A 72,089-nucleotide genomic window follows, 5' to 3' on the forward strand; every position below is an offset into this window, starting at 1 on the left:
TTCCTTTTTTAATACACTTGGTTCTTTATTTTCAACTAACATTATCAACCCCAGCTTCAATGAGGTCGTCCAGCGTGTGAATCAATCATAGTGACTAACCACAAACGAGTTCCACATCCACCGATAACTTCTCTTTAGAGTACCGAGTGTCTAATCGATCAACTGCTCAGACACTTAATAATGCTGGAGCACTTTGCAACTTAATACGACCCAATTTAAATTTTGCGAAACGATTCGGAATTTATTTTGTTTACATTCATTTGGTCTTTGCTACACAGTAACCATGGTTATAGTTACTATTATTCAAAATCAATCACTGAGAAAAATGTTATAGTAACCGGAACCTTATGTTTATGGTCATTTCAACTATCCGTTAAAATAGTTGCAATGACTTAGATATTCGATTATTCAACATTCATATTGTATAAAGTACTAGACAAAAAATACAACGATCAGACTAAGCAACTTGTGTTTATAACTTCCCGTACATGGTAGATAAAGTATAGCTACCTTGTTTATAACTACCTTGTTTATACGATCTTCTTGACAGTGCAATAATGTTACCATGAATAAACGCATGGTTGGTTTGAAACTATGATGGTAGCAAGCACTATACACATTGTTAGTATTACCATAGCTTGGGTAGAAAACGCATTTATGTGTAGTGTTTTTCAGCTTACAATATATTCTACCAGTGCTGATGATACAAATTGTCGACCGACGCGTCTTTTTCTTTAATGCCACAAAAAGCGGTATTTTAACGGATAATGTTGATCATAGAATTAGTATAGCTTGGTATAGTTTTCTGGGTAGGTAATATCCTGACGATTTTTGTTTATGAGTACAGGAAACGGTAATAGTTTTTGAACGGGCAGTAGTTTTTGAAAATTCAACTTTTAAGGAACAAAAATGGAAGCAGAGGTCATCATTGATGACTATTTTTCGGATCCTCAATATTTGAACGGTAAAAGCTCCTTTATTGGGTTGATATTCAATATTAAAATAATTTTGATATTTTAAAGAGGATGACGAGGATGTCGAATTGAAAAACATAATTTTGGGTGAATTCCAGTTATGTCCGGAAGTTTATTCCATATTAATCCGTAAGTTGAAATTGAATTGGGATAATAATTATTCAATTATTCAAATTACCACAATCTGTACGGCCAGTAAGCCGAAACTTGTTTCGTTCGAGACGTCAGGTTAGACGTTACACTTCATGTGTACAAAAAAAGTGTCTTGCAAATAGCATTAACTTTACGTCTGCTCAGCGGATTATGTTGATCCGGGGGTTTGCGTCAGCATAATCTGCTGACGCACTGATGAGTCGAAGACGAAACGTAAACTTAAGAAAATGGTTATGTGCACCTAGCATAAACTTGGGGGTAAAAGTAAGCTTTTTCCCCTTCAAATTACCACAATCTGTACGGCCAGTAAGCCGAAACTTGTTTCGTTCGAGACGTCAGGTTAGACGTTACACTTCATGTGTACAAAAAAAGTGTCTTGCAAATAGCATTAACTTTACGTCTGCTCAGCGGATTATGTTGATCCGGGGGTTTGCGTCAGCATAATCTGCTGACGCACTGATGAGTCGAAGACGAAACGTAAACTTAAGAAAATGGTTATGTGCACCTAGCATAAACTTGGGGGTAAAAGTAAGCTTTTTCCCCTTCAAATTACCACAATCTGTACGGCCAGTAAGCCGAAACTTGTTTCGTTCGAGACGTCAGGTTAGACGTTACACTTCATGTGTACAAAAAAAGTGTCTTGCAAATAGCATTAACTTTACGTCTGCTCAGCGGATTATGTTGATCCGGGGGTTTGCGTCAGCATAATCTGCTGACGCACTGATGAGTCGAAGACGAAACGTAAACTTAAGAAAATGGTTATGTGCACCTAGCATAAACTTGGGGGTAAAAGTAAGCTTTTTCCCCTTCAAATTACCACAATCTGTACGGCCAGTAAGCCGAAACTTGTTTCGTTCGAGACGTCAGGTTAGACGTTACACTTCATGTGTACAAAAAAAGTGTCTTGCAAATAGCATTAACTTTACGTCTGCTCAGCGGATTATGTTGATCCGGGGGTTTGCGTCAGCATAATCTGCTGACGCACTGATGAGTCGAAGACGAAACGTAAACTTAAGAATTATTCAATGTTTATATTAAAGATGAATTCATTTTGTATTATATCGAATCGTTTATAATAGAACACGGCGTAAACGCGGCATATTTAAAAATTCTTGATGACCGCGCGCTGACAGAAATCTTTTCAGTAGCCAAATGGACGGCGCATAAACATGCCCTTCGGCAAAAATTGATATCCTGGGAGCCGAGCAATCTATTTGTGCAAGATCATTTTCGTAAGTGTTGTGATCATAATTGTACGGAGCAGGATGAAAACTATCATACAACTACATCTACGTTACGGTTTATTCATATGCCCACCAACATTTGTGCCCAGGTTCTCGATACGCTATTGAAAAATAACGAGAAAGGAAAAATCATAATGAACTTCTATGCTAAACATGGTGAACTGGATTCGGAGCACCGAAAGCATTTAGCACATTTAATAGTTGATCGATACATAGCTCACAACGACTATTTTTCCCTAGCGGACATGAAAGCTTATTCAGAGATCATATCCGAAAAATTTTCCCATGAATTTCCAGTTGAGTTTCTTTGCAAAATCCTTATTTGTGATAAATTTGTAATACTTCTCTTTCTATACACTACAGGAATTATATTATTCTCCTAGAAACAAGGACGCTGGTAAAAAAAACGTATCTGGACTATTATACGATCGTTTCCACAACCGAAACAAAAAGGAGGCTATAAAACGCAAAAGAGATCAGCGTGTAGCTGATGGTGATTGTCTGCAATCAATTAAAAAGCAAGCTCTTTCCTTAACAAATACAGGTAAGTTTATCAATGTGCTATTGTACTGAAGTTAATAGGGAGAAAATTCTTTGAAGTTAGTGTAAATCCAGTGACTCAAAACAGATTTTGCGGGTTAAGATGAAAGGGATTGTTGTATCAGAATTTTATTCAGTCAGTATTATTTTGACAGATTAATTACGTTACTGTTCACAAAATTCAATATCTACAAATATCGTTTGCTGTCATAGCCTAGTGTATATTTGTTAAAATACAGCACCTAGAATTATTCTACGGATATATCCTAATTTACTGTTCTGCAATCGATGAAAATGTTGAATTGAGAATCACAAGTTCTCTGCACATATAAAGTTAATTATCTAATCCCAGTCATAACCGAATCGGCAGTGTGCAACCAAAAGTTGATCATCCAAACTCCATATGCAATTCGTACGATTTTAGGCTGGCATTGGCTGGTATCGAATTTTATCCAATGCGACTTTCCAAACGACATTCCAAACCACTGAAAAATATGGGTTCTCGAGCAGCAAATTTCCTAGTCTCATAATGAATCTCTAGCATCAAAAGACTAGACATTGTTGCTAAAAAATATACTTACGGGCTTCATCCAAAAAAATTCGTATGCAACATAGCAAGATTATCAATCACACAATGCGTTTTATTTTGGCTTCATTTTCCTTTGTCGTTAAAAGATTTCGTGATTTCTGCAGATTGTATATTTTAAATGTGCCATTTTCTTGCGAATGTAGTCCTACAAATTATGATGTAATTTGTAAAACAATGAGTGCTTACATATTTCAATATTTCGTCGATATCAATTTTGTCTTCAAGCCATTCACCACGCACGATATACTTTCCTCGATGCTTCGTTTTCATTTTTAAAAATCCAGGTATGCACTTTTCAAACCAAATCTATTTTACAAATCTATCCATCATATTTCACTAAATTTTTGTTCTTCCATTTTTTTTCCTTCTCTTCCTTTTGGCACAGACCGAGTCGATCCATATAGCCAAGTGTTGTCAAGTTTTATTATTGTCAAGCGACATAACGAACCGTACAACCAAAGGGCGCCTTGTTCTATGTCTGTGAATTGATTGTATCGATAGTTGACAACTCTGAATCATATTTTCATGATTTATATTATTGAAATTGAAGGCTCAAACACTTATTTTGATTTCTTCTAGATAATTAGTAATTTGTTTGTATTCACTAAAAGACCCATTTTTCATTATATCAATTATTCGAATAGGATGTTACATGTAGAACACAGTGATGATGTAATTAAACCCCAACTATATAGTCTCTCTCTTGTGGCTGTATGGAAAGACCTAATTCTAGAGAGTTTAACGATATCTGTGGTTTTCAATGGCATTTTATAAAACCATGATTTTTCATTTATTTTATTCATTATTTCGAAATGCTTCATACCTTTTTCTTCCGAAATCAATCTGTATCTTGTATTCCAGTCTTCCAAGATTGTGTTTTTGCACTGGATCATAACATCGCTCATAGTCAAGCCAAAAGGTAAAATTGTTTGTCTATTACTACTGAGCTTTGCTGCAATATCTGCTCTTTCATTGCCCTCTATACCTGTATGACTCGGTATCCACTGGATAATGACTTTAATTATATTTGTTTTTTCTAAGAAATTGTATATTTCATTAACAATGTAATTTTCTAAATTATTTCCGTTTAATATCATTTGACAACCACTTTTAGAGTCAGTGAGGATACATATTTTTTGTTGACCATTTTGATGTGCGAATTTGATAGCTTCGAGAATTGCTATTAGTTCCGCACTCGCTATTGAAAAGAGTGGGTTCAATTTATGACTTATAGAAGTCATTTTTTGCGGGTCGTAGAATCCCAAACCTGTTCCAGTGCAGGATTTGGTACCGTCAGTGTATATTTTATAATAATCATTGTATTTTTCGTGTATTATTTCTAGTGCTATTGTTTTCATTATCGTTTTATTAGTTTTATTTTTAACTATTGATCCTAGGTTTAAGTAGATTTCTAATTTTTCAGTATCAAGGTTAGGTTTTTTGTTATTCATAGCACAAAGTTGAACTAATATAAAGTTATGTATGGTTGCATTATTCTCAAAGAATGTTAGTTGATTTGGAGTAATGTCTGAGAAAATTATAGAAGACAGTGAATTGACTATAGGACTATTATTGAAATATAGAGTTCTCACCGTTTCCCTCAACGTTACTAGTTTTGCTCTCAGGTCTACCGGTAGTTCGCCTGTTTCTGCTAGGACCACATGGTTTGGAGTAGATTTCAATAGTCTTAATGAAAATCTCAGGGCAACATTCTGAGCGACTTGGATTCTATTTAGATCTGTATTACATGCTACTCCATATACGGAGATTCCGTAGTCGATATGGGGTCTTATTAACGATTTATTAATTTGTAGCATCACCTTTGGGTGTGCTCCCCAATTTTTCTTACTGAGCATTTTGAGAACATTTGTTTTTTTTTTTCTAATTTTAGTTACTGTTTCACTTATATGTTTTTTAAATGTTATTTTATGATCAATCCAGATACCAAGATATTTTTGATAAGGTTTTGATTTAACTGCTATATTATTAATATTTATGTTCAGATTGTCTTTAAATTTATTTGTGAAGCAAATAACTGCGGATTTTTCCGGGTTTAGATTGAGATGGAGGTTTGAGAAAACGGATTGTGTTTTGTTTAGTACCTCATTCATTTTAGTTTCTGCCTCAGTAATTGTCTTTCCAGCTACTAATATTGCGAAATCGTCCACAAACTGAAAGAAATAGACATCCTCCTCATTTATGTCGTGTATTCTGGAGGTGTATATGTTAAACAACAGGGGTGACAGTGGACATCCTTGGGGAAGCCCTTTATTCGTTATGGCCGATATTTTGGTACCATTATTTAAAGTTATTATGACTTTTCTTTCTTTTAGATATGAATGAATCCAGTCAATCAGATCTGGGGGGATTCCTGTGTTATCTAGAATTTCTAATAATGAATCGATATCTACACTATCGAAGGCTTTCGAAAGATCAAGGAACGTGACGAGGGGAACTAATTTTTTTCTTTTTGTTTCTTTAATTTTTGAAATTAAATAATTGACACAATTGATAGAGGATGACCTCTTTTTGAAACCAAAAGAACATTTGGGGATAATATTTTTTTCAGTTACAAATTTTTCTATTTCTTTTTTAACCATTATATTGATGGATTTCAGGAACACTTGAATTAGTGAAATTGGTCGATATCCTAATGGATCCATCTTAAGTTTTCCAGTTTTATAAATAGGTACAATTTTAACTGTTCTCCACTCGTGGGGAATATCTCTTGTTTTTAAAACAATGTTTAGGACTTCTACTATTTTTTCTATCATACTCAGATTTAAATTTTTTAAGATATAATATGAAATATAGTCATTTCCCGGCGCTGATGAGTCTTTTTTGTGTTTCAAGATGTTTATAAAATCTGCCAATTTGATTTGTGTTGAAGTAGTATATTCGGTTTTTGGGCAGTATGTCAAATTTTTGTCTATACTCGGAAAATTTATATTGATAAATTTTTGGGCCAGTTCTTCATTGTTCATTAATATCAAATTCTCTTTTTTGCTGAACCCACCGCTTAACATTCGAATTGTGTTCCAGAGCACTTTTGATGGTAGGCTTGGGGTCAATTCATTTATCAATCCTTTGAAGGATTTCCTTTTTTCTTTTCGAATTGCTGATTTTAGCACAGCTCTTGCTTTTTTAAAACTTAGAAAGTTTTCCATTGTTAAATTATTATAATAGTTTAGTAGTTTTTTATTTTTTTCGATTAGTAAAGTTTTAATTTCGACAGTCCACCATTTTTTAGGGATTTTTGTGTTTTCAGTTTTAGTGTAACAGGCTTTTTCCACACATTTGTTAAGGGAAAGGTTTAAGTCATTGATATTTAATATATTTTTGACTGGAATTTGATTAGCTAATTCTATAACCTTTTTTTTACTTATAAAGATTTGATTATATGATGATTGTAACATGGAATTGGTGATTTTGAAAAGTATCATTTTATGATTCCCTGATATTTCTTCCTGTATTACTTCCCAGTCTATTTTGTTTGCAATGTGTTGAGAAGCTAAGGTCAGATCGATTGCTGACGGTATTGTGTTTGGAGGTTTTATCAATGTCGGCGAGCCATCGTTCATAATAATTAGGTCGCTATCTTCTAACAGTTTTACAATCAATTCCCCACGCGAACATGTATTGTTTCCTATGTTCCACATTGGATGGTGAGCATTTAAATCACCAGCTATTATGGTTTGGGAATTATTGTTGTTTACCCAGGAAAAAAGTTTGTTTAGGGGATCTTTTAATTGACTATTGTTGATCGGTGTTGGTGGGATGTAGGTTGATATGAAAGTAATAGGTTCTATTGTATTCAGTGTTTTTATTGCTATTGCTTCTATTGGTTTCAGATCAGGTAGGTCTATTTGTTGAAAAGCTATTTCTTCTTTAACTAAGAAGCCAACCCCTCCATATCCTTTCGCTCTAGTAGCTTTGGGGAATTTGTATCCGTTGAAATTAATAACTTCGGACGGTTTTAGCCAAATCTCCGAAAGTATTGCTAGATCTACTTTATTTTCAGTTAGAAAATTTAAGAGAAGAGCTCGTGTTTCAGTTGGACGAATGCTATTGATATTATATTGTAATATCTGCAAGTCTCTCGTAATTCTAGTCATAGTATGAAATGAATTATAAAATAATAAAATAAAAAAAGGTTAGAAAATTTAGAAGAAAAATTAAAAAATATATAAAAAGAATTTAAAATAATATAAGTAAAAAATTTAATAAAAAAAAACTTAAAAAAAATAAAATTAAAAAAAATTAAATTAAATTTATATTTGAATGAAATTAAATGTAATTAAGGAATAGATTTTAATATTGAGCTTAGTTCTTCGTTTATATTTATTAATAATAAATCTGAATTCCAGTCACCTGTATTTTTACTTGTTTGCTTATTTATTTGGTCTTGAAGTTGTTTAATTTTATAAAAAATTCCAGTATTATTTAATTCATTTATAATCTCATCTTTCAGTTCTTGTTTTATTTTTTCTAAATCTGTTGTTTTGTGGGGATTTTCTTTAAAAATATGGATTGGTTCTGGTATCATTTCATCCTGAGGGAATATTTTATTTGTTATTATTGGTTTTGGTTTTGGGCTTCTATTTTTTAAATCTGTTCTTGTGTTCCTTTCATTAGTTTCATTTTGTTTTGGTATTGGGTTTAATGGGGGAAATTGTTTGGGGGATTGAAGTCTTAATTGTTGAGAATTATTTGGTTTAGGGTATTGTCTGGATGCTTCTGAAAAGGTCAATTTCAGGTTAGCCATTGATATTCTTATTTGATCTTGTCTAAACCTTTCCGGGCAAATTTTGTTGTTCGCTTCGTGATTTCCATTACAATGCACACATTTTTTTCTATCCGAATTACACTCATTGCTTTTATGCTCAGATCCACAATCTCTACATCTAATTTTAGCCTTGCATGCATGAACCTTATGTCCATATCGCCAGCAGTTAAAACAAACTCTCAGGGGGAAGACATAAACTTCCACTTTCGCCAGAATTCCGTATAAACTTATTGTTTCTGGAAGGTTTTGTCCTTCTACAAAAATTTTAACTGAGTAAGTTGGAATTAGATCCTTATTTATCATTTTTTTAATTCTTTCTACTTTTTGTATTTTTTTGTTTGAAATTATATTTTCTTGTAGCTCAGTATCCGATATTGAAGGTGGAATGTTCCTGATTATACCGATAGATTGTTTAAAAATATTCGGCACAAAAATTTTATATTTGTAGGAATCCGTAATTATTTTTGAATTTATTAGCGTTTCTGCTTGTCTTGGTTTTTCATATGTGATTTTAAATCTGTTTTTACCAGCTTCAGTGAGAGTCGTATAGTTTTTAATTTGAGCGTTATGTAATATTTTTGCGATTTCCATAATATGGATCTTTTTTGTTTTATCATTTTTTTCTTCCTCCGTTAGCGTGGGTTCCATAAAAAAGGTTGTATAGGTTGTATTTTTAATCCAACCATCGTCAAACAAATTTTCTTTAAGTTTCCCTTTGCCTTTTTGCCTTTCTCTATAGAAAGGTATTAGAATTGCTGGAAAAACCGACTTTCGAACGGAGCCTCGGAGACCCATAGTGTTATATACCATTCGACTCAGCTCGACGAGATCGGAAAATGTCTGTGTGTGTGTGTGTGTATGTGTGTGTGTGTGTATGTGTGTGCACTTTTCGAAGATATTTGAACGCGCTCAATTTTCTCAGAGATGGCTCAACCGATTTTAACAAACTTAGGCTCGTTTGAAAGCTACTATCGGGGCATTGATCAAGTTCGAAGATAAAATGGCTGTGACTTTTGGTTTCGGAGATATGATTGTATAAGTGACGTAACCGACAAAAAGCGTTGTATTTGAACGCGCTCAATTTTCTCAGAGATGGCTGAACCGATTTGAACAAACTTGGACTCGTTTGAAAGCTACTGGCGGGCCATTGATCAAGTTCGAAGATCAAATGGCTGTGACTTTTGGTTCCGGAGATATGATTGTATAAGTGACGTAATCGACAAAAAGCGTTGTATTTGAACGCGCTCAATTTTCTCAGAGATGGCTGATCCGATTTTAACAAACTTGGGCTCGTTTGAAAGCTACTGTCGGGCCGTTGATCAAGTTCGAAGATCAAATGGTTGTGACTTTTGGTTCCAGATATATGATGGTATAAGTGACGTAACCGACAAAACACGTTGATTTTTACCGCTCTTGTATATATAAGGGTGCCAAAATTTTGGGATCAACTCTATTTTCGTAAAGTTCTAGTGCTCAAAAGTTTAAGCACCTCGAAAAAAGCCTTCATGCAAAATTTGACCTAAATCGGACATGCTTAAGGGGTGCTGCCCGGTGGTAAAGGTTTGACAATTATCGATCTTGAAAAAGCACCATAGGGGGGAGTACATGAAATTTCCAAAATCGAAAATTTTTTTTGATGCCAAAACTCTTAAAACTGCATAAAACATCGAAATTTAGTGTCATCTCAAAAAAAAATTTTTTTGAAAAAATCAACTTTCTGGGACTTAGAAAAATTTTCATATTTTTTCTAAGTCCCAAAAAGTCGATTTTTTCCAAAAAATTTTTTTTCGAGATGACACTAAATCTCGACGTTTCATGCAATTCTAAGCCTTTTGGCATCAAAATTTTTTTTTCGATTTTGAAAATTTCATGTACTCCCCCCTATGGTGATTTTTCAAGATATATGAAAATTTCACTAAGTGGACTAAGAAGGCTTTTTGCCTTTCTCTATAGAAAGGTATTAGAATTGCTGGAAAAACCGACTTTCGAACGGAGCCTCGGAGACCCATAGTGTTATATACCATTCGACTCAGCTCGACGAGATCGGAAAATGTCTGTGTGTGTGTGTGTGTGTGTGTATGTGTGTGTGTGTATGTGTGTGTGTGTGTATGTGTGTGCACTTTTCGAAGATATTTGAACGCGCTCAATTTTCTCAGAGATGGCTCAACCGATTTTAACAAACTTAGGCTCGTTTGAAAGCTACTATCGGGGCATTGATCAAGTTCGAAGATAAAATGGCTGTGACTTTTGGTTCCGGAGATATGATTGTATAAGTGACGTAACCGACAAAAAGCGTTGCATTTGAACGCGCTCAATTTTCTCAGAGATGGCTGAACCGATTTGAACAAACTTGGACTCGTTTGAAAGCTACTGGCGGGCCATTGATCAAGTTCGAAGATCAAATGGCTGTGACTTTTGGTTCCGGAGATATGATTGTATAAGTGACGTAATCGACAAAAAGCGTTGTATTTGAACGCGCTCAATTTTCTCAGAGATGGCTGATCCGATTTTAACAAACTTGGGCTCGTTTGAAAGCTACTGTCGGGCCGTTGATCAAGTTCGAAGATCAAATGGTTGTGACTTTTGGTTCCAGATATATGATGGTATAAGTGACGTAACCGACAAAACACGTTGATTTTTACCGCTCTTGTATATATAAGGGTGCCAAAATTTTGGGATCAACTCTATTTTCGTAAAGTTCTAGTGCTCAAAAGTTTAAGCACCTCGAAAAAAGCCTTCATGCAAAATTTGACCTAAATCGGACATGCTTAAGGGGTGCTGCCCGGTGGTAAAGGTTTGACAATTATCGATCTTGAAAAAGCACCATAGGGGGGAGTACATGAAATTTCCAAAATCGAAAATTTTTTTTGATGCCAAAACTCTTAAAACTGCATAAAACATCGAAATTTAGTGTCATCTCAAAAAAAAAATTTTTTGAAAAAATCAACTTTCTGGGACTTAGAAAAATTTTCATATTTTTTCTAAGTCCCAAAAAGTCGATTTTTTCCAAAAAATTTTTTTTCGAGATGACACTAAATCTCGACGTTTCATGCAATTCTAAGCCTTTTGGCATCAAAATTTTTTTTTCGATTTTGAAAATTTCATGTACTCCCCCCTATGGTGATTTTTCAAGATATATGAAAATTTCACTAAGTGGACTAAGAAGGCTTTTTGCCTTTCTCTATAGAAAGGTATTAGAATTGCTGGAAAAACCGACTTTCGAACGGAGCCTCGGAGACCCATAGTGTTATATACCATTCGACTCAGCTCGACGAGATCGGAAAATGTCTGTGTGTGTGTGTGTGTGTGTATGTGTGTGTGTGTGTGTATGTGTGTGTGTGTGTGTATGTGTGTGCACTTTTCGAAGATATTTGAACGCGCTCAATTTTCTCAGAGATGGCTCAACCGATTTTAACAAACTTAGGCTCGTTTGAAAGCTACTATCGGGGCATTGATCAAGTTCGAAGATAAAATGGCTGTGACTTTTGGTTCCGGAGATATGATTGTATAAGTGACGTAACCGACAAAAAGCGTTGTATTTGAACGCGCTCAATTTTCTCAGAGATGGCTGAACCGATTTGAACAAACTTGGACTCGTTTGAAAGCTACTGGCGGGCCATTGATCAAGTTCGAAGATCAAATGGCTGTGACTTTTGGTTCCGGAGATATGATTGTATAAGTGACGTAATCGACAAAAAGCGTTGTATTTGAACGCGCTCAATTTTCTCAGAGATGGCTGATCCGATTTTAACAAACTTGGGCTCGTTTGAAAGCTACTGTCGGGCCGTTGATCAAGTTCGAAGATCAAATGGTTGTGACTTTTGGTTCCAGATATATGATGGTATAAGTGACGTAACCGACAAAACACGTTGATTTTTACCGCTCTTGTATATATAAGGGTGCCAAAATTTTGGGATCAACTCTATTTTCGTAAAGTTCTAGTGCTCAAAAGTTTAAGCACCTCGAAAAAAGCCTTCATGCAAAATTTGACCTAAATCGGACATGCTTAAGGGGTGCTGCCCGGTGGTAAAGGTTTGACAATTATCGATCTTGAAAAAGCACCATAGGGGGGAGTACATGAAATTTCCAAAATCGAAAATTTTTTTTGATGCCAAAACTCTTAAAACTGCATAAAACATCGAAATTTAGTGTCATCTCAAAAAAAAATTTTTTTGAAAAAATCAACTTTCTGGGACTTAGAAAAATTTTCATATTTTTTCTAAGTCCCAAAAAGTCGATTTTTTCCAAAAAATTTTTTTTCGAGATGACACTAAATCTCGACGTTTCATGCAATTCTAAGCCTTTTGGCATCAAAATTTTTTTTTCGATTTTGAAAATTTCATGTACTCCCCCCTATGGTGATTTTTCAAGATATATGAAAATTTCACTAAGTGGACTAAGAAGGCTTTTTGCCTTTCTCTATAGAAAGGTATTAGAATTGCTGGAAAAACCGACTTTCGAACGGAGCCTCGGAGACCCATAGTGTTATATACCATTCGACTCAGCTCGACGAGATCGGAAAATGTCTGTGTGTGTGTGTGTGTGTGTGTGTGTATGTGTGTGTGTGTATGTGTGTGTGTGTGTATGTGTGTGCACTTTTCGAAGATATTTGAACGCGCTCAATTTTCTCAGAGATGGCTCAACCGATTTTAACAAACTTAGGCTCGTTTGAAAGCTACTATCGGGGCATTGATCAAGTTCGAAGATAAAATGGCTGTGACTTTTGGTTCCGGAGATATGATTGTATAAGTGACGTAACCGACAAAAAGCGTTGTATTTGAACGCGCTCAATTTTCTCAGAGATGGCTGAACCGATTTGAACAAACTTGGACTCGTTTGAAAGCTACTGGCGGGCCATTGATCAAGTTCGAAGATCAAATGGCTGTGACTTTTGGTTCCGGAGATATGATTGTATAAGTGACGTAATCGACAAAAAGCGTTGTATTTGAACGCGCTCAATTTTCTCAGAGATGGCTGATCCGATTTTAACAAACTTGGGCTCGTTTGAAAGCTACTGTCGGGCCGTTGATCAAGTTCGAAGATCAAATGGTTGTGACTTTTGGTTCCAGATATATGATGGTATAAGTGACGTAACCGACAAAACACGTTGATTTTTACCGCTCTTGTATATATAAGGGTGCCAAAATTTTGGGATCAACTCTATTTTCGTAAAGTTCTAGTGCTCAAAAGTTTAAGCACCTCGAAAAAAGCCTTCATGCAAAATTTGACCTAAATCGGACATGCTTAAGGGGTGCTGCCCGGTGGTAAAGGTTTGACAATTATCGATCTTGAAAAAGCACCATAGGGGGGAGTACATGAAATTTCCAAAATCGAAAATTTTTTTTGATGCCAAAACTCTTAAAACTGCATAAAACATCGAAATTTAGTGTCATCTCAAAAAAAAATTTTTTTGAAAAAATCAACTTTCTGGGACTTAGAAAAATTTTCATATTTTTTCTAAGTCCCAAAAAGTCGATTTTTTCCAAAAAATTTTTTTTCGAGATGACACTAAATCTCGACGTTTCATGCAATTCTAAGCCTTTTGGCATCAAAATTTTTTTTTCGATTTTGAAAATTTCATGTACTCCCCCCTATGGTGATTTTTCAAGATATATGAAAATTTCACTAAGTGGACTAAGAAGGCTTTTTGCCTTTCTCTATAGAAAGGTATTAGAATTGCTGGAAAAACCGACTTTCGAACGGAGCCTCGGAGACCCATAGTGTTATATACCATTCGACTCAGCTCGACGAGATCGGAAAATGTCTGTGTGTGTGTGTGTATGTGTGTGTGTGTGTATGTGTGTGTGTGTGTGTATGTGTGTGCACTTTTCGAAGATATTTGAACGCGCTCAATTTTCTCAGAGATGGCTCAACCGATTTTAACAAACTTAGGCTCGTTTGAAAGCTACTATCGGGGCATTGATCAAGTTCGAAGATAAAATGGCTGTGACTTTTGGTTCCGGAGATATGATTGTATAAGTGACGTAACCGACAAAAAGCGTTGTATTTGAACGCGCTCAATTTTCTCAGAGATGGCTGAACCGATTTGAACAAACTTGGACTCGTTTGAAAGCTACTGGCGGGCCATTGATCAAGTTCGAAGATCAAATGGCTGTGACTTTTGGTTCCGGAGATATGATTGTATAAGTGACGTAATCGACAAAAAGCGTTGTATTTGAACGCGCTCAATTTTCTCAGAGATGGCTGATCCGATTTTAACAAACTTGGACTCGTTTGAAAGCTACTGGCGGGCCATTGATCAAGTTCGAAGATCAAATGGCTGTGACTTTTGGTTCCGGAGATATGATTGTATAAGTGACGTAATCGACAAAAAGCGTTGTATTTGAACGCGCTCAATTTTCTCAGAGATGGCTGATCCGATTTTAACAAACTTGGGCTCGTTTGAAAGCTACTGTCGGGCCGTTGATCAAGTTCGAAGATCAAATGGTTGTGACTTTTGGTTCCAGATATATGATGGTATAAGTGACGTAACCGACAAAACACGTTGATTTTTACCGCTCTTGTATATATAAGGGTGCCAAAATTTTGGGATCAACTCTATTTTCGTAAAGTTCTAGTGCTCAAAAGTTTAAGCACCTCGAAAAAAGCCTTCATGCAAAATTTGACCTAAATCGGACATGCTTAAGGGGTGCTGCCCGGTGGTAAAGGTTTGACAATTATCGATCTTGAAAAAGCACCATAGGGGGGAGTACATGAAATTTCCAAAATCGAAAATTTTTTTTGATGCCAAAACTCTTAAAACTGCATAAAACATCGAAATTTAGTGTCATCTCAAAAAAAAATTTTTTTGAAAAAATCAACTTTCTGGGACTTAGAAAAATTTTCATATTTTTTCTAAGTCCCAAAAAGTCGATTTTTTCCAAAAAATTTTTTTTCGAGATGACACTAAATCTCGACGTTTCATGCAATTCTAAGCCTTTTGGCATCAAAATTTTTTTTTCGATTTTGAAAATTTCATGTACTCCCCCCTATGGTGATTTTTCAAGATATATGAAAATTTCACTAAGTGGACTAAGAAGGCTTTTTGCCTTTCTCTATAGAAAGGTATTAGAATTGCTGGAAAAACCGACTTTCGAACGGAGCCTCGGAGACCCATAGTGTTATATACCATTCGACTCAGCTCGACGAGATCGGAAAATGTCTGTGTGTGTGTGTGTGTATGTGTGTGTGTGTATGTGTGTGTGTGTGTGTATGTGTGTGCACTTTTCGAAGATATTTGAACGCGCTCAATTTTCTCAGAGATGGCTCAACCGATTTTAACAAACTTAGGCTCGTTTGAAAGCTACTATCGGGGCATTGATCAAGTTCGAAGATAAAATGGCTGTGACTTTTGGTTCCGGAGATATGATTGTATAAGTGACGTAACCGACAAAAAGCGTTGTATTTGAACGCGCTCAATTTTCTCAGAGATGGCTGAACCGATTTGAACAAACTTGGACTCGTTTGAAAGCTACTGGCGGGCCATTGATCAAGTTCGAAGATCAAATGGCTGTGACTTTTGGTTCCGGAGATATGATTGTATAAGTGACGTAATCGACAAAAAGCGTTGTATTTGAACGCGCTCAATTTTCTCAGAGATGGCTGATCCGATTTTAACAAACTTGGACTCGTTTGAAAGCTACTGGCGGGCCATTGATCAAGTTCGAAGATCAAATGGCTGTGACTTTTGGTTCCGGAGATATGATTGTATAAGTGACGTAATCGACAAAAAGCGTTGTATTTGAACGCGCTCAATTTTCTCAGAGATGGCTGATCCGATTTTAACAAACTTGGGCTCGTTTGAAAGCTACTGTCGGGCCGTTGATCAAGTTCGAAGATCAAATGGTTGTGACTTTTGGTTCCAGATATATGATGGTATAAGTGACGTAACCGACAAAACACGTTGATTTTTACCGCTCTTGTATATATAAGGGTGCCAAAATTTTGGGATCAACTCTATTTTCGTAAAGTTCTAGTGCTCAAAAGTTTAAGCACCTCGAAAAAAGCCTTCATGCAAAATTTGACCTAAATCGGACATGCTTAAGGGGTGCTGCCCGGTGGTAAAGGTTTGACAATTATCGATCTTGAAAAAGCACCATAGGGGGGAGTACATGAAATTTCCAAAATCGAAAATTTTTTTTGATGCCAAAACTCTTAAAACTGCATAAAACATCGAAATTTAGTGTCATCTCAAAAAAAAAATTTTTTGAAAAAATCAACTTTCTGGGACTTAGAAAAATTTTCATATTTTTTCTAAGTCCCAAAAAGTCGATTTTTTCCAAAAAATTTTTTTTCGAGATGACACTAAATCTCGACGTTTCATGCAATTCTAAGCCTTTTGGCATCAAAATTTTTTTTTCGATTTTGAAAATTTCATGTACTCCCCCCTATGGTGATTTTTCAAGATATATGAAAATTTCACTAAGTGGACTAAGAAGGCTTTTTGCCTTTCTCTATAGAAAGGTATTAGAATTGCTGGAAAAACCGACTTTCGAACGGAGCCTCGGAGACCCATAGTGTTATATACCATTCGACTCAGCTCGACGAGATCGGAAAATGTCTGTGTGTGTGTGTGTGTGTGTGTATGTGTGTGTGTGTGTGTATGTGTGTGTGTGTGTGTATGTGTGTGCACTTTTCGAAGATATTTGAACGCGCTCAATTTTCTCAGAGATGGCTCAACCGATTTTAACAAACTTAGGCTCGTTTGAAAGCTACTATCGGGGCATTGATCAAGTTCGAAGATAAAATGGCTGTGACTTTTGGTTCCGGAGATATGATTGTATAAGTGACGTAACCGACAAAAAGCGTTGTATTTGAACGCGCTCAATTTTCTCAGAGATGGCTGAACCGATTTGAACAAACTTGGACTCGTTTGAAAGCTACTGGCGGGCCATTGATCAAGTTCGAAGATCAAATGGCTGTGACTTTTGGTTCCGGAGATATGATTGTATAAGTGACGTAATCGACAAAAAGCGTTGTATTTGAACGCGCTCAATTTTCTCAGAGATGGCTGATCCGATTTTAACAAACTTGGGCTCGTTTGAAAGCTACTGTCGGGCCGTTGATCAAGTTCGAAGATCAAATGGTTGTGACTTTTGGTTCCAGATATATGATGGTATAAGTGACGTAACCGACAAAACACGTTGATTTTTACCGCTCTTGTATATATAAGGGTGCCAAAATTTTGGGATCAACTCTATTTTCGTAAAGTTCTAGTGCTCAAAAGTTTAAGCACCTCGAAAAAAGCCTTCATGCAAAATTTGACCTAAATCGGACATGCTTAAGGGGTGCTGCCCGGTGGTAAAGGTTTGACAATTATCGATCTTGAAAAAGCACCATAGGGGGGAGTACATGAAATTTCCAAAATCGAAAATTTTTTTTGATGCCAAAACTCTTAAAACTGCATAAAACATCGAAATTTAGTGTCATCTCAAAAAAAAATTTTTTTGAAAAAATCAACTTTCTGGGACTTAGAAAAATTTTCATATTTTTTCTAAGTCCCAAAAAGTCGATTTTTTCCAAAAAATTTTTTTTCGAGATGACACTAAATCTCGACGTTTCATGCAATTCTAAGCCTTTTGGCATCAAATTTTTTTTTTCGATTTTGAAAATTTCATGTACTCCCCCCTATGGTGATTTTTCAAGATATATGAAAATTTCACTAAGTGGACTAAGAAGGCTTTTTGCCTTTCTCTATAGAAAGGTATTAGAATTGCTGGAAAAACCGACTTTCGAACGGAGCCTCGGAGACCCATAGTGTTATATACCATTCGACTCAGCTCGACGAGATCGGAAAATGTCTGTGTGTGTGTGTGTGTGTGTGTGTATGTGTGTGTGTGTATGTGTGTGTGTGTGTATGTGTGTGCACTTTTCGAAGATATTTGAACGCGCTCAATTTTCTCAGAGATGGCTCAACCGATTTTAACAAACTTAGGCTCGTTTGAAAGCTACTATCGGGGCATTGATCAAGTTCGAAGATAAAATGGCTGTGACTTTTGGTTCCGGAGATATGATTGTATAAGTGACGTAACCGACAAAAAGCGTTGTATTTGAACGCGCTCAATTTTCTCAGAGATGGCTGAACCGATTTGAACAAACTTGGACTCGTTTGAAAGCTACTGGCGGGCCATTGATCAAGTTCGAAGATCAAATGGCTGTGACTTTTGGTTCCGGAGATATGATTGTATAAGTGACGTAATCGACAAAAAGCGTTGTATTTGAACGCGCTCAATTTTCTCAGAGATGGCTGATCCGATTTTAACAAACTTGGGCTCGTTTGAAAGCTACTGTCGGGCCGTTGATCAAGTTCGAAGATCAAATGGTTGTGACTTTTGGTTCCAGATATATGATGGTATAAGTGACGTAACCGACAAAACACGTTGATTTTTACCGCTCTTGTATATATAAGGGTGCCAAAATTTTGGGATCAACTCTATTTTCGTAAAGTTCTAGTGCTCAAAAGTTTAAGCACCTCGAAAAAAGCCTTCATGCAAAATTTGACCTAAATCGGACATGCTTAAGGGGTGCTGCCCGGTGGTAAAGGTTTGACAATTATCGATCTTGAAAAAGCACCATAGGGGGGAGTACATGAAATTTCCAAAATCGAAAATTTTTTTTGATGCCAAAACTCTTAAAACTGCATAAAACATCGAAATTTAGTGTCATCTCAAAAAAAAATTTTTTTGAAAAAATCAACTTTCTGGGACTTAGAAAAATTTTCATATTTTTTCTAAGTCCCAAAAAGTCGATTTTTTCCAAAAAATTTTTTTTCGAGATGACACTAAATCTCGACGTTTCATGCAATTCTAAGCCTTTTGGCATCAAAATTTTTTTTTCGATTTTGAAAATTTCATGTACTCCCCCCTATGGTGATTTTTCAAGATATATGAAAATTTCACTAAGTGGACTAAGAAGGCTTTTTGCCTTTCTCTATAGAAAGGTATTAGAATTGCTGGAAAAACCGACTTTCGAACGGAGCCTCGGAGACCCATAGTGTTATATACCATTCGACTCAGCTCGACGAGATCGGAAAATGTCTGTGTGTGTGTGTGTATGTGTGTGTGTGTGTATGTGTGTGTGTGTGTGTGTGTATGTGTGTGCACTTTTCGAAGATATTTGAACGCGCTCAATTTTCTCAGAGATGGCTCAACCGATTTTAACAAACTTAGGCTCGTTTGAAAGCTACTATCGGGGCATTGATCAAGTTCGAAGATAAAATGGCTGTGACTTTTGGTTCCGGAGATATGATTGTATAAGTGACGTAACCGACAAAAAGCGTTGTATTTGAACGCGCTCAATTTTCTCAGAGATGGCTGAACCGATTTGAACAAACTTGGACTCGTTTGAAAGCTACTGGCGGGCCATTGATCAAGTTCGAAGATCAAATGGCTGTGACTTTTGGTTCCGGAGATATGATTGTATAAGTGACGTAATCGACAAAAAGCGTTGTATTTGAACGCGCTCAATTTTCTCAGAGATGGCTGATCCGATTTTAACAAACTTGGACTCGTTTGAAAGCTACTGGCGGGCCATTGATCAAGTTCGAAGATCAAATGGCTGTGACTTTTGGTTCCGGAGATATGATTGTATAAGTGACGTAATCGACAAAAAGCGTTGTATTTGAACGCGCTCAATTTTCTCAGAGATGGCTGATCCGATTTTAACAAACTTGGGCTCGTTTGAAAGCTACTGTCGGGCCGTTGATCAAGTTCGAAGATCAAATGGTTGTGACTTTTGGTTCCAGATATATGATGGTATAAGTGACGTAACCGACAAAACACGTTGATTTTTACCGCTCTTGTATATATAAGGGTGCCAAAATTTTGGGATCAACTCTATTTTCGTAAAGTTCTAGTGCTCAAAAGTTTAAGCACCTCGAAAAAAGCCTTCATGCAAAATTTGACCTAAATCGGACATGCTTAAGGGGTGCTGCCCGGTGGTAAAGGTTTGACAATTATCGATCTTGAAAAAGCACCATAGGGGGGAGTACATGAAATTTCCAAAATCGAAAATTTTTTTTGATGCCAAAACTCTTAAAACTGCATAAAACATCGAAATTTAGTGTCATCTCAAAAAAAAATTTTTTTGAAAAAATCAACTTTCTGGGACTTAGAAAAATTTTCATATTTTTTCTAAGTCCCAAAAAGTCGATTTTTTCCAAAAAATTTTTTTTCGAGATGACACTAAATCTCGACGTTTCATGCAATTCTAAGCCTTTTGGCATCAAAATTTTTTTTTCGATTTTGAAAATTTCATGTACTCCCCCCTATGGTGATTTTTCAAGATATATGAAAATTTCACTAAGTGGACTAAGAAGGCTTTTTGCCTTTCTCTATAGAAAGGTATTAGAATTGCTGGAAAAACCGACTTTCGAACGGAGCCTCGGAGACCCATAGTGTTATATACCATTCGACTCAGCTCGACGAGATCGGAAAATGTCTGTGTGTGTGTGTGTGTATGTGTGTGTGTGTATGTGTGTGTGTGTGTGTATGTGTGTGCACTTTTCGAAGATATTTGAACGCGCTCAATTTTCTCAGAGATGGCTCAACCGATTTTAACAAACTTAGGCTCGTTTGAAAGCTACTATCGGGGCATTGATCAAGTTCGAAGATAAAATGGCTGTGACTTTTGGTTCCGGAGATATGATTGTATAAGTGACGTAACCGACAAAAAGCGTTGTATTTGAACGCGCTCAATTTTCTCAGAGATGGCTGAACCGATTTGAACAAACTTGGACTCGTTTGAAAGCTACTGGCGGGCCATTGATCAAGTTCGAAGATCAAATGGCTGTGACTTTTGGTTCCGGAGATATGATTGTATAAGTGACGTAATCGACAAAAAGCGTTGTATTTGAACGCGCTCAATTTTCTCAGAGATGGCTGATCCGATTTTAACAAACTTGGACTCGTTTGAAAGCTACTGGCGGGCCATTGATCAAGTTCGAAGATCAAATGGCTGTGACTTTTGGTTCCGGAGATATGATTGTATAAGTGACGTAATCGACAAAAAGCGTTGTATTTGAACGCGCTCAATTTTCTCAGAGATGGCTGATCCGATTTTAACAAACTTGGGCTCGTTTGAAAGCTACTGTCGGGCCGTTGATCAAGTTCGAAGATCAAATGGTTGTGACTTTTGGTTCCAGATATATGATGGTATAAGTGACGTAACCGACAAAACACGTTGATTTTTACCGCTCTTGTATATATAAGGGTGCCAAAATTTTGGGATCAACTCTATTTTCGTAAAGTTCTAGTGCTCAAAAGTTTAAGCACCTCGAAAAAAGCCTTCATGCAAAATTTGACCTAAATCGGACATGCTTAAGGGGTGCTGCCCGGTGGTAAAGGTTTGACAATTATCGATCTTGAAAAAGCACCATAGGGGGGAGTACATGAAATTTCCAAAATCGAAAATTTTTTTTGATGCCAAAACTCTTAAAACTGCATAAAACATCGAAATTTAGTGTCATCTCAAAAAAAAATTTTTTTGAAAAAATCAACTTTCTGGGACTTAGAAAAATTTTCATATTTTTTCTAAGTCCCAAAAAGTCGATTTTTTCCAAAAAATTTTTTTTCGAGATGACACTAAATCTCGACGTTTCATGCAATTCTAAGCCTTTTGGCATCAAAATTTTTTTTTCGATTTTGAAAATTTCATGTACTCCCCCCTATGGTGATTTTTCAAGATATATGAAAATTTCACTAAGTGGACTAAGAAGGCTTTTTGCCTTTCTCTATAGAAAGGTATTAGAATTGCTGGAAAAACCGACTTTCGAACGGAGCCTCGGAGACCCATAGTGTTATATACCATTCGACTCAGCTCGACGAGATCGGAAAATGTCTGTGTGTGTGTGTGTATGTGTGTGTGTGTGTATGTGTGTGTGTGTGTATGTGTGTGTGTGTGTGTATGTGTGTGCACTTTTCGAAGATATTTGAACGCGCTCAATTTTCTCAGAGATGGCTCAACCGATTTTAACAAACTTAGGCTCGTTTGAAAGCTACTATCGGGGCATTGATCAAGTTCGAAGATAAAATGGCTGTGACTTTTGGTTCCGGAGATATGATTGTATAAGTGACGTAACCGACAAAAAGCGTTGTATTTGAACGCGCTCAATTTTCTCAGAGATGGCTGAACCGATTTGAACAAACTTGGACTCGTTTGAAAGCTACTGGCGGGCCATTGATCAAGTTCGAAGATCAAATGGCTGTGACTTTTGGTTCCGGAGATATGATTGTATAAGTGACGTAATCGACAAAAAGCGTTGTATTTGAACGCGCTCAATTTTCTCAGAGATGGCTGATCCGATTTTAACAAACTTGGACTCGTTTGAAAGCTACTGGCGGGCCATTGATCAAGTTCGAAGATCAAATGGCTGTGACTTTTGGTTCCGGAGATATGATTGTATAAGTGACGTAATCGACAAAAAGCGTTGTATTTGAACGCGCTCAATTTTCTCAGAGATGGCTGATCCGATTTTAACAAACTTGGGCTCGTTTGAAAGCTACTGTCGGGCCGTTGATCAAGTTCGAAGATCAAATGGTTGTGACTTTTGGTTCCAGATATATGATGGTATAAGTGACGTAACCGACAAAACACGTTGATTTTTACCGCTCTTGTATATATAAGGGTGCCAAAATTTTGGGATCAACTCTATTTTCGTAAAGTTCTAGTGCTCAAAAGTTTAAGCACCTCGAAAAAAGCCTTCATGCAAAATTTGACCTAAATCGGACATGCTTAAGGGGTGCTGCCCGGTGGTAAAGGTTTGACAATTATCGATCTTGAAAAAGCACCATAGGGGGGAGTACATGAAATTTCCAAAATCGAAAATTTTTTTTGATGCCAAAACTCTTAAAACTGCATAAAACATCGAAATTTAGTGTCATCTCAAAAAAAAATTTTTTTGAAAAAATCAACTTTCTGGGACTTAGAAAAATTTTCATATTTTTTCTAAGTCCCAAAAAGTCGATTTTTTCCAAAAAATTTTTTTTCGAGATGACACTAAATCTCGACGTTTCATGCAATTCTAAGCCTTTTGGCATCAAAATTTTTTTTTCGATTTTGAAAATTTCATGTACTCCCCCCTATGGTGATTTTTCAAGATATATGAAAATTTCACTAAGTGGACTAAGAAGGCTTTTTGCCTTTCTCTATAGAAAGGTATTAGAATTGCTGGAAAAACCGACTTTCGAACGGAGCCTCGGAGACCCATAGTGTTATATACCATTCGACTCAGCTCGACGAGATCGGAAAATGTCTGTGTGTGTGTGTGTGTGTGTATGTGTGTGTGTGTGTATGTGTGTGTGTGTGTATGTGTGTGCACTTTTCGAAGATATTTGAACGCGCTCAATTTTCTCAGAGATGGCTCAACCGATTTTAACAAACTTAGGCTCGTTTGAAAGCTACTATCGGGGCATTGATCAAGTTCGAAGATAAAATGGCTGTGACTTTTGGTTCCGGAGATATGATTGTATAAGTGACGTAACCGACAAAAAGCGTTGTATTTGAACGCGCTCAATTTTCTCAGAGATGGCTGAACCGATTTGAACAAACTTGGACTCGTTTGAAAGCTACTGGCGGGCCATTGATCAAGTTCGAAGATCAAATGGCTGTGACTTTTGGTTCCGGAGATATGATTGTATAAGTGACGTAATCGACAAAAAGCGTTGTATTTGAACGCGCTCAATTTTCTCAGAGATGGCTGATCCGATTTTAACAAACTTGGACTCGTTTGAAAGCTACTGGCGGGCCATTGATCAAGTTCGAAGATCAAATGGCTGTGACTTTTGGTTCCGGAGATATGATTGTATAAGTGACGTAATCGACAAAAAGCGTTGTATTTGAACGCGCTCAATTTTCTCAGAGATGGCTGATCCGATTTTAACAAACTTGGGCTCGTTTGAAAGCTACTGTCGGGCCGTTGATCAAGTTCGAAGATCAAATGGTTGTGACTTTTGGTTCCAGATATATGATGGTATAAGTGACGTAACCGACAAAACACGTTGATTTTTACCGCTCTTGTATATATAAGGGTGCCAAAATTTTGGGATCAACTCTATTTTCGTAAAGTTCTAGTGCTCAAAAGTTTAAGCACCTCGAAAAAAGCCTTCATGCAAAATTTGACCTAAATCGGACATGCTTAAGGGGTGCTGCCCGGTGGTAAAGGTTTGACAATTATCGATCTTGAAAAAGCACCATAGGGGGGAGTACATGAAATTTCCAAAATCGAAAATTTTTTTTGATGCCAAAACTCTTAAAACTGCATAAAACATCGAAATTTAGTGTCATCTCAAAAAAAAATTTTTTTGAAAAAATCAACTTTCTGGGACTTAGAAAAATTTTCATATTTTTTCTAAGTCCCAAAAAGTCGATTTTTTCCAAAAAATTTTTTTTCGAGATGACACTAAATCTCGACGTTTCATGCAATTCTAAGCCTTTTGGCATCAAAATTTTTTTTTCGATTTTGAAAATTTCATGTACTCCCCCCTATGGTGATTTTTCAAGATATATGAAAATTTCACTAAGTGGACTAAGAAGGCTTTTTGCCTTTCTCTATAGAAAGGTATTAGAATTGCTGGAAAAACCGACTTTCGAACGGAGCCTCGGAGACCCATAGTGTTATATACCATTCGACTCAGCTCGACGAGATCGGAAAATGTCTGTGTGTGTGTGTGTGTGTGTATGTGTGTGTGTGTGTATGTGTGTGTGTATGTGTGTGCACTTTTCGAAGATATTTGAACGCGCTCAATTTTCTCAGAGATGGCTCAACCGATTTTAACAAACTTAGGCTCGTTTGAAAGCTACTATCGGGGCATTGATCAAGTTCGAAGATAAAATGGCTGTGACTTTTGGTTCCGGAGATATGATTGTATAAGTGACGTAACCGACAAAAAGCGTTGTATTTGAACGCGCTCAATTTTCTCAGAGATGGCTGAACCGATTTGAACAAACTTGGACTCGTTTGAAAGCTACTGGCGGGCCATTGATCAAGTTCGAAGATCAAATGGCTGTGACTTTTGGTTCCGGAGATATGATTGTATAAGTGACGTAATCGACAAAAAGCGTTGTATTTGAACGCGCTCAATTTTCTCAGAGATGGCTGATCCGATTTTAACAAACTTGGGCTCGTTTGAAAGCTACTGTCGGGCCGTTGATCAAGTTCGAAGATCAAATGGTTGTGACTTTTGGTTCCAGATATATGATGGTATAAGTGACGTAACCGACAAAACACGTTGATTTTTACCGCTCTTGTATATATAAGGGTGCCAAAATTTTGGGATCAACTCTATTTTCGTAAAGTTCTAGTGCTCAAAAGTTTAAGCACCTCGAAAAAAGCCTTCATGCAAAATTTGACCTAAATCGGACATGCTTAAGGGGTGCTGCCCGGTGGTAAAGGTTTGACAATTATCGATCTTGAAAAAGCACCATAGGGGGGAGTACATGAAATTTCCAAAATCGAAAATTTTTTTTGATGCCAAAACTCTTAAAACTGCATAAAACATCGAAATTTAGTGTCATCTCAAAAAAAAATTTTTTTGAAAAAATCAACTTTCTGGGACTTAGAAAAATTTTCATATTTTTTCTAAGTCCCAAAAAGTCGATTTTTTCCAAAAAATTTTTTTTCGAGATGACACTAAATCTCGACGTTTCATGCAATTCTAAGCCTTTTGGCATCAAAATTTTTTTTTCGATTTTGAAAATTTCATGTACTCCCCCCTATGGTGATTTTTCAAGATATATGAAAATTTCACTAAGTGGACTAAGAAGGCTTTTTGCCTTTCTCTATAGAAAGGTATTAGAATTGCTGGAAAAACCGACTTTCGAACGGAGCCTCGGAGACCCATAGTGTTATATACCATTCGACTCAGTTCGTCGAGATCGGAAAATGTCTGTGTGTGTGTGTGTGTGTGTGTGTATGTGTGTGTGTGTGTGTGTATGTGTGTGTGTGTGTATGTGTGTGCACTTTTCGAAGATATTTGAACGCGCTCAATTTTCTCAGAGATGGCTGAACCGATTTGAACAAACTTGGGCTCGTTTGAAAGCTACTGTCGGGCCATTGATCAAGTTCGAAGATCAAATGGCTGTGATTTTTGGTTCAGGAGATATGATTCTATAAGTGACGTAACCGACAAAAAGCGTTGTATTTGAACGCGCTCAATTTTCTCAGAGATGGCTGAACCGATTTGAACAAACTTGGGCTCGTTTGAAAGCTACTGTCGGGCCATTGATCAAGTTCGAAGATCAAATGGCTGTGATTTTTGGTTCCGGAGATATGATTCTATAAGTGACGTAACCGACAAAAAGCGTTGTATTTGAACGCGCTCAATTTTCTCAGAGATGGCTGATCCGATTTCAACAAACTTGGGCTCGTTTGAAAGCTACTGTCGTGCCATTGATCAAGTTCGAAGATCGAATGGTTGTGACTTTTGGTTCCAGAAATATGATTGTATAAGTGACGTAACCGACAAAACACGTTGATTTTTACCGCTCTTGTATATATAAGGGTGCCAAAATTTTGGGATCAACTCTATTTTCGTAAAGTTCTAGTGCTCAAAAGTTTAAGCACCTCGAAAAAAGCCTTCATGCAAAATTTGACCTAAATCGGACATGCTTAAGGGGTGCTGCCCGGTGGTAAAGGTTTGACAATTATCGATCTTGAAAAAGCACCATAGGGGGGAGTACATGAAATTTCCAAAATAAAAATTTTTTTTTGATGCCAAAACTCTTAAAACTGCATAAAACATCGAAATTTAGTGTTATCCCGAAAAAATTTTTTTTTGAAAAAATCAACTTTCTGGGACTTAGAAAAATTTTCATATTTTTTCTAAGTCCCAAAAAGTCGACTTTTTCAAAAAAATTTTTTTTCGAGATGACACTAAATCTCGACGTTTCATGCAATTCTAAGCCTTTTGGCATCAAAAATTTTTTTTCGATTTCGAAAATTTCATGTACTCCCTCCTATGGTGATTTTTCAAGATATATGAAAATTCCACTAAGTGGACTAAGAAGGGTTTTGCCTTTCTCTATAGAAAGGTATTAGAATTGCTGGAAAAACCGACTTTCGAACGGAGCCTCGGAGACCCATAGTGTTATATACCATTCGACTCAGCTCGACGAGATCGGAAAATGTCTGTGTGTGTGTGTGTGTGTGTATGTGTGTGTGTGTGTATGTGTGTGTGTGTGTATGTGTGTGCACTTTTCGAAGATATTTGAACGCGCTCAATTTTCTCAGAGATGGCTCAACCGATTTTAACAAACTTAGGCTCGTTTGAAAGCTACTATCGGGGCATTGATCAAGTTCGAAGATAAAATGGCTGTGACTTTTGGTTCCGGAGATATGATTGTATAAGTGACGTAACCGACAAAAAGCGTTGTATTTGAACGCGCTCAATTTTCTCAGAGATGGCTGAACCGATTTGAACAAACTTGGACTCGTTTGAAAGCTACTGGCGGGCCATTGATCAAGTTCGAAGATCAAATGGCTGTGACTTTTGGTTCCGGAGATATGATTGTATAAGTGACGTAATCGACAAAAAGCGTTGTATTTGAACGCGCTCAATTTTCTCAGAGATGGCTGATCCGATTTTAACAAACTTGGGCTCGTTTGAAAGCTACTGTCGGGCCGTTGATCAAGTTCGAAGATCAAATGGTTGTGACTTTTGGTTCCAGATATATGATGGTATAAGTGACGTAACCGACAAAACACGTTGATTTTTACCGCTCTTGTATATATAAGGGTGCCAAAATTTTGGGATCAACTCTATTTTCGTAAAGTTCTAGTGCTCAAAAGTTTAAGCACCTCGAAAAAAGCCTTCATGCAAAATTTGACCTAAATCGGACATGCTTAAGGGGTGCTGCCCGGTGGTAAAGGTTTGACAATTATCGATCTTGAAAAAGCACCATAGGGGGGAGTACATGAAATTTCCAAAATCGAAAATTTTTTTTGATGCCAAAACTCTTAAAACTGCATAAAACATCGAAATTTAGTGTCATCTCAAAAAAAAATTTTTTTGAAAAAATCAACTTTCTGGGACTTAGAAAAATTTTCATATTTTTTCTAAGTCCCAAAAAGTCGATTTTTTCCAAAAAATTTTTTTTCGAGATGACACTAAATCTCGACGTTTCATGCAATTCTAAGCCTTTTGGCATCAAAATTTTTTTTTCGATTTTGAAAATTTCATGTACTCCCCCCTATGGTGATTTTTCAAGATATATGAAAATTTCACTAAGTGGACTAAGAAGGCTTTTTTTAGATTAGCATCATTGTTCTCATACAAATAGGCAACGCAAATGTCAAGCACTAGTTTGGAAAAATGATGCTGACTGTGTGACATAAACACTGAAGCATGCTTTTGTGAACTACTCGAGTCAATCTGAATCAATTGGCGTCTAAAATTATTTAATAAATGTATGAAACATATTTTCATGAGACTGTTATGAAAGAAGAGAAAGGCATTATCACACCACTAGGTGGATTAAGAAGGGTTTTTTCTTTTCATTTCACTAAATTCCTGTTCATTTGGAATATTTTCAGTTTTATTTTTTAAAAAATTTTTGTGTGAGATCGAATCAAAATTTGTTTTTTTTCTTTTCCCACTTTCTTTTTCGTCTTTAGTGAACTCGGTATCACTAATGTCCGAATAAGTTATTTGAACATCTTCCATTTCCTCAATAGAGTTGGAGTTACTCAAATTTCCGCGAAAAGGAGGATCATCGTCCCCTTTTGCGTCATCACTGCCTTTAACCTCACTCATTGAAGGTTCACCCACCCCACTACTCGAATGCACTATAACCTACAAAATCTGGGATCTAACATGCGGTCTTTTAGTGAGTACTTACCCTAGATAAATCAAAAAGCTGTGGAACATTTAAACTTCACTAATTGACTCAACGTAGTCATCACCGACTTTATCAGTCACAACGAGAAAAGGAAGCACCTTTTATTTTCGCTAAAATTTCTATCTACAGACGCCACACGAACTTGACTGTAACGAGGCTAAATTTTACGACTTGCTGTAACAACGATTAGATCGGAAGTGTGTGTTCTTCCATTGATGATTTATTTTTGTTTTGTTTTGCTTCCTAATGACAGTTGCGTTTACGCCAAATTATAGGTTGCCTTACTATAGATTGGCAAAACTTAACTGAACTAGATAGGTATAGGTGAAATCATACAGAAATGTTCAAAACGACGAATGTAACAATGAGAGATTCTCTTTGTTTACTTTCTCTTTCGATTATTACGGTACTTTTAGCAATCCTTCTCTCCAGGTATTTACAGATAATAATAACTAAAGCTATCATATTTCAATCTGTATTGAAGAAATTCCCGAAAAAGCAGGAATATTTCGCAATAATCGATAGAGAAAGTAAACAAAGAGAATCTCTCATTGTTACATTCGTCGTTTTGAACATTTTATACAGAAATTATTTTGGATTGAAATGTTTGTTTATTTATCTGGAAAAGCCTAGAGTTTATAGTGATTTCGCCCAAGGTTGCAAAATTTATTAACTATTGTGGTTATTATTATTCGAATATTTTGCAGAAGTAGCTTGTTACGATTTTGAGAAAAATTGGCTTAGAAATAATATAGCACCTAGCGACGAGGTGCTACGTTGTTGGAATGACACATTTTTAATTCGTTACAAGGAAATTTTGGAAAACCAACAATCAGATCGTCAACATATCATCGAGCAGTGGCCAAGATTAACTGATCCTGATGGCTATTTGTTGGTAAGCTTTTTATATGTTGCATATTTTGGTTGACTTACACTGTTTATAAAATATTTGTTTCGTGTATAATTAATAGGTTGATGCAGATTTCATTGCTTTATTTGGTGCAAACAAGACAGATTTATTCAACGAATGGGATAAATTTTCACACACGTTCGAAAAATACATAAAAAATTCGCAGATTAAGGACAAATTCAGCTTGACCCTTTCAAAACAGTTGGACTCAGAAGGGATACAAGCAGGTAACAATAAAATTAATGAATTTTATTTGAAAATAAATCTGAAATCTGATTTAACAATACCTATTATTCTCTTACAGATTATCGATACTATATCATCTCTGTATTGTTCCACTCTATCATAAAACCAATTCGAACATCAGAAAACAAATTACCTACGATTGTTCAAGCACAGAGGGATCTATGTGTGATATGCGATAGCGAAGACGAGTGCATTAATACCATCAAGTCAATGCGTGACGACTTCAAAGCTGCTCAACAATCACTATTTCCACGCATTTTCACAATAAAACAAGAAGATTCGCTGACTAAATTTTTCGTTGTGTGCAACGGGCTGGAGTTTAAATTGCCTACATATTTGCGAGCCTTGGATGTAGCACTCAAACTAAAATTCGTATTAAACGTGAAATTTTCTGAGAGTACGGAACTATTTTGGGGATTCGTGACACGTCATTTCTATAACATAAACTATCAAAATAAGTCAAAGAATAACCAAATTTTACTACTAGAACAATATTTATTGAATCAGAAATAAATATGGCCGGCATATCCTGCTTCAAGTGCGGACAAGTTTTTCTGGATTCAATCCTGTACTTCAAACACCTCAGTGGAATTCATGGTGTAACATCCTTCTCCTTAATCATGTGCACTTTGTGCCGACCACAATCAGCTTTCCAATCAATGTACACTTTCAAACGACATGTCGCACAACAGCATCGCCAACAATTTGCAAACATTGAGGAAAATTTCGATGATTTTGCCGGTCCAAATGAGCGCACCGATTCCCAGAAAATAATTTCGCCGGCTGTTGATAGATTACATTGTGATGTAGATGCTGCACCAGAAACGAAATCTGTTGATCGGTTACCGATATTATCTCCATTAAATCCAGTAATTTCAAAACCAAATTCAATTTACCAGGAAGAAGAAAAAATTCTTGTAATTAGAAATATGCTGAGAGAAAAATGTTTTAATTTTACACTAAATATGTACGCTAAAAAAACATTTCCCAGAAATGAGGTGAAAAACATACAGCAAGCTATATGTAAAGAAATAATAAGTCCGATTGTAGGCGCTTTGAATGAACTGTACGATGTACCGAAAAATCGAATGTATGAACAGTTGCTGAATGATTTAAAAGATCCCTTCAAATTTATAGGTTCAGAACAAAGATTTAAATCTAAGTTAAAATCGCTTGGACTTACTGATGATCTTTTGGTATTAGAGTATTCAAACACAGAAGGAAAAACCTCTCCAAAAGGCTGTTTAATGCCAATTAAGTTCCAAATTAAATCATTTTTTGAATCACAGAGTAACTTAAATGATACATTGGATCATATGCGATTTTTAGAGTCACAGAAAAATTATTCTAGTTTGATAAATGGATTTTTGTGGAAAAAAATAAAAGAAGTATTTAAAGACAAGTTGGTTATACCACTTTATCTGTTTTCGGATGATGTGGAACTAAATGACGCCATCGGCGCTCATTCAGGAAAACATAAAGTTTGTGGACTCTATTATAGCTTTCCAACAATACCTTCATATAATCGTTCACGTCTGCAGAATATTTTTGTTGCAGGATTTATCAATACTAGTGTGATGTCACAAATCGGACCATCAAATGCGCTCAAAGAGTTGATAGATATCATGATTGAGTTAGAACAAGATGGATTAGATTTATATGTTGATGAGAAAATACATAAGGTATATTTTGTACTAATCAATGTCCTAGGTGACAATTTGGGTATTAATACATTAACTGGCTTTGCGCCATCATTCAGTGCAATGTTATTTTGCAGATTTTGTAGAACAGATAAATATCAAACTCAAAAAAAAGTCCACTTAGATGAAACTTCGTTGAGAACTATTGAAAATTATAATAATGATAAAAATACAGATTTCATAGTATCTGGAATTAAAGAACCATCGGATTTCAATAGATTAAAATACTTCCACGTTGTCAATAACAAAGCAGTTGATATTATGCATGATTTTTTCTCTCATGGTATCTGTAGTTACGATTTATCCAATATTTTTGAATACATGATCAAAAATTTGAAAATTTCTCTGAAAAAAATCAATCGCACAATTCAAGCATTCAAGTTTGGTACTACATTCGTATCCGAGCAGTCGTCCGCGATACACTTGTTGTTTTTTCGCTCCGTATCGGGACGGTATCGATTACAAAACCTCGAGTGCGAAGGTGTTTCCCTAGCAAGGGCTGGAGGAAACATTTTTTTGTTCTCTTAGATCCAGTGGTTGATCGAGTGATAAACACCGGCAGCAGACAGTGGTATACACACTTGCTTGCGACCATTTATACCTGTCGCTTCAATAGCATCGGCACCAGCAGTGAGTGACTGGATCATCAAGGTCACGCGAGAGAAATAATCCAAGCAAAGGACCAACTCACCCATCAGCTCAACAAACCATACCGGTGAAGTAGTTTTTTCATTTTATATTTCAACTTTTTTCCTACTTCTCACTATCCTATCTATTTTTTCTATTTTCCTTGATAGTGTGGGAGACTTTGTTTCTCCTGCACAAAAAATATGTCTTCCGATGAGGGGAACCTCGGGGAAGATGATGATAAACCTAGAGATGAGGAACGTTTGGATGAATATCCTGATAGTGATACATCTGAAATGGATATCCCCGCTCCCCCTCTGGGAAAACCACCAATCCGTCAGAAGGTCTATCAGGATGACGGATCGGATGGCCCGTGGGTGGTTTACTTCCGGCCCATAGCTAAATCCCTCAGAGTCCTCAATATTTCTCGAGATCTGACTAAACACTACTCGGCAGTAAAACACATGGACAAAGTATCTCCGAACAAACTGCGCGTTGTCGTGACTGATCTAAAACAAGCAAACGACATTGCTACCAATGAGATTTTCACGAGGGAATATCGCGTCTACGTACCTTCTCGGATGGTGGAGATCGACGGTGTGGTCCACGAAGAAAGTTTAACTGTCGAAGATCTGATGAAGGATGGGATTGGCCGCTTCAAAAAATCCCGACCTTCAACCAGTGAAGATATTGGAGTGCAAGCAATTGCACTCTAAATCGACACAAGATGGAAAGTATCATCCATCAAACTCTTTTCGTGTGACCTTCGCCGGTTCTGCACTTCCGAATTACGTTGTAGTGGGAGGGGTTCGTCTACCTGTTCGGTTGTATGTACCGAAAGTAATGCACTGCTCAAACTGCAAACAGATGGGACATACGGCTCAAGTCTGTTGTAACAAACCACGATGTGGTAAATGTGGTGAGGGACACAGAGATGACTCCTGCAGGAAGTCAATCGAAAAGTGTATTTACTGTGGTGAGAATCCGCATGCTCTTTTTGAGTGCTCTAAATATAAACAACGCGAGGAAAAGCTCAAGCGAACCGTGAAGGAGCACTCCAAACGATCTTACGCGGAAATCCTCAAACGAGCTACTCCACATATCTCTGACAACCCATTCGCTTTTTTGTCGACTGACGCTGATGTTTTAAATGACCCCGACGAAGGACCTTCTTCTGTTCAGCTAGGAACAAACAGGAAACGACCAATTATGTCCTCTCCTAAGCTTCCTCGCAAAGGTCTTAAAATACTAGAAACTAAAATATTAAAACGGAACCAAAACAACAATGTCACAGAGCCGAAGCCAATACCTCCTGGATTTCGAAAATCGAATTACAACCAGGAATTTCCAGCACTTCCAGGGACACTGAAAAACCCAAGTGATCCCAAAACACAACCAGAAAACCCGACAAACGTTGGATTACTGAAACTCTCTGATATCGTGGACTGGATATTAACAGCCTTCAATATAACTGATCCTCTTAAAAGTATTCTAACGGCTTTATTACCAACAGTAAGAACATTTTTAAAACAGTTGACTGAACAATGGCCCCTCCTTACAGCGATCGTATCTATCGATGGCTGAAATACCTACAGAAATCGAGAATATGATCACTATACTCCAGTGGAATTGCAGAAGTATCATCCCAAAATTAGATTCTTTCAAATTTTTGATAAATTCGCGTAACTGCGACGTATTTTCATTGTGTGAAACATGGCTCACTTCAAATATAAACTTTGACTTCCACAATTTCAACATTATACGCCTGGATCGAGGAGACTCCTATGGAGGGGTTCTTTTAGGGATCAAAAAGTGCTATTCATTTTATCGAATTAACCTCCCCTTGATCCCGGGCATTGAAGTTGTTGCTTGCCAAATCAGAATTAGAGGCAAAGATCTTTGTATAGCTTCTATCTACATACCTCCCAGAGTCTCGATAGGGCATCGACGACTTGCAGACATCATGGAGCTTCTTCCCACTCCGCGGTTAGTTTTAGGAGACTTTAACTCGCATGGTACGGGGTGGGGCTGCCTATATGATGATAACCGTTCTTCGTTAATTTATGATCTGTGCGACAACTTCAATATGACAATTTTAAATACGGGTGAAATGACACGCAATCCAAGACCGCCAGCCCGCTCTAGTGCGCTGGACTTATCCCTTTGCTCGACATCACTACAGCTAGATTGCAAGTGGAAGGTAATCCCTGATCCCCACGGTAGTGATCACTTGCCGATTTTGGTTTCAATATCCACTGGTGCACAAACACCGACATCAGTCGATATGACATATGATCTCACGAAAAACATCGACTGGAATTCCTACTCGATCGCGGTATCCCAAGCTCTTGAAACGAAACAACCAGATTCGCTTGAAGAAGAATACAAATCCCTAGCTGACTTGATCCTCAACGCCGCGATTCAAGCCCAGACCAAACGAGTACCCAAAACTACAATCACTACGCGACCTTCAACCCCATGGTGGGATAAAGAGTGCTCGGAAATATATAAAACAAAATCATCCGCGTATAAAAAATTTGGGAACAGTGGCAAGCGCGAAGACTACGAAAAATATGCATCATTAGAAAAGACCATGAAAAATCTGATTAAAGCAAAAAAAAAAGGTTACTGGCGTCGGTTCGTCAATGGCCTATCTAGGGAAACATCGATGACCACTCTGTGGAATACAGCCCGTCGTATGAGAAATGCAACCACTAATAACGAATCCGTAGAATATTCAAATCGCTGGATATTTGACTTCGCCAAGAAAGTTTGCCCGGATTTTGTTCGGGAATCGAATACCTATCGCGTCGCGTCCTCTCGATACACTGAAAACGATACCCCCTTTACGATGACGGAGTTTTCTCTTGCCCTCTTATCGTGCAACAACAATGCCCCAGGGCGTGATAAAATTAAATTCAATTTGCTTAAAAATCTTCCCAATATCGCGAAAAAACGTCTGTTGAACTTGTTCAACAAGTTCGTCGAACAGAACTTTGTTCCTCAAGACTGGAGACAAGTGAGGGTTATCGCTATTCAGAAACCGGACAAACCAGCCTCCAACCACAACTCGTATCGGCCGATTGCAATGCTTTCCTGTATTCGGAAACTGCTGGAAAAAATGATTCTGTTTCGTCTCGATGAATGGATGGAAACAAGTGGCTTGCTTTCAGATACACAATTTGGCTTCCGTAAAGGCAAAGGAACGAACGATTGCCTTGCGCTGCTTTCTACAGAAATTCAAATGGCATTCGCTCACAAGAAGCAAATGGCATCAGTATTCTTGGACATAAAGGGGGCTTTTGATTCAGTTTCCATAAAAATTCTCTCGGAGAAGCTGCACAAGCATGGTCTTTCCCCACTTTTCAACAATTTTTTGCACAACTTATTATCGGAAAAGCACATGTTTTTTACACATGAAGACTTGACGACCTCACGAATTAGTTACATGGGCCTTCCCCAGGGCTCATGCCTCAGCCCCCTTCTTTATAACTTTTACGTCAATGACATCGATGAATGTCTTGAAAATTCTTGCACGTTAAGGCAACTTGCAGATGATGGCGTGGTGTCTATTATAGGATCCAAGTCTACCGACCTGCAAGGACCATTACAAACTACCTTAGACACTTTGTCTACATGGGCTCTAAAGCTGGGTATCGAATTCTCCACGGAGAAAACTGAGTTGGTAGTATTTTCCAGGAAGCGTGAACCTGCACAACTACAGCTTCAACTAATGGGTCAAACCATAGCTCAGGCCTTCACATTCAAATACCTCGGAGTCTGGTTCGATTCCAAAGGTACCTGGGGATGTCACATTACGTATCTGAAACGAAAATGCCAAAAAAGAATCAACTTTCTACGTACAGTGACCGGGACTTGGTGGGGAGCTCACCCAACAGATCTTATAAGGCTGTACCAAACAACGATATTGTCAGTGATGGAGTATGGATGTTTCTGTTTCCGTTCAGCCGCGAAAATACACTTTATCAAGCTGGAGAGAGTCCAGTATCGTTGCTTGCGTATAGCCTTGGGTTGTATGCAGTCGACTCATACGGGGAGTCTCGAGGTACTGGCGGGAATTCTCCCGTTGAAAAACCGTTTGTGGGATCTCTCATATCGACAACTCATTCGATGTAGCGTCTTAAACCCGTTGGTTATCGATAACTTTGAACGGCTAGTCGAGCTTAATTCTCAGACCCGATTTATGACATTGTACTTTGATTTCATGTCACGTAACAATAATTCTTCTTCCTACAATCCTCACAGTGTTCGTTTCTATGATACTTCTAATTCTACGGTGTTTTTCGACACATCCATGAAAGAAGATATTTATGGAATCCCGGATCACGTATGCCCTCAAGTGATCCCAAATATTTTTAATGACAAATTTAGAGAAGTCGACTGTAATAAAATGTTTTACACTGACGGATCACATCTCGACGGGTCCACTGGCTTCGGTATTTTTAATGAAAATTTCACCGCCTCCTATAAACTCAGTGATCCGGCTTCAGTTTACGTCGCAGAACTAGCTGCAATTCAGTATACCCTTGAGATCATTGAAACTTTGCCCACAGACCACTACTTCATTGTATCGGACAGTCTCAGCTCTATCGAGGCTCTTCGCTCAGTGAAGCCTGGAAAGTACTCGCCGTATTTCCTGGGGAAAATACGGGAACAACTGAGTGCTTTATCTGAAAAATCATACCGGATTACCTTGGTTTGGGTCCCATCACATTGTTCCGTAAGGGGTAATGAGATGGCGGACTCACTGGCCAAGGTGGGCGCATTACAAGGTGAAACCTATGAAAGACCAATCTGCTTCAATGAATTTTTCAGTCGTTCTCGTCAAGAGGCACTCGTCAGCTGGCAAACCTCCTGGAATGATGGATATCTAGGACGGTGGTTACATTCCATTATACCGCAGGTATCGACGAAAGCTTGGTTCCGAGGGTTGGATGTGAACCGGGACTTTATTCGCACAATGTCAAGACTTATGTCCAACCACTCTTTGCTCAAAGCGCATCTTCATCGTGTTGGCCTTAGTGAGAGTAATCTTTGCGTTTGCGGAGACGGTTATCATGACATCGAGCATGTTGTTTGGGTGTGCTCCGAGTATTGCGACGTCAGACTCCAGCTAATTGATTCCCTTCGGGCCCAAGGTAGACCACCTTATGTTCCAGTCCGTGACGTTTTGGCAACCAGAGATCTCCTTTACATGACCTACCTCTATAACTTCCTCAAAGCTATAAACGTGCAAATCTAGTTCCCTCTCTTTCTCTTTCTTTCTTCTACAGTGGTCCTACCCCAAACGAACTAAACACTGGTCAAGCTGAATTGCTGGAAACCATCCATAAATGACACACCAACATCAAAGTACACCAACAAAGCATCCGAGTTTAGTATAGTCTCTTCCTCGTTACAATCTGGAGAACGTCGAGAACCCGGAAATGCAAAGTGTGTTTAAAAGATGCAAGCTATTAATGAATGATTTGTAATATCAAAATATGTTCAAAATCAATACAGTATAGGTCCCACCCTCCTGACACTCCTTTACTAACTCTAGGGGAGCAGGTCGCCCCATAATACGGCTTCCACTCTTTTCCACCTAACAACAAGACAATCGGCCACGTTAAGCTAACGCAAATGAGCCCAATAAAAATTTTATTATAAAAAAAAAAAAAAAAAGTTTGGTACTACGAGAAAAACTAAATTTCGTAAAATTACTCGACAACAAATATCCAGGGTCGCATTTAAAATGATGGAGTTTATTCATTATTTCCCCATAATATTTGGTGGATTGTTTCCGGAGAATGATAGAATATGGGACTTTACCTGTTCATTGGTCGAGTTAGTAGACTTGGTTCTATTACCATCCTACACAATTGAAATTTTGAATGCGTTACAAGAACAAATTATTTACCATCACACATTATATATGAAACTGTTTAACGCTAAGCTAAAACCAAAGCACCACATTATTTTACATTACCCAAGTTCTATTGAATACGTTGGGCCTCTTCGAAATATTTGGTGTTTCAGATTCGAGGCATTTCATCAAATTTTCAAGCAGTACTGCAGAAATATCAATTCTCGAGTAAATATATGTTTGACACTTTGTCGCAAAGCTGGTTTAGTTTATGCTAATAATTTAAAACAACAAAACTTTTTATCCTCAATATTAAAATTCAAAAAAGCTATCGCCATAGAAAACGCTAACTACTTGAATCTAAAACATATTTATGATTTGTCTTCCACTCAGTTATATTCTTGTAGTTCAGTCTTCTATAAGGGTACTGAGTATAAGAAAGGTTTTTTTTTGACTACTTCGAAAAACTTATATGATGTTCAACTGTTTGAAATAAAAGAGCTCATAATATGTGAAAAACGATTATTTATTGTTAGTAACAAATGGCAAGTGCTTGGGTATGCACACCATTTCGCTTCCTTTGAAGTTAGTAATAGTAGGAGAGAAAATATTGTTAATGACGCGAATGAGTTTGATGGACCTCCTATCCACGTTTTCATAGTTGGTAGTAGATTTTTCATAAGGTTGAAGAAATATTATAATTAATTTATAAAAAAAATCAATGTAAAGTTACTGTTAAGTTTTGTTGAAAATAAAGTATTAATGAACTAAACCTCTGTGTTATTGTAATAAATATAATTTTGATATAACATTCAAACATGTATGCATGTTTGACTAACCTTTGCCATTGTCAAATTAAGTTTTTATTGCGTTTTGTAAGAACCAGATGTGGAATGTCAAAAAATACTATGGCTCTAGTTATTACAAACAGGACAATGTAAAAATAAGATACGATTACTGTTACGTTAAACATGGTTCTATATACTAAATACTGTTTAATATTACTATTATATTGCTAAATCCCTGTATAGTAAAAATGACCTTGCATATTGTTATCTCAATTCGATTTCATAGTCGGTTGAAAACTACTATACTCGCGTAGTCGAACTCACCCTCTTATATGGTAACTGTTACTATATTATTTTCCTGAGTGATAGTTTATCAGCTTGTGTTGCCAGTTTCCGAATTTTTTTAGGCTATTTCGTTTTGACATTACCAGTTACTGAGGGGTAGTTAAATTTGCGATACAGTTCGTGTCGTCGTCTCTACCGTCACTGAATCAATTTTGGTAGCCGTCTGGTGGCCATGGCTGTCAGGTAGCCAAAAGGCCGAGCGGGTATAACGTTAAAAAAATGAAAACGAGCAAATTTATTTGAAAATCATAGTAGAAGTTGACGTAAAAGCTTTTACCCTGAGGTGGTAATGTTGATTTTTTATTGTGAGATAATTAACGTTTATTTAGAATGAAGCATTATACTTGGTTCAATACCATTTTTCAAATGCCCGTAAATAACAAATAAGGTATCCAAAATAAACGGTACTCGATCGCTAAACTTTCTAGTACTCGAGAAGTCAACATTACAATGTTTCTTACTGGCAACTGGTTTATTAGTTTTGGTATTATTGAATAAGCATCTTAAAAAAAACGTTGTTTATGGTTAGAGCTCAAGGAGCACAACCGAAATACTTTTTTAACATATTATGACCCGGAGGTTTAAACATTTGAATCAAATGAACTGATATCATCAGTTCCATCATATTTAGTGTTTTTTTTATTTAAAAGATATTTTTTATTCAGGCCTATTTGCGTACAAGCTTTACGTGGCCGATTGAGCCGATTTTTTAAATAAATTTTTTCTTGAGTTGGATCTCGTTGTCACCCTTTTTCTAGGAGGAAAGGAGCTTCCATTTCCCTCCTGTGAGGATTGAGGGGCACTTCGTTCGTGGTTCGTCTCGTCATGCATTGCCACATCGATGGTATTGTTGTTGGTTTCATTGCTAGTTGCTGGAGATGAGCCTTGTTGTACATTGTTTGCTGTTGCTGGTTGGTTGGATGGTAAGTTGTTCACTGCAGTTAATGCACTTTGTTCTATAGAGGATACGTTGGATGGTTTCGTTGAAGTGGATGCTTCACTGTTGTTGGTGACTGTCACAGGTGTACTGGGATTGCTTTGGGCTGGTGTGACGGAAGCACTGTTGTCCTTTGGTGTAGTTGTCTCCTTGTCCAGTTTATCACATGGCTTACCGTAGTGAACAGCTTTTTGACAATACTGACATGTGGCTGATAGGTAACAAGTGATTTGCACGGAATTCTTGTATCTTGACCGAAAATCACATAAGAAGGTATAGGCTTCTTCAAAAGTATGCGTAATACACGTACGCCATTTAGAATACCGGGGAAAAAATTCTTCCACTTTTCTTTTTCGATAGAGAGAATCTCTCCGTATTGGGACATAGTTTTGCGAATATAATAATCGGTGACGCTCGAATGAAGATCATGCACACGCACTTCTATAGCACTATCATCCATATATATATTGGAATGTTGTACCTAATGTTCTCGTGTTCGACATAGTGCACATTGTTATTGTCTTTTGCGAATTGAATTGCATCCAACTCTTTATAAAACTGGATGTAAACAACATTATTCGTCTTATTGCATTGAAGTAAATGCACACGTTTAATGTCCAGCTCCTTTGCTCCTTAAGCAAACCTTCAAGTTCTCGTATCGAAGGTCGAATTTTGCACTGCCTAAAGTCAACAACAATTGTATTCTTTCGTGTCGGCGGTAGCTTTTGTTCGTTTGGTTCACTCATTTTCGAGGTCTATTGTTCACTACACAATACTGTACTTGGTTTCTTCTGTTTCCAACGTAAGCGGTTTTGTTTTATCGACTGACTTGGAGGAGATGTAAAACCGAACTGATATTTAGTGTTGATTATTGTGGAAAACGCAAAACCACTGTTATGCCCCGTTTACACTTCTGCTGGCTGCCAGCATGCTGGTGTCAGTGTAATGCCCTCTTAGGAAAAAACGTTCAACTGTGGTCCAATGATCTAAAGTATTAGACCAACGAAGGACCACCGTTGAACGTTTTTTTCCTAAGAGGGCAGTACACTGACAGTAGTATACTGGCAGCCAGCAGAAGTGTAAACGGGGCATTAGGAATCTTTTATAAACGAAATTATCTCACCGTATAATATATCATACACACATAAAATTTTACATTGTTTTACACATTATTTCGCATTTTTTATAGACATAACTTTTTAAAAGTCTCTGCTAATGTTTTGTCACAAAGCAATATGTGATATATTTTTGCACAGCTATTTCTAGTATTTAGTAGATCAAGGATCAAAATACAATAAAATGTTAAAAACAATCAACAGTTTTCAAACACAAAGAAGTTACTTAGTGTAGTAGTTCTGTTTTTGTTATTGTGAAGCTGTTGGGTATTGCAGTTCCACAGTAAACATATTTTACGCTAGGGCATAATGGGTTAAAGCTGGTTGGCTCACAACTTGTTTTCAGAGTTACCATATTCACAACGAACAACAGATTTTTTTTGCCTATTTTGCCACACAAATTTTGGAAACAGAACACAGATTTGATCAAAACTCACAGATTTCTACAGGTTTTCATGAATATTTTTAAAAAAATGGCAGATTTTCAAAATGTTTTTCAACGATTTTCACAGATTATGATTGAAAATATGCAACACAGATGGTACACAGATTTAAAATTGAAACACGGATTTAAAATAGCAACTCTGCCTGGAAAATATCATGAAGTGCAACACTAGGATGGGACAAAGTTGTATGGGAAAAAGATGAAAAGGTTTATTTCTCGTTCCACCAAACTTTCCGTATTTCTTTTTGGGTCCCATGAGAACACTGCAAAAGTTTGATGGAGCTGAAATTAAATTTTTTCCCGTCCTATGCCCACCACCACTAAAACCGCGACTAAAATAGTACCCGAGCAAAATGAACTAGCATGAAAATAACATGTTTTATTACATTGTTTTAGTAAAACAGTTTGTTATGATCGAGGATCCCTTAGTTGCTATCAATAAAATAACGAAAGTTGATAAGTCTGTAACAAAATAAGAGCTAATTTAAAAAGCACCTTGTTAAGGACTGAGAACAGTACGCTAAAGGCGTAGTTTTTTATTGCTATTTTCTTGTTTCAAATTAAATTTTCTTGGAAACGGTGATGAATATCGAAAAACCACTTGACACTCTCTTCGAAATTTAGTTGAGAATATTCTGTGAAATTTTCACAATGATTCATTGAGTTTACCGCTCGTGTTGTATTTTTTCTGACGGAAGAACTGCTGAACATTAGAACGCTCGGAATTGCATTCCCCTACTTGTTTATCGAATATCTCGGTTTATAAGGCTTGTATCATAAATCTACCATGACAAAATCTAGATAATTTAGTTTAGATGCGATTTGCGCATAAAAACATATATGTTATAGCGATAAAAATAAAGTCTTGTATTTTTCTGTGAAACAAAGTCAGTTTCAATGCATCCGTCATTTTATTCGCGTTAGTTTCCTGGTTTCCGGGAAAAGAAGATGAGAGAAGTGAAATTAAATCTACTCAACAAGGTTCCTAAACTCACAGACGCAAAGGGAATTTAGGAATCCAGGGAGGAATATTGAAAATCTATACGCGACCCACTGTCATCAGGCCTTAAGATATATTATCGTTAGAAACTAAAAAATAACTCATTTTATATTTATTCTCAAGTTTAAATCGTTCTAAACTACATATGATGTTTGTATTTAAATCCATTCATTGAAGGAATATTTCAATACATATTATTTGTAATTCCGGTCTATTGATATCCCCTGAAAACCCCTACAGTTTGGGTATTTTCGGAACCAGTTTGATTGGTAGATGTTGGAGAACGATGTTAGTGTATGGTGTGGCTCTGAAATCCAAGACTGCGACTTCCGGTTTGTCGATGTTCCTTGAAAACCTTTACAATATGAACATTTAGGGGTTTTTTGCTTTGTACAGAAAAGCACATATTTTATTTCAGCTTTCTTTGCGTTTCACCTTCGGCTCATCAGTGCTTAAAGCAGTTCAAATTGAAATGCCATCTCCGTCTAACCGTGCAATTTGAACCGCTAAGCAGACGCAAAGTGGTTTCCATGGAATATCAATTACCTAGAGATTGTTCTCATCTTATGCAAAAATTGTTTTTTGCGAAATAGATTCGTAAAAAATGTTTATGTTAATTGGGATTTTGTTCGTAGAAAACGATTACGTTATTTGGGATTTAATTCGTAAAAGAGTTACGCAAAATGGTTGGGAAATTCGAAAGATTTTCCGTGTCTGAGTGTTTTGTGATTTTTCACAATTATCTGAAAAATAATGCGATGACATAAATTTTTTTTTCAAATAAACCTTATGATGGATACAAAGATTACATTCGAACACATTTTTGGAAAACCTTTTCATGCTTTTCATAGACAATCCACGAATTTCAAAAATTTTCACGAAATCGGTTATATGAAATTCGTTGATTTTCCATGAAAAGCATGAAAAGGTTTTCCAAAAATGTGTCCGAATGTGATCCTTGTTGCCAGCATAAGGTTTTTTGGAAAAAAATTTCATTCCATGGAATTATTTTTTCAAATAATTGTGAAAGATTTTTAAAAAAAGCTCATTTTTTCAGTGCTTTTTTTTGATAAGACTCGAAAATCTTCCGAATTTTCCAGCCATTTTCACCCTGTAGATAGATAAAAGTATTTCAAAGGTCTGTATGTTTTTGGTTTTGGTAAATTTTTCAAAATTTCCTAAAACCACCCGCGCGCATGGTACTTGGACAATGGCCTTAAGATATTTTTTATATCCAGTTTGTTATTATATCGTTCTCGGGTAGACACTTGGTCGTCAAATGGTGAGATAACTAAGTCCTCACAAGGTTCTATCTCATGCCTCCTCGAGCGTCTATGGTGACATTTGGTCAATAGAACGGCGTCGACTGGGTTCGAAATGGCTTTTAGGTTGAAGCCCATCCTAAAGTGCAATATTTATCATAGTATATTGCAACATGTGGTTCTGATGTTTGTTGCATTATTTGTTATATATTGTATCATAGCATATTACTTCATATATTATCGTCTTATACTATATTTTGTTATGTTAAATTATGTTGTATTATATTATATTTTATTTTATTATAATATATTATATTATATTATATTATATTATATTATATTATATTATATTATATTATATTATATTATATTATATTATATTATATTATATCATATTATATTGTACACTAAGATCTTTTTTATGCGGTTTTTTATGCGACTTTTTTATGTGAATTTTCAGAGTTATGAGGTTTTTTTATGAGGCACGTAAACTCGCATAAAAAAGTATTATGCTCAATTATATCGACAAGGGGGAGGAGCAGGGAGTGCATTAGGGTATCTTACAAGTGAATGACTGGTTGATGGAGTGGATTGCCAACCTGAGTCACGTGGGGGAAGCTTTGGGAGAACTCTGAAGGTCTGAAATGTGTAAGACGCACCCTTCTAACAAACAAACCATCAGGCGGTTTTAAGCTGGTGCAGCGAAATTTTATATTATATGGCCAGATGTTCTTGCTGGAAGGTGCCGGGTCCTCAAAACCCATTTTGACCTTCTTAACAGCAGTTATATGAAAGCTATCTGATAATCAAATTCGGATCTACTGTACACACTTAAATTTTTTAGCTGAGTCTCGGCAAAAAAATGCCGAGATTCGCACAGCTGAGGAATCAGTAATCATCTCGGCAAAAATTAAAATTACTGAACTTCTCGGCACTCTCAAATTTGACAAACATCAAATATTGCCGAAATCGTCAGCAGAAGATTTACTGTTTGTTCAGTTAAGCATTCACTGAGTATTCAGTAACGCAATGAAAAAAAAAAGAAATACGAAAAAATAAATTACTGAATCATCAGTAATTAAAAAGTTAACCGATTAATTTAGTTCGTGATTTGTCAACATTATAAACAGGCCGTTTGGGATCAAAAATTCATTACACTTCAATTATTACACTTAAAGGAGACTTACAAATTTGTTGCCGGTAGTGCTAAAAGGCCTCTACCTGTAAACAAGTGGCATAAAATTTTTAAAAAAAAATTGTCGGATGGCTTGCATTCAATACCGAATACTGTATAAGCCATGCAAAGACCATTAAATGTTGACAGTATTCCCGGTCCCGCGGGAATTACTACATCTTTCCAAATTAGATAGCAGTCTCCTTCGCCAAATTCCTCAGACATCACTACTAATAGCGACGCTTCCGGATGCGGCCACTTTGATTCGAGCTGGAAATATGAAAATAAAAATAGGTTTTTATATATTGAGTTAACTTCCAAAAATTCCATGATAACTTCACGACAATAGAAATAAGCAATAGAAGTTGCTTTCTATATAAAAAAGAATGTGTTGCAATCGTACTTACTGAATAGATCGTAGATTCTTACGTCTTCCTTATTAACAGTTTCTAAAATATCCATTTTTTCACTAGAAAATTTCACCAGAAAATAATCGCGCAATGCGAAGCGAAAATGTAACGCGGCAAGAAATGACAGCTGGCGTGCTGAATTTCGGCAAAAGCTAGCGCATATTCCGAAATCTCGGCAAACGTAACTGCTGATGTCGGCATATTTGTTGTTTACTGATAAGTTCAGCAAGCAATTATGCCAAATTTCGGCAATGTGAAGCATTTACCGAAATATCAGTGAATGCATTTAACGAAGTTCAGATACATGCGTATTGATTACTGAGTAATCAGCAAAGTTAGGTGTTGCCGATCAGTTTCGGCATTTTATTATGCCGAGCTCAAGAAATGGTTTTAAGTGTGTAAGTCTACCCGCATACACTGGTAATGCCTTGAACTGATGGTGGCTTCACATATACATACATACATACATGCATACATATCGTTCTCGGGTAGACACTTAGTTTTTTTTTGTTCCGCAAAACTTTGCCGAGAGCTCGGCAAACATGAAAACAACTGAAATTCTCGGTACTTTTCATTTGACAGGTAATTCGAACTTACCGAATTTTTTGGTTTCTGGAATACTATAAATTACCGAGAATTTCGTCGCTTTTGGACAAAAAATTACCGAGATTATCGGTGTCCATGCATGCGATTATATCAACATTCAAGTTATATCAGCAATACACCATTAAACATCCTTATTAGAATATATGCCGTGTCGAAAATGCATGTTTTTTAAAAGCCGTTTTTCTACATATATATTTTTTCGACGGTGTTTATTCAAATGTGGAATCCGATTGCAAGATTTCAGATCATGAGACAATTGCAATTTCTGTAACGAGTAGCCCCAGAAACGAGGAAAATACAGTGAAAATAAAGTGTTGGAAAAAATATTCAAAGCACATCATGTCTCGACTTGTATCAAGTAGCTTGAGTTGTACACAGTTGACTGGAAATTTGGATCGCAGGGCATCTATTCTGACCGACGTGTTGAAAACGTGTACAAATAAATTAATAACGGAAAAGTGCGTCGGTTGGAACAGCTTAAAAAGTTGGTACTCAAATGACCTGTTACGGTTAAAACGGGAGAGGGATAAACAGTACAAGAGGTTCTGTAGAACTAACAATGATAGTCACTGGAGTAGATATTCACTAGCACGAAATATTTATTCACGGACCCTGAAGAAGACTAGATATGAATACATACAGAGTAAGATCGATCAAAATCAACAAAACAGCAGAGACAGATTATCAAGCCTACCCATAGTGCATCGATAAGCAAAACTTTTAACGGTATAGAAGAACATACAGAACAAATCATATCAGAAAAGTTCAACAGTTTTTTCATAAATAGTGTTCAACAGATCAATCAAAGTATTGAATTGGTAGGTGAACCTGTCGAAATAGCAGCCGATGAATAACTATTGTAGACTTGATGAATTTCAATCAAGCACTTTTGAACAATTGAAAAATATTTGTTTTAATTTGGAAAAATCGACTGTATTGACAATGTAAACTCAAAAGTGATACAGGATTGCTTTCATGTTATCGGACACGATCTACTGGATTTGGTAAACGATTTGTTGTACACGAGACACGTGCCAAAAGTGTGGAAAGAATCTCTGGTGGTTCCTATCGCCAAGGTTACTGGAACAGATAAAGCCGAGGAGTATCGTCCCATTAACATGTTGCACACACTGGAAAAAATTCTGGAACTTGTTGTTCAAGATCAGCTGATTAACTATTTGAACTCTAACAGTTTGCTAGTACCGGAATAATCCTGGTATTGGCAAAATGGAAGGAGAAAATTGAAGCCAAAGACTCTAGACTTTTTTTGTTGCAGACATTGCGTCGTTTTGGCATCGGGGGAATGGCATATGAATGGTTTGAAAACTATTTATGTGGTAGATCTCAAAAAACTGTTTTTTGACGATGTAGTGTCTAGTTCCCTTGGTAATTCATTTGGTATGCCTCAGGGAAGTGTGTTAGGTCCTATTCTATTTATTATGTATATTAATGATATGAAGCGAGTCTTACGTTTCTGTGATATAAATTGGTTTGCTGACGATACTGTTCTGTTCATTACGGCTAAAGAGTTCAATGAAGCTGTTGCGCATTTAAACGAGGATCTAAGTTCGCTGGTTCGATGGTTAAAATCTAAGCAACTGAAACTAAATGTCGCGAAAACTAAATATATGGTTATTTGACTATTTGGAAATCGAACAGGACTGGCCGAAGAGCCTTAGCATTCAGTGTGTTAAGTTTGCTCTTGACCTTGATCGCAAGGTTTGATTAATAATTTAAGGAATAGATTCGGGAAACTAATTGGGATCGACAGTTGTTGATGGAATTGGGCTTGGCTCTGCTCATCCGCAGTCTCGTTACTCCATCGTAGGTGATGTGTGTAGCAATCAGAATGTGAAAGTTGAAATTAAATTCAATTTTTCCTAAGCTCAAAATTTGTGTAACATCTAAATACAAGAAACTTTACGTCTGCTTAGTAGTTTGTGTTGAGCTGCTCAGTGGCATAACAATTCAACATAAACATAAACATTGACGAGTCGATGCCGAAGCGTAAAGTAGATAGAAATTTTTGGCTAGTTAATCAAATCATTCTAGTGAAAAACAATTCACGTTCTGCGTAATCTCGCAACCAATATCGTGATCAGCAAACTTCAGATTATTTTCTCTAATTTGCCATGATTGTCAATGTGGGAATCCCAATCAACCCATATACCACTATAGCGCAGTGCGGCCTCTATGATTACTTGCTTTATAGTTTAAGGTAAGGACAACGATATACAGCGAAAGATAATTTCGTACAAATGTTACTAGTAAAATTGGTGCAGCTCAAATGCTGGGTGTAAACATTGAAGATGTTTCGTATTGGATATTTTTTGGTGAGTCGGGACTAATTGTCAAGTGTACCAAGTTCTTACATATAAGAGAGCTTAATGCATTAGGCATTGGGATATAATATCTGCTGACACTCATAGAATTCCTTCTGATCAATTCATACAGTGTATTTTTCTTACTCATTATACACACATTATAGAGCAGCGATCGTGTGTTTCACCTTATATAGAAGATTATGGAAACACTATCTTTGGTTTATATTACTTTTAATACAATGCAAGTCATTTCTAACTTGCTAATGGCAGTAGTTGCAATCTACATGGCACTTTTTTCCATCAACTCCACAACGACAACCTCCACTAGTATCTCCTTTACCGCCAGGACCCCAGCGCGGTCCACGTGTTACCCAACAGATTTCCGTTTTACACATGCTGCATTTCAACCAGTCACATCCCCACTTTTTCATCATTACTACCTGAATAATAAATTCGCAAATGAATACCCTTCAGATTAACTGATATTTCAAACTGTCTCATACCTGACACGTAGGACACTTCAGTGCATCTCCTTTTTCTACCATTTCTTGCAACATGTCTTTGGTTCGTTTCGCTTCGATGTTCGTATCACAGTCACTCTTCATTCGATCTTGATACTGCTTACAGTCAAGTCCGTCGTGTATCGCCTGAAACACGATTTCAGTGAGAAAAAGCTTTTCTAATGTAGTAAGAATTTTAATGCCCTAACATCACTTACTGAAATTACAACCAATTTCAATATAATCATACCAATTATTATGGATTATGTGTGCTAATTTTAGTCCTCTCATAAGACCTTTTTAAAATTATATGTAATGCATTCAATATCAAGATAATAGAAAATTTAAAGAAATTCATAGACGCGTCAGCCCAAATCCACAGAGAACAGAAATTCATGTAGAGATTTCAGTGTGTGTAAGAATTTGAACTATTATTTGGCAAATTGATCCCCAAGTAGCAATTTGGCTATAGAGGTTCTTCGATGCAACTTGCGACTTTGCGTACAATGGAAATTCGGAATCGAAATATTTCCAACAAATTTTTTCATTCCGCTTTTCGATCGTGTTCGAGTTTTCCATATAAACACATCGCTCGTTTGAAATGCAGAATGAATTTTTTTACATTCGATCGAAATGCAGAATTAGAGTGCCTATAATCAGAGTGACATTTTCCCATCCGAAATGTTGGCAGTGTCGTTAGCTTCACATTGTAATTGACAGGTCGTTTGCTCGTTTGGAACTGGAAGCTGTCATTCCAAACGAACAGCTGTCATCACTCTGGATAAAGGCACTCTAGGGTAAATATAAACCTTTACACAAAACATAATTATTGACTATACTCGTAATTCGAAAATATGACGAAGAATGGATTGGATTGACAATATGCATACCAATTGGATTAACGTATTGTTGAATGATTAACAATACTAAGTACTTATAATAATGTCGCAAGCTCGACACAAGACAAGACACATAAAATACCTACCCTGCATGTAAGACAATTTACAATTGTGCAGACAGGGCATTTAAATTGATTGACGTTATCTTCATAAATGCACCAACCGCGGCAGTTCGGTGTCTTGCAATGAAATGTATTGTTAAGTTTACTCTCAGCCTGACGAATAGATTTCGCTAAATGAACTTCGTACATTTCTTTGGACACCAAAGCTTTGATTTCCCGTTGCTGGAACATAAAATGAGCTATACTATACACTACACAAGGCACTTGATCCTGGTACCTGCACAACACTTTCACAGCTGTATGTATCATTCATAAATGGGCATCTAATTTCCGGTTCCTCACTGTAGTTGATAGTATTAACCAAACATTCCTTACAAAATGAATGTAAACAATCACGTAATACGATTCCTTCGTATTCTTTGAAATATTCGAAGCATATGGGGCACTCGAAAGGATCTACGTTGGCGATAAGATCTGCTGCATCGAGGTTAACTAATTCCATGTAGTGGTTAGTGACATCACGATCATCATCAGGTATCACTAAACCATTTCTTCCAAATTTGACCGGTTTATTAGCACCGTTTTTGAGTAACACTGCTCTGACAATAGGACTGGCGGTAGTGATTACAGCACCATCTGTTTTAGAGGTACTAGTTGGACCAACATTATACGAATTAGGATTGAAATTATCTACTCCTCGATATTTGTTCCGCGTGATATTTGGACTAGTGAAGGCGGTCATTACAATGTTCTTTTGTTCTGGTATCTGAATATGTCTGGTCGTCAATAATTCCGTAGTGCTCGATTGTTGATTCGTTTTTTTATGTGATTCCGATGAATTTTTTTCGTCTAAGAAAATATTGAAAACCTCAGAAGATTTACGATTACTTGACACACGGTTTAGATCGTTTCGTTGCTCTTTGGAAACGTTTCTCATTTGCACACTTATTGGTTTCGGTAACGCAACTGTGCTACTTGACATACAATTGCGAGAAGTAAGCATATACGTAGTTGGTCTAGCCTCGGAACACGCTCCACACCCGGGACGATTCGGTGGATTTATAAGAGTACATAGTGGACAAGTCCAGCCATTTTTAATATCCTGTTGAGATGTTCTATCTTCAACGATAGTCGGCAGGGCCATTGCTCCTAAAATACATGATCAAGTAATTGTAATGTAAGTAATGATCTGAACAGCAAGTAACGATCTGAACAGCGAATACTTTTAAACACTTACCAAAACTAGACCCATCATCAATTTGATACTCATTTTGTGTATCCGAACATTCCCCATCGGAATCGGATACAGTTAAAATTTTTGATTCTGCTTGACTAAACTGAGGTTGTACAGTTAGTTTTGATCCACTTTTGTCTTCATCTTTTACCTGGATTCCAAGAATGTCTTCGGAAGATGACTTCGTATGTTTTGCAATCTCGCTTACTATATAAAGAAATAAAACACGGTCATTCTCACACATGCCATAATCGGAAAGCGTTTTCTGTTCATTGGATAATGGCTGATCGGCATGCATCCATCGTTGAACGTTAACAGGTATTCCAAAGTCCCGGCAAATTTTGTCTTTCAGTTGCGCGATGGTCATAGTAGTCGAGACACTGACTTTTAAAGGACCCTTTTGACTGTTTTTGTCATTTATGAATATGGTAATGCTGTAAAAAAGTTAAAACAAAACATTGTAATAGTTATTTTTAGAATAAAGAAAACAATGAACTACAAATCGTGAAATATAACGTTCGCCCTTCACCTTTAATCAAATCTTTGTGAAAAATGTTAGGTTTTGCATTTTCCAGCTTTCATCGGATGGAAATTTAGCTATGGGTTCCTAAAAAGCTGTTTTGCAACATTGGTCAAAAGGTTTGACAACTCATCCCTACCCAATTAAACAAACTATATGTTCAGAAAGCTTTAAATGTTATTACTGAACAGCTATAAAATTAACAGTAATACTTTACAGAAGCTTCAATGACATTTTTTCAAATTAAATTTTACATTTTTTCGAATTTTTCGGAATAAGAATTCATAATCAAATCGCAAATATCAGGTGTACAACTTTGCTTCCGCCGTTTTCCGATAGGTGGCTGTACCGGCTGAGGCTGGTCAAAATACATAGATGATAATGCCTTTAAGGTGAGTGTGTACAGTGCCTAACGAATTGTCATCGCCGTTTCAGTGACAGTTGTTCTTGTTTTCTTATTACTCACGCTCGAAAATGTATGTTTATAGGCCAATTCTCGCCATTTGTAGGAAGTTTTACTTTTCTGGTACAATTCGAAAAAATGCAGCTGAAGCACATCGAATGCTCTCAGAAACTTACGGTGATGCTGCTCTGAGTAAAAGAACATGTCGGAAGTGGTATCAACGTTTTAAAAATGGTGATTTCGATGTCGAAGACAAACATGGTGGTGGAAGAGAAAAAACCTTCAAAGATGAACAACTAGAAGCATTGCTTGATGAAGATTCGTGCCAAACCCAAGAAGAGCTTGCCGAATCGTTGGGAGTGAGTCAGCAAGCCATTTCAAAACGTTTCAAGGCCCTGGACATGATTCAGAAAGAAGGAAACTGGGTGCCGTGCAAGTTGAAACCGAGGAACATCGAGCGCCGTCTATTTGTATGTGAGCAACTGCTTCAAAGACAAAATCGTAAGGGGTTTTTACATCGAATCGTAACCGGTGATAGAAAGTGGGTTCGATACGATAATCCTAAACGCAGAAAATCATGGGGAAAGTCCGGGCATGCTACTTCGTCGAAGGCAAAACCGAATATTCACGGAGCCATTATGATTTGTATTAGGTGGGATCAGCTCGGTGTGATTTACTACGAACTTTTGAAACCGCGTGAAATCATCACAGGAGATCGCTACCGAACGCAACTGATGCGCCTTAATCGTGCGCTAAAAGATAAGCGGCCACAATATCAAGAGCGACATGACAAAGTCATCCTCCAACACGACAATGCTCGGCCTCACGTCGCAAAAGTGTTGACCATAAGTACCTGGAAACACTGAAATGGGAAGTCTTGCCCCACCCGCCGTATTCCCCAGATGTCGCTCCTTCTGACTTCCACTTATTCCGTTCGATGGCATACGGCTTGGCAGATCAACATTTTCAATCCTTCGAAGAGTTGGAAAAATGGATTGCCATGGATAGCGTTGAAAGAGGACTCCTTTTTTCGAACCGGGATCCGAAAATTGCCGAAAAGATGGAAGAAAGTTGTCGCTAGCGACGGATAATACTTTGAATAATACATCTGTAAGCACTTTTTTGCAATAAAGGTTTTAATTTTGGAAAAAAAACGGCGAAAGCGAAGTTGTACGCCTGATACAATATAAAAATAGTTCGATACTGTTGTGCCCGCCTTGTTATTTATTCCATTTCAAAGTTTCTGCACACGATTTCTTCGACTTTTTTCGGACGTGTCATATATTTAGATCGAAAGTTTTGAAATATTGGTCACTTTTTCATCAAGTTTCTGAATGTTATCAAATATGAATCAATAGTTAGTTTTGTATATTATAATTCTTGAAAACGCACTGCAATTCGGTTCATAGCAAGAGGTCATGTCCTCATTGTAGTGGCAGCTAGCAATTTGATAAATTTCTCTGACAGATACACACAGATTGGTGGATCGAGGATTTCAGAAAATTTAGCTTTTTCTTTATAAGTTGCCATGTAAAGTTCCGACCAAAAAAGAGCTCTACACTTTTTTAGGCCATATTCTACGGAATACCTAATAACGCATAAAAGTCTCGTAATACCTACGGAAGCCTATCTCGACTGCATTTTGTTGTTTCACGTTCCGAAATCTGATTAGGCTGATCTCTGAATCAACTTAACACTTAAGTTGTTCCTTGCAATCCTTCAGCCTTTCGGGTTCGAAAAATAAGCGGCGTGAAAGGCGATGGTCTTACTCATAAAATATTAAAAAAAGGTATGGACTTAGCTTAAAAACAGAATTTCAATAGCGTTTACACCCAAAACCAACAAAAAAAGCAGATAACATTCGTGAAAACGCTTCTTGGGGCAATATTCACCATAATGATGGCTTAGTTATGCCTCAGGGTATGTACTTTCGATTCACATCGAATTAACTTACACTGATGAAAGTGTACACCCTTACATGAACCAGGTTCGAACCTGACTCGATTTTCAGTTCAACAACGTTAAAACTAGGTTCGAAACTAGCTTCAAACCAACCCGTGGACAACTTGACAGCTCCCATACATCGAGAATATAAGTAAAAGTTTTGGTTCTCTGGTTCCACAATGGCGTCGTATATAGAATAATATTTGGAAATAACGTACCTGCGGTTTAAATTTTCATATTTAAATAAGTTAAATAAATTTCGCTAGCATTTCTTGACATTAATACAGTAATTATGATGATAAGTTACTATGGTTTAGTATAAGTATAATTTTTCTCTTTTCATTAATAGAAAGTTTAAAAGTAGTTCATCACATTTAAACTAACAATGAACGTGAAGTAATGTATTCTATTGAATCTTGAAGAACAATACTACTAATTTGAAAACCTAGATTAAATCTATGGTTCCCTTATCTTTATGCGAGTCGTTAGATGATCATCCAATGATAACAAATACTCCTACAAATGGCTACTAATTCCTTGCGTTTTCATGGATACGACTAAATATGTTAGGTACTCTTTAGTCACACACCAAATTTCAAAAAACACTTCATTTCTAACTCTATCAATTACTATTAATAGTTATCTTTTTAGACCAAAGAGAAAACGTTGGGCAGAGTGAATTAAAAGATAGAAAGATACAAAATACGCATGTTTGGAGATTTATGACGTGTGTTATTGATGAGTTTATTGCTATGCAGCGCTGTTAGAAAAAATCTCAATATTTTCATTTCACTCAGGAGTTCTTGCGTAAGTCACAATATGAAAATTACGCTCCTTTTAAATATATTGCTGGACGCATACACAGTGACCGTAAATAACGTAATGAAGTATTGGTTTCTCTTGTAAACTTTTTGTTTCGTGATTCATTGCACCCGTATTGTTTAGGTACACTAGCGCCTTCCTGAACTCAGTGGAACACATATGAAACAGGCTCATTTCTGTCAGGTTGTGTATGGGTTGCTTCAAAGCTTCAAACAAACGGTTTGACAGCAGCTAGCGTGGAAATTGCGTTAGGTTTGGCACCAAGCGAAAACGACATACAAATCAATAAGAAATATCTATGCTACTAGATTATGTATGAATTACACATGAATGATATATAGATTTTCAACTGAACATTTCCAGTGTTTTTCAGTGTTTGCATAATTATTGAAAAGAAAAACGTGTTACATCCAATATATCCCAAACATATCGACGCTGAGTAATAATTAACATGAGCTGAACTAAAGTGGATTTGTACATGAAATCTTTGACAATCTCTTGTACATTTCTAGACTTCAAAAAGTATATTTATTAAATTGAAGTTCGAATCAGTTTTCATCAACGTAGAGACCGGAGACAAAAGTAGATAATGTAGTGGCATAGAAAACAGACATACAGACTCGCATGAAAAATTTGATTGAGCTTACCTAATATCAGTTAAACTGCTTGATGAACCAGTGTCGGAATCATTCGAACTCTGCCGCGTAACGGTAAGAGATACCTTCATTTTTGCAAGATCCATTGCTAGCTTGGCTGCTCGATCATGAGCTCCTTCTCCAATGGCCATCTCGAGGTTTCTCAATAATTTATTGATTGCGATGGTACTGGTTCTGTTCAATGACGTACTGTTATTTTTGAGAGTATTCCTAAAGTTTTTCACACCTTGAGCAGAACGAAGTTGATTTGATATTTGGCGGACTTTTTCATTTTGATGATCGGATAAATTTACAGCTGCTTCAACTAGCGGACATTTTGCATCGTTATTCAGCACCATAGTGGAATCATTAAGTGAAGCAATTGTTTCTGCGACTTTTAAAGGTTGCAGCAAATTATTTATTTCTTGATTAATAATTTTTGATTCGTTTGATTTTAATTTTGGCTTAAGTTCGTCCGGTTTCTTGAGAAAAGTTTTCTTAACTGCTCCTAACTTATAAGGTTCAGCTACAACCGGTGAATGTTCGGTTGTTGGTAAATTTCTTTGAATTGCTGTTGGACTAGATTTTCGCAAAGATTTGGGACTCTTAGTACAAACAGGAATAGAAGATATAAACCCATTTTTTCGTTGTACCAACGGCGAATCTCGTTTTGGTTGGTGATTACTAACGGGTGGTTTTTGAAGGACAGGATATTTGTCGGCTAATGCTTTAGCATTCATCGTACGTATCATTTCCCGCAATTTCAGTTTTTCCATTTCCAGTGCTTCTTCGTCCATATTTTGCACTTGTTTAACATTGAAATTTGTTGTCGATCTTTCATTGCTGACTTCCTCCTCGAGATGTGTGCTAAATCTAGCTATTCTTGCACTACGTACTTCATCTATATCTACGAAAACCGACCGTGATTGATCTACTGAGCTGACGGATGCTGTCTCAGTTCTATTTTCTTTTAGTTTTTCATCATCAAACTTGTTTTTAGAGTTTTCGATGTCTGTACTTCCATTATCGTTTTTAATACCGTTCTGTTTTTCAAAAGAAACCCGACTAATTAGGCTCTTTACCCCCATTTTTGGCGAAGCAAGCATTTTGGCTTGTCCGAATGATTTTTTTGATGAGTCTAACATACCTGTCGTACTAGTGCACCCTGATGGGTTAGTTTTAGGCATGAAGTACTTGAGCACGCGTTCAGTCTTTTTGTCCCATTCGTCAGTCGAAGGTTGTCGATAAGTTGTTTTAATGTCAGATATAGGTTTTTTAAGCGGATAATTTGGTCTTAAAGGCGGTTCCTCCAATATGCTAAGTTTATCATAAGGCTTAATACGTTCACATGCTTCACAAATTATCCTCCAATTGGGATTTTCTAGGGTGCAGTACGGACATGACCACAAACCAAGAATATACTTGTCATCGGTTGTTTTGTCGGTATCACGTTGTTCAGAGACGTTAGAAGTTATTTGTTCTTGAGTTACTGTCGATGAAATCTTTTGTTTATCTGCTCCAAAATAATCCTTACTGGGAATAAACGAAGTATTTAATATGACTTTGCTAATGTTAGCTGAGTTTGCTTCGAATTTTGATATTAATGCCTTTGCTGACTTTGGTTGATCGGTCGGATCAATCGTGTCGCACTCGGATCGTTTTGCAAATGATTGACTCCTTTTGACTAATTGTTCTGGAGCTGAAAAATAAATATTGTTCTCGTTTGGGAAATCTACTGCTTTAGAAGCATTTTCCTTATTTATTATTTCCGCTGCTTCTCGATCAAGTTCACTTATACTTGGTATACCGAAGCCTGATTTACGCTTTTCGCTATCCTTTTCCCGTCGTTTTATATCGTCAGATTTTTCAATTATTTTTGAAAACAAATTGAATCTTGGACCACTACCATGGCTGTGCGTAGGGTCTATTATTGAATTCCTGCAATATCCAACCTCCGGGAGATCATTGCTGTCCTTGTTTCTTGATTTCCGTTTGTCAATGGTTTTCAAAATTATGTCTTTTTTGAAAGGAAGTGAACTTTCCTGATGTTTAACACCGGAAATTGGTCGCTTGTACCACGGTCTCGGTGAAATAGGAGATGCTGGTTTACTTACACCACCAATCGCTTCCGCATATAAGTAATCATGAATTGGTGATCGTGTCCCGTTGGTGGACGTGAAAATTTCTTCCAGTTTCATGACATCGTTATTGGTGAGCATAAACGTTGATGCTGATTTGCTTGTTGACAAAGAGCCTACAGTTGCTGGTGGAGCTTGAACCCTTCGGATATTATCGATCAACTGTTGCTTCTGCTCTTCCGTTAAGCCTCCCGGGGTTCTTTCTTCAGATATTCCCGGAAGTGGAGTCGTTCTATTATGCATAACGGGATCAGGCGTTTTCGGTATTGACGTCCCTTCGATTATAGCTCGAATTTCTTTATCGTCTAATAAACTGGTATTGGAAATGGCTTCATTTAAGAATGATGAGTTTGAAGACATTGGTGGCAACGGAGCTGGTCTCTTTTTCCTCGATAACGTAGACGAGGGAGATAATGTTCCGCACTTTGAATTGGTATAAAAACCACTGCTAGCTGGTTTCGTCAGAGTGTTTGAATTATCACTTGAAATCGATGGAGGTGGCTGTGGCGCACGACGTTTGCCTTTAACATGAACATAGGCACCAGCTTTTTTGTCCTTTGAGCTATCACTGACTGTCCGTCGATGTTTTCTGGTTGCAGCACCTACTAATTCATCTTTATCGTTATCATGCACGTTTCGTGGAATTTCTTTAGTCGTAGTCGGTAAACTTAGATCCGTGTACTGAGGGCTTTGTTGTTTTCTGGTAAGTGTAACGTCTTTATTGTTCAGTACACCTGTTGCTTGCAAACTAGAAAAGAGATTGTATTTCTTTCGCAAAGTCAATTCATGTTTGGTATCCTGTTCCCGCATACGATCACATTGTGCAACACGCCGTTTATAGCTATCGGTATACGGTCCCGGATTGATCACGCGTTCAGTTTGTGTCCCAATAGGTTCGTAGCAGGTAGGTTGTACAAATGCAAATCCGTCTGTTGCTGTACTTAAAATGCTATCACAACTTGAGCTTTTTGATAGGCTGTTATAATCTATTACTGGACCAGGGCTTGGCGACGTACTGTGAGTTCCCGTGCTCTGATTTTGACTTATCGTATCGAAAGAACCCTTTTCTCGATCAATAGATCCTGTTGACGTTTTTGTCACACCACTACTAGAAGCTTCTGGTTGCACTTGTTGCCATTTAGTTTGGATTTCGGAAACTTCCTTTTGGATGCGTACGTCATCTCGTCGAAACCACCGGAAAAAAGATTGTAATCCACCACTACCTGAAACTGACGATCGAGAATCTGGAACATTTTTGTTCTAAAAATAAAAAAAAATATAATAAAGCAAAGTTCCTACAGTATATCATTTCTCAACTTACTATCAAAATCCGTTTCCGGTTGAAACTTTTCTTTCTTTCGTTACTTAGAGATTTTTCGCCATCGGATTGGTTCATATTATGCCGAGAAGACTTTCCTTAGAGATGTCATTATTCAAATTACCTAATGATATTACTGGTTTATCATGGCGTGTACTGGAAAGCAACAGGCAGTTATACATAAAACGGAAAAAGAATTCAATAAGATTATTTTTTACAAATTCATTGCTTGTAATTATTAACCTAATAATTGAGACCCAAAAACTCAATCATAGAGCATAAAAAGCGGAACCTTTTCACTACTTTACAGTAATTTGGAGAAATAACAACGCCCGGGAACTTTAGTACCCAAAGTATTCTGTAGTCTAAGAGAGGTTAAAAATTCTCCAGAAATAGAACTCAAATCTTATTCATTCAGTACATACGCGCCACCATTTAGCGACAGTTCCAGAACAAATTGAGTGCAAGCAGGCCCGTACTCAGAATTTCGTTTCGGGAGGGGCCCAAAGATAAAAAAATAATGTTGCTGAAGATTGCCTCTGGGTACGTGACTGAGTGCAAGCAAAGCCTTGGCATTACATTCCTTTTGTGGATTTTGATCAATCTGTTCCAACAAACTTCACAGTCGATGCATAGCGTACAGAATCATCGCATGGCTATTACTATGATCCTATTGACACTAAGAATCCAACCAGGTCGGGGCTTGAGCATAAGACAACTGGCTAGTAAGACCAGTGCTCGAAACATCGAAAACCATACCAGTACACACCAGTCATTCATTTCTACTTTTCACTTGAGTAGAGTATATTTATATATAGCCAACGGATAATCACTGTGAAAATAACTTGCATCAGTTCTTATACATCTATGCATTCAGTTTTCTCTAAGATAACAAATCCAATTTTGACGATGCAAAATTAAAAAAAAACTTCTAAACCAAAATTTTCGCAATAATGAGAATGGCATTATTACTCTCCGGGAGAATAAAACAGGTTTTTAACATAATAACTGATAACAGCTTTGGAGAGTCATTTTAGATGACGGTACAAAATATTCAACGCTCATGGACTATATTTTACACTCATTATCCCATCATTCTGGAATCGGAAGTCAGATCAGGCTGAAATCAAAGTTTTCCGAAACATTAAACCGGATAAAACTCTATGAAAGTCTTAAGTTCGTGAAAATAGCAGCAACCATCTCCGTGAAAAGGAAGTGCACGTACTTGTGATTTTCCATGGGATCATAAGACGTTTTTCTCTATTGATTTGTTTGACATGGTTCAAGATCTTATTAGCTATAAAAACCGACTCAGCATTATATAAGATACTTATGTAAAAACGTTAGAGGGTAATTGCTTCTCTTATCGTATTATCGTCTATTGATTCGTCTTTGCTGATAGTGCTAGCCGAATAAATAAACGATCATGATTTATCTTGGTAGAACACACTCCAGAACTCAACAGATGAAATAGTGCTAAACTTGTCACGTGATGCCGTAGTTGCACTCCACAAGTGTAACGGGAGGAGGATATTTGTTATAAATTTCAGCAATGGTAGTATTCGCGCACAACTTTGTTTGTACCGGACTCAACGTGTATATTTTCTGAAAATGAATTCACAAGTACTAAACATAGGGTAGAAGAAAATTGTTGAACACTAGGCCTAGGCCGATAAACCAGGCCTTCCAAAAACCTTTCTAATTGAAAATAGCTTCTAAAGTAGAAACGACTGATTATGATTTAAGCAAACCGTTTTATTCATGAGTCACTATACGAAGGTTATCAGCGATTCAGACGCGCCTCGATTATTTAAAATTTCCATACTATTATTACGTACCAGGAGGAAAATGGATGATCGGTGGTGTTGAATTGTTTCAAACAGCCAATAAAATGGAAGAAAAATTGACTATGTTTGTGTATATGAAATTCAAGCTAAACAAGGTATTAGTTTTTAATCAGCTACTGTGTTCAACCAAAACCATGTATCGATAACAGACAATCGGAAAAGTTAGTGCATTAAAATGTTACACAAAAATGCACATACACAAACAGACATTTTCCGTACTCGACGAATTGAGTCGAATGGTATATAAAACACGGCCCTCTGGGCCTCGTTTCAAAAGCCGGGTTTTACAGTGATTGTATAACCATTCTATAAAATAAATGCAAAAAAATCTCGAGATATGAAACAATGAAAAATCTTAACCAAAAAAGAAATTCCTGCAATTGGGACCTTTTACAACATGGAAGCAGTAACCAGTGGATCTATTCTGGGCTATTTTTATTTTCGCCGCCGTATTTCACACGGCCTCTAGACTAGTCATGTCCGAGTAGAGGCAACAGGTACTATCAATCTCCTATTGGACCCCAGCCCTTCTAACAACTTTCTGCATTAAATTTGAAATAATTAGCACATTAACCATTCTTTTTTTTTAATGTTAGTAGCTGATTCAGGGAATAGATAGTACAATATAGCACTAATTCGTTGTAGGGAACATAAATAAGAACTTCGATCTCCAGCTTTTTGCCTTTCTCTATAGAAAGGTAATAGAACTGCTGGAATAACCGACTTTTAATCGGTGCTCCGGCATCCTATAATTTTATATACCATTTGACTCAGCTCGACGAGATCGAAAAATGTCTGTGTATATGTATGTATGTGTGTGCACTTTTCTTATTACTCACTTTTCTGGGAAATAGTTGAACCGATTTTAACGAGCTTAGGCTCGTTTGAAAGCCACTATTGAGTCATTAATCAAGTTCGAAGATCAAATAGCAGCGACTTCTGATTCCGGAGATACTATAATGGTATCTCCTACGTAACCGACACAACGCCAGTTTCTTACCGCTCAATTTCTTGGAGATGGCTGGATCGATTTCAACAAGATCAATTTCATTTGAAACCTAGGGGAAGATGTTCGGTTACCGGCACCCACCGTAACTTTTGACAGAAACCAGACAGCGTCATTTCGACAAATGTCATGTGTGTGTGTAACCACGTTCTTTTTGTGCCGAATATCGAAGCCAACAGACGCTTGTACTTATTGCTGCGTTTAAAACAAATTTTATTATTTGTTTTGTCAGATTCAAAATGTCTACCGATTTCGGTTACCGGCACCCCAAGGTGTTCGGTTACCGGCCCTCCATTTTTTTCGACAAATCGTGAAAAATTGTCAGTGATATGCAGGCTGCTGTCGAGACAAAGCAAGTGAAAGTTTTAGCCAAACACCTAGCTGCTCATAGGGCAGATGGAAAAGGCTAGGGCTAAGAAAAAACGTGGAAGACCGGCTGAATCAACACCAAAGGCTCCGCCTTACAAATCATAGACCAAGAGAGCCAAGGCGAAGTCTCCATCGAACAATTAAGACTTTTGTCCAAAACGCTTCTAAAAAGAAACTGCAGTCTTTACTTATATTTTTTCCATTTTTAGTGAAATTTCTTGGGGTGCCGGTAACCGAACACCTTTTTTGAAATGGCCAAAATTTATCACTTTACTAAATTTTTCTTCGATTAAATCAACTTAGTTTTTTAATCAGTTGTTTGCTAGGGACTTTAGCTTTCCATTGATGTATCGATGTCCGCATAATGTGCACTAAGTGAGAAGTAATGATTTTAAAATAGAAGGGTGCCGGTAACCGAACACTCATTGATTAAGTTTGAAGATCAAATGCCTGTAATTTCTGGTTCCGGAGATATAATGGTGTAAATGACGTATCCGACCAAACTCGTTGTTTTTTACCGCTGAGTTCCCTCAGATATGGCTAAACTGATTTCAACAAAATTAGGCTCGTTTGAACACTACTACTGGATAATTGATGAAGATCGAAGATCAAATGGCTATAACTTCTGGTTCCGAATATATAATGGTATAAGTGAAATAATCGACAAAACACCTGTGTCATTGATCAGGTTTGAAGTTCAAATTGATGACACTTCTATTTTAATATTTTAGATCTAGATATAATGGTATAAGCGGAGTAAACGATTTAACGCCTATTTTTCGCTTTTCCTTTCCCGGTGGCTGAACCGATTTTAACAAGCCTAGAGATTGAGAGATGGATCATGTTCGAAGATCAAATGTCTGTTACTTACGTAAACGACAAAACTCATTAACGCTAAATTTTCTCGGATATGGATGAATCGATTTCTATCACTTTGGGCACGATCGATACTAATATTGGATTGTGGATCGAGTTCGAAGATCAAATTGTAGTCTTTTCCGGTTCCAGAGGTGTAATCGTACAGGTTACGTAACCTAGAAATAGTTTTTTTTTTCTATTGCCGAATACGTAACGTAAGCCCTGAAGCATACTTTTGTGAGCTATCCAAATCAATCTGAATGAATTTGTACCAAAAATGAGCACAGATTTGTGTAATAAATTATCCTAATAAAATAAAGCAAAAATGCTTCAATGAGACTGTGTTAATAACGAGAGAAAAGCATTATCGCACCACTAAGAGGATATAGAATAGGTTTTTCACCCGGCGTAATACCAAAATTAGGTTAAAGCCGGGTATAAATAAACGATATAAAAAAATAGGTTTTTCTTTTTATTTTGATCCATTAGCAACAAATCAGTTAGTACATTTTCCCACATCAACAGAATCACCAACCCAAATTTACGTTCCTGATTTTATAATTTTGTTTAAGACCAACATTACGTTAAAGACCAACATTACGCCCTTTTGATTGAAATAAAAACAATAATTTTTTTCCATATAATCTGATCGGCATGAATAAATTGAATAATTACCAATATTATTAGAATGCTCACTTCTATTCGCCTTATGTTCAAACATTTAACGATTGACCGAACTCTCAGCAGTTTTCGTTCGGGACAGATCACACTTATTTGAATTTCGTTGTTTCGGGCATTCGTGAAATTAAGCTTCCTAAATTCACATCCGTTGCACTTATCCACTCGATTTGCGTAGGCTGTGCATTATGCCAACCTTTCACAGTCGCGCACCACACGCACGCTCGAATCTCACCTCTTGAACAAAGATTTGCAGTACATTTTTAGAAATGCCACACTTATTAATGCTCGCGGCGCACCATCGATTCCAGACAAAGCAATTCCACTTTTGAAAACCGCGCTTTACTGTTTGTGCAAGAAAATTTAGATTTCCTCACCTTCTCACGATCGTCTTCACACATCATTTCCCATGTCAGTATTCAACCAGCAAACATGAAAATCACGCATCATAACTGGATTCTAGACAGTGTTCAACAGAAGCAATCTCAACAGAAAATTCATCACCACTTCTAACTATCGCCCAAGCTGCGAAATCGCGTATCCGCTCTGTCGGCAGGCGGAAAATTCACTGATTCCTGCGGCCGTAGACAAATATTGTGATTTTTCGAAAACGCTTTTTATAAATATAGCTGTATTTTAAGTACATTCGTGAGTGTATCTGTTTGTGGCACTGGTCTTGGGAAAATCTTGTGACGAAAACGAGAAAAAGTGGTGACGAGAAAATGCTGACGACAAACATGACTCACGCAGCAACTCTCGGAAGTTGTTGGATGGATCGTCGAACTTGATTGAAGCTAATTTTAGCATCAAGCGCACGTTGGAGAAGAATTTCCTCCAATTCAAACTCTTGTTAGAAATGCTATTCGCGTGTCACAAATGTCGACAATTCAGCATTGCACTATCGATTTACATTTATCAAGAAATCAGTATTGTTAATTGAATATCTCTTGGGAGTATGCAAATTTTCCGATTTTCCATGAAAGTTAACGAAAATACTAAAATCTTGCTTCACAAGAACAGTTCAATAACAAGGTGTTGATTTGATAAGAATGACAGTTTTCAAATCGGTTAAGCCATATCTGAGAAAACGAAGTGAGTTCTTGTTTTTGGGAAATTTCCGGAAAATAAATGCTAGAACCGGTATAGTCGAAGTCGGTTCGTATGTCATCAACTAACATGACCAACAAATTAGTTTTTAGTCAAATTGAGAAGATTATTTACAATTTTTGCATCGTGCTTGAAATTTCAAGCAATTATCGTATAATTTTGGGACCGCAGTCGGATCCAAATAATGTTCAGGAGTTTTGCACGGGACCATAATACCACAGACTAACAGACATGACACTATAAGTAAATTCTTCAAAAAATAAATTTTCGTGAGGCACTAGTACCACGTATATTGAACTGTGCGAACTATTTACTATCGGTACAAACACTATGTTATGTAAAATACCCCCCAAATTACGTTGATAATAACTTCTCAGGCACGTGAAACCGATTTTTGGTTTTTGGTATATACATAATTGTAATATTTATGTTATTCCTTTTAGTTAGTCTTCCGCATGGAATGTTCAAAAAGTTAATTATTAATTGAATTTGTTGTCATCAAGGCTATTTTTGAATGTGCTGGTAATTTTCACGCGAAATTAAGTGGCGGCAGGCCAAAAGAAAGTAAATATTGTAACAAAACGTGGGTTCGATTTTGTATTTCGTTGGAGGATGAGAAGTAGGCACAATTCTGTAAGTAGTTTTGGCCATATACATATATTAAATTGGTATCCTGCATGAAATCTTCAAGGACGTATACAAATCAGTACATTACAGATAATTCTGTGTGAACGGAAACTCTGTTGGTAAATGTCTACACAGTCAACACAGTCTATATCCCAGTGAGTTTCATATTGGTGATTTTGACCATCTTTTCCGGTTCTTCCGCAACTGGAGTCCGGGGACCGGTATAGTCGAAGTCGGTTCGTTTGATGGTAAACTACATAACTTACAAATTGGACCAGTTTTGAGCCCAATTTAGAATTCTGTGTAACGTTTTCTGCTTCGTTGCTCTTAGCATAGGTTTAAAACGTTAAGCACTTATCAATCTGTAATCCACGAAACGGAAGTCGGATTCGCATAAAATTTTTCATTTTAACCTTATTCTGTGAAAATCAAAACAGTGAAAAAGTTAGTGAGTTCAATTCTGGAGCATATACTAACTACATTCGATACTTCCGAAAACAGAATCTGGGGGCCGGTGTAGCCAAAGTCAGTTCTAATGACCAGCAATAAACATGATTCATAAATTGAAATAAAATATTCGTCGCTCTGAACAACGTTGTGAAGGTTTGAGCACTCAACCGGAAGTAGAATCCAGATATAGTTCAGATGTTTTGTATGAGACCATAATACGCGTTAATACCTATGCATTGGAGTAGTTCTCAAAGCAATTATGAAGAGTTTTTAAGTTCAATTTCATGAAAATTACTGCTCTTTACATGATCCTTTCTGAAAAATACCTATTCATTTTTTAAATTTAATTATAATTCCAGAACCGGAAGTTGGATAAAGATAAAATCCAAGAATTATCCATAGGTCTTTAGACAAAAATGTTACATACATACAGGCATTTTGCGTACTCGACGAACATATAAAGTGACGACGCTAAAATCATCTAGACGCATATGAAAGGTTAAATGAGTTCATAAGTTCTCATGGAATGATGAGTGATAAAATTTTCTACCGTCATATACGGATCGCCTCAAAATAGGTACGAATCTTAAAAACACAACTCAAAATAAGTACATCTTCGAAAATTGTTTTGAAGCTGATTAGATGATGCATACGTAAATTTTGGTTATACCACTTTAGGTTTTCGGTTTCCAGAGCCTGAGATGTCGAAAACTATCGACTTGGGAGTTTCATCGATTTTTAATATACACATAAATTAGAAAGACGTATTTACACTAGTTAATGGAAAATAAGTTTTTGCTCAAATTTTGCGATGCAACCGCTTCTTAGCTGAAGTATTTACTCCGATTGCTGCATAATCTGTTGATTGTAAAGCGAATAATTCATCAAAAAATCTGGTGTCACAATAAGTACGACTTCTCCAAGCTGACAGGGTCTGCCATAATTTAAGATAATTTTACTCAAATAATCTGATTTAGATGGAGATAAGCATGACGGATTATAAGCCTTTAATCTACGCCTTAAATCCAGCCTGCCAATCCCACATATAGGGACGACGTATTTTGGTCCACTTTAGGATTTATTTGATTTTAGCCCACTTTCTAAAAATATCCATCAAATGTTGTAATATTTTTGAAAACCCCTTCCGCAATAGATAATTTAATGTGAGTAGCTTGAAATTGATGCAACATGGGTTACTTAACTTTAGTTAAATCCATAAAGTTTGTTAGGTGGGCCAAAATATATGAAGTGGCCAAAATACCTCTGTTACCCTATGGTCGGAAAGTTTTTTTTCTAGAACACTGGAAGCTAATGACCACAAAGTTAAATCACCATAATCGAAACAATGAAAAATCAATATTATATGAAAGTTATAAAATGAAAGTGCCTAAAGTTGTTCCGACAAACGGTGTGAAATTCTGGGTCTAACTACGTAATCTATTTCCATCGTCACACTCGATTCATGCTAGACACTAATAATATGCCCTAATTAATCAAAGTTTGTTTATTTGATTGATACCGCCGGCAAATTTGCACGCGGGTCAAATGCTTCTCATGGTTCTCGGATATGAATAGTAACATAAAGCAAATATTTCGTTTACACGACTCGTTTGCCGCACCACATGTTCTAAACGTGCATATTCACATTTCTGCCAAACCAAGGTGGCAAGGATGGTTCGTAAGTTACGTTTCACTTTAACAAAAGATGCATGACGTATTTTATAGACGTATCTAAAATATGTCCATATCTATACGATCTTTTCTAAATTCAGCCGTTGTTTGGTTTTTGTGTATAGATGTATTTATCATTTAATATCGCTAAAACTGACGTTGTTAAATTATATGGAGCAGAAATCACTAGTTTGGTGCGTGTATAAAATTGTCGAACTCACACCATTTGCAGTTTATAAAATTGTATGCGCGAGCACACGATCTTCGTCACGATGGGAAGAAAAACAATTACGCTTGATCGAGGTTGGAAGTGCTTTCTTCGTCGATACAATCATCTGCACGAGTAATTTTAAATTGAACAATAAACATATTTTTATAACACATGAATCATTCGCGATGTCCCTAGCGTAGCAGCTGTTCGGTCTTACTACTTCTCGCAACTGCAGCCGAATTTGCGATTTTAGCCCATCTATGAATGGCGATACTAAACTGAGGCAATGAGCAGAGTTCATATAAATCACTAAACTCTGGAATCCAGCAGGAAGTGACGATTTGATTCCAACTTATTCGTCCCTTTATTGCACACTTCACTTTTCGATAATTAATCTTAGTTGAACGTTGCAATTGAGTACAGTTTCAGCTGCTGAAAATATGACTGAACGACTTTCCCCACCGCATAACCGACTGAGTCTGACTTTTAATAGTAGTGGTTTAAGATTATCTTCACTCACTAGCGAAACTGCGAAATCGAGAAGCGCGATCTGTACATCTAGAATGTTGTCGAGAAACTAAAACCCGGGACGATCTTCAGCCCTGTATCGGTATCCATGCGTGTTGAGCTGTCTTTACGGTGATATCACACGTTTGTGATGAACGGAGATTGTTTTTGTGGCGATCCATTTAATTAAAGATATAGGTGTGGCATTCATAGTTACAAACGGTGAATTCATTTTGTAATTCTCACCCAAACATTTTCTTACACGAAGCAACATCAATTGATCGAATATAAATGATGATTTCGGGTTTTAGGCGGATATCGCCATGGGTCAGAAACACAGGGTATAAGGCGTTTGTCTAACAAACTAGTTAATCGAATGTAGGATCGTAGTGCTTACCAGGTTCACCCTGTACACTTTAAACCGATGAAGAAATCTGTCGAAGCAGAAAGTTAAGCTCCACACCAGAATCTAGTACCTAAACCTAGATTTTTTATATTTCAATATATATATATATATATATATATATATATATATATATATATATATATATATATATATATATATATATATATATATATATATATATATATATATATATATATATATATATCACTGGGATTTACTTCGTGTATTTATTCATTTAACACCTAAGCATTTATATTCTGATTCTTTATATGTCTGAAGTAACCGTGGTGAATCGATTCTAAGCAAAGTATTGTTATTACATTCATCATTGTGGATTTTGAACTTCTGTTTCAACAAACGTCGCAGCCGATTCATAGCGTACAGGTCGATTACATGACTGGTCCAACTGACACTAAGAATCCTTTCAAGTTCTTTAAGTAAACTTTAGGAATTCAATTAAGCATTTTTTCCATGTGATTTCTGCCTTTAAAGAGAGGATACAGAATTGTTGGGAAACAGGAAAACCCAACTTTTGATCGGAGCCCCGGCGACCCTTAGTGCTTCAACACAGATCGACGAAATCGACGATCTTGCGTAATTGTAACAGTACAATTATAAGGCGGAACATACGAGAGCAAAATATTACGGGGACAAGACCGATTAAATAAAAAAATTCAATGTTCAAATTTATTTATAAATTGAAAAATTCCACAACAAACCGTTTTTAGCCATCTAGGATTTCTAAATTTAGGTTGCGAATTAATATGACATTAAATTCAATGACTTACTTGTCAAACCCGTCACGAAATACAAATTTTATAGCGTTTTGAATGAATATCCCCAATCCGAATTTAAGAATTGTAAAACACAAATTATTGATATCCTATCGTTAAGCCAATATGGACAAAAAGTATCTATAATTCTTTCAAAAACTCATGAAAAATCTTGGTTGATTTTTCAAAAGACCGTAAGAGCACTCTTTGTTCACTTTCTCTTTTATTAATTACCAAGCGGTTTTCAAATTTTGTGTGTTGAACATAGAGAGTTTAACCTTAAGGTCATCACCTCTTCGGGCCAGAAAAATTTTCTGATCATATGTGCGGGGTTGAGAATCGCACCCAGGAGAACTGCGTGAAATGTACCGACTTACCCATCACGCTATACCCCTACCCTACTTCTATGTACAAGACTCTATGTGGACAGCCACATAGCCACACAACGAGATTTTCGCTTGTAGTCCAGTGAAAAGAAAGTCCATTGGACTATAAACGAAAATTAATTGGCAATGTAGCCTAAGCTGCTGTGCCATCAATCGGCGTCATCTCAAGTGAGGCGACGCCAACCAGAAGGAAGAAGAAGAGAAGTAGACACAATTCAGTATTTAGTTTTCGCCAGATACATAAAATCTGTATCCTGCATGAAATCCGGATGGACGTATACAAATCAGTACATTACAGATAATTCTGTATGAATGGCAACTTTGTTGGTAATTAACAAACATAAACAGGAGAGATGCCTTTTATTGGGATTTATCTGTATTATACAGATTTTTATCTACTCATGTAGATTTAATATAGAATACAGATTTTATACAGATATCTTAAGTTTAATACAGATTTCACAAAAAGTCATGGAAAAATTATAAATTTCCGTAACTTCAATCAACTGAAGTGACGAGATAAAAGTTCATAAATCAACAGAAAAATCACAAATTAAAGGAAAAATCTTTTTGCAGATATTTGGTGATCAACACTGAAATATATTTATACAATTTATAATTTGAAATTAATTTGAAGTGATATTCAAGGAAGTCATGATACCACGAAGTTTTATTGTCAGACTGAGAATTATATGACCTGACTTGAATTTGCATATTAGGCGTTGGAAATCCATGTAAACTTTTTAAGTCAACATATTCCAACTAGATAAGTAAACAGAATTGAAATTCAATTGATGTTTAAAAATTAATTTCTTGGTCGCCGAGAGGGAGGGGAAAAGGGGGGAACCCCTTGGGCCCGATTTTTTTAGAGTTTCTTATTGTTTATAATCAAATAATATCATGTGACCTTTTTTTGCTCACTAAACGAAGGGGGGCCGTATTCAAATCCCACCGGGTCCGTTTTTTTTTTCTCTCGGCGGCCGTAGTCGTATATTCTTATGAACTACGGAGATATTAATGCCGTTTTTCATTGATAAACACTGGTGGCGTAAATTGCTCTGATTTTGCACTTTCGAGCAGAAATGCAACATTCTGACGGTGTTTCATTGCCATTTCTGCTCGAAAGTGCAAAACCAGAGCAATCCACGCCACCAGTGTTTCTCAATGAAAAACGCCATAAGAATGAATGCTCAGTTTAATCTCATACTATAACTATTATCTGTTGGGATATCTTTTAACATAATTTCATTATAGAAATTTCTCCATTCTATTCAGAAATACAGATTACAAATAATTTCAGATTTTTTAAACAGAACAACACAGAATTTCTATGAGAACGTCTGACATCTCTGATAAACACAGTCTAGATGACAGACTGGATGTTTTTGATAGGGTAACTTGGCACCATCATGATATATGCGAGTACTGTTCCAACTGAAGAAATATTCGAAATGACCGTTAAAATGATTAAAGAAACCAATTTGAGTGTCTTTTCTGTTATTCTGTAGACGAAACAGTCAGTCACGTGTGACTTGACTGACTCGCAAGAAACATACCGCGACAGTAGGGTAAAAGGATTCAAGATTGAGAGCGATTTCATCTGCTGATATGAGCTTAGAGACTGTGAGTTTCCTTAACAATCAGAACGTCAACGGCGTCAAGCAGCATCAGCAACGATTCCGGAGCCTTCAAAAAGAAACCCCATTTGGCCTTCAGGTCACACGTTGAACAGCCCTCGGAGGGACATAAAACAAAGAGCGAGGGGAGCGATCTGTGTCAGAAATGTGTGTAATTGGGTAAAGTTAGATTTTTTCGGACCAACATTTATTTAAACAGAAACCAATG

The 72,089-nt window shown here is 36.8% G+C and overlaps 2 protein-coding genes across 5 annotated transcripts; one reads left to right on the forward strand and one right to left on the reverse strand.

Annotated features, from left to right (window-relative positions):
* Positions 1-7,134: 7,134 nt before the first annotated feature.
* On the forward strand, positions 7,135-30,822 carry LOC131429297 (uncharacterized). Its single transcript, XM_058593356.1, has 4 exons — positions 7,135-7,165; positions 29,826-30,013; positions 30,090-30,255; positions 30,333-30,822. The coding sequence occupies exons 1-4, from the start codon at positions 7,135-7,137 to the stop codon at positions 30,785-30,787; spliced, it is 840 nt and encodes a 279-aa protein (XP_058449339.1). The 3' UTR covers positions 30,788-30,822.
* An 18,148-nt stretch (positions 30,823-48,970) lies between these two features.
* LOC131430941 (uncharacterized) lies at positions 48,971-68,817 on the reverse strand. Of its 4 annotated transcripts, none has more exons than XM_058596245.1 (8): positions 68,693-68,817; positions 59,352-59,504; positions 55,905-59,290; positions 51,572-52,002; positions 50,612-51,483; positions 50,359-50,556; positions 49,377-49,520; positions 48,971-49,313 (listed from the first exon to the last, which is right to left on the reverse strand). In XM_058596245.1, exons 2-8 carry the CDS (start codon positions 59,424-59,426, stop codon positions 49,134-49,136), a joined length of 5,286 nt encoding a protein of 1,761 aa, XP_058452228.1. In that variant the 5' UTR covers positions 59,427-59,504; positions 68,693-68,817; the 3' UTR covers positions 48,971-49,133. The 4 variants fall into 4 exon arrangements, with proteins under 4 accessions (XP_058452228.1, XP_058452226.1, XP_058452227.1 ...); XM_058596243.1 differs by lacking the exon at positions 68,693-68,817 and adding an exon at positions 68,183-68,681; XM_058596244.1 differs by lacking the exon at positions 68,693-68,817 and adding an exon at positions 64,125-68,145.
* Between the last annotated feature and the right edge of the window lie 3,272 nt (positions 68,818-72,089).

This window comes from Malaya genurostris, chromosome 2, assembly GCF_030247185.1.
Source record: "Malaya genurostris strain Urasoe2022 chromosome 2, Malgen_1.1, whole genome shotgun sequence".
Taxonomy (NCBI): Eukaryota; Metazoa; Arthropoda; class Insecta; order Diptera; family Culicidae; genus Malaya; species Malaya genurostris.

Coding starts and splice junctions, on each gene's coding strand:
- LOC131429297 (XM_058593356.1), top strand. CDS start 7,135: ATGTATTGTTTCCTATGTTCCACATTGGATG. Junction 7,166..29,825: donor CCTATGTTCCACATTGGATG/GTGAGCATTTAA, acceptor AATATTTTGCAG/AAGTAGCTTGTTACGATTTT. Junction 30,256..30,332: donor CTCAGAAGGGATACAAGCAG/GTAACAATAAAA, acceptor ATTCTCTTACAG/ATTATCGATACTATATCATC.
- LOC131430941 (XM_058596245.1), bottom strand. CDS start 59,426: ATGAACCAATCCGATGGCGAAAAATCTCTAAGTAACGAAAGAAAGAAA. Junction 50,557..50,611: donor GCTGTGAAAGTGTTGTGCAG/GTACCAGGATCA, acceptor TTTATGTTCCAG/CAACGGGAAATCAAAGCTTT. Junction 49,521..50,358: donor TAAATTGTCTTACATGCAGG/GTAGGTATTTTA, acceptor ATCGTGTTTCAG/GCGATACACGACGGACTTGA.